General features: G+C 32.3%; 11 protein-coding genes across 13 annotated transcripts; 6 read left to right on the top strand and 5 right to left on the bottom strand.

Moving 5' to 3' along the window:
• Positions 1-1,966: 1,966 nt before the first annotated feature.
• Positions 1,967-3,431, bottom strand: LOC106719591 (aminoacyl tRNA synthase complex-interacting multifunctional protein 1). The gene is made up of 3 exons (XM_045680062.1): positions 3,233-3,431; positions 2,644-3,159; positions 1,967-2,269 (listed from the first exon to the last, which is right to left on the bottom strand). The coding sequence occupies exons 1-3, from the start codon at positions 3,341-3,343 to the stop codon at positions 1,982-1,984; spliced, it is 915 nt and encodes a 304-aa protein (XP_045536018.1). The 5' UTR covers positions 3,344-3,431; the 3' UTR covers positions 1,967-1,981.
• A 237-nt stretch (positions 3,432-3,668) lies between these two features.
• Positions 3,669-8,143, top strand: LOC106719724 (polycomb protein Scm). Its single transcript, XM_014514162.2, has 5 exons — positions 3,669-4,906; positions 5,803-6,100; positions 6,403-6,615; positions 6,881-7,105; positions 7,183-8,143. The coding sequence occupies exons 1-5, from the start codon at positions 3,855-3,857 to the stop codon at positions 7,315-7,317; spliced, it is 1,923 nt and encodes a 640-aa protein (XP_014369648.1). The 5' UTR covers positions 3,669-3,854; the 3' UTR covers positions 7,318-8,143.
• Positions 8,144-11,411: 3,268 nt separating this feature from the next.
• On the top strand, positions 11,412-17,363 carry LOC106719681 (organic cation transporter protein). The gene is made up of 4 exons (XM_014514078.2): positions 11,412-11,716; positions 14,778-15,126; positions 15,585-15,992; positions 16,544-17,363. Exons 1-4 carry the CDS (start codon positions 11,686-11,688, stop codon positions 17,238-17,240), a joined length of 1,485 nt encoding a protein of 494 aa, XP_014369564.2. The 5' UTR covers positions 11,412-11,685; the 3' UTR covers positions 17,241-17,363.
• An 811-nt stretch (positions 17,364-18,174) lies between these two features.
• Positions 18,175-20,667, top strand: LOC106719590 (organic cation transporter protein-like). Its single transcript, XM_014513953.2, has 3 exons — positions 18,175-18,863; positions 19,362-19,769; positions 19,968-20,667. Exons 1-3 carry the CDS (start codon positions 18,556-18,558, stop codon positions 20,665-20,667), a joined length of 1,416 nt encoding a protein of 471 aa, XP_014369439.2. The 5' UTR covers positions 18,175-18,555.
• A 979-nt stretch (positions 20,668-21,646) lies between these two features.
• Positions 21,647-23,436, top strand: LOC106719589 (organic cation transporter protein-like). Its single transcript, XM_014513952.2, has 3 exons — positions 21,647-21,963; positions 22,229-22,636; positions 22,719-23,436. Exons 1-3 carry the CDS (start codon positions 21,647-21,649, stop codon positions 23,434-23,436), a joined length of 1,443 nt encoding a protein of 480 aa, XP_014369438.2.
• Positions 23,437-23,648: 212 nt separating this feature from the next.
• On the top strand, positions 23,649-27,454 carry LOC106719588 (lysocardiolipin acyltransferase 1). Its single transcript, XM_014513951.2, has 7 exons — positions 23,649-23,755; positions 23,901-24,007; positions 24,184-24,454; positions 24,788-24,984; positions 25,341-25,516; positions 25,758-25,861; positions 27,152-27,454. The coding sequence occupies exons 1-7, from the start codon at positions 23,704-23,706 to the stop codon at positions 27,382-27,384; spliced, it is 1,140 nt and encodes a 379-aa protein (XP_014369437.2). The 5' UTR covers positions 23,649-23,703; the 3' UTR covers positions 27,385-27,454.
• Positions 27,455-28,207: 753 nt separating this feature from the next.
• LOC106719684 (organic cation transporter-like protein) lies at positions 28,208-30,123 on the bottom strand. The gene is made up of 3 exons (XM_014514080.2): positions 29,678-30,123; positions 28,980-29,387; positions 28,208-28,895 (listed from the first exon to the last, which is right to left on the bottom strand). Exons 1-3 carry the CDS (start codon positions 30,022-30,024, stop codon positions 28,208-28,210), a joined length of 1,443 nt encoding a protein of 480 aa, XP_014369566.2. The 5' UTR covers positions 30,025-30,123.
• A 1,032-nt stretch (positions 30,124-31,155) lies between these two features.
• On the bottom strand, positions 31,156-33,741 carry LOC106719682 (organic cation transporter protein). The gene is made up of 3 exons (XM_014514079.2): positions 33,352-33,741; positions 32,248-32,655; positions 31,156-32,027 (listed from the first exon to the last, which is right to left on the bottom strand). Exons 1-3 carry the CDS (start codon positions 33,696-33,698, stop codon positions 31,334-31,336), a joined length of 1,449 nt encoding a protein of 482 aa, XP_014369565.2. The 5' UTR covers positions 33,699-33,741; the 3' UTR covers positions 31,156-31,333.
• An 839-nt stretch (positions 33,742-34,580) lies between these two features.
• Positions 34,581-36,554, bottom strand: LOC106719685 (organic cation transporter protein). The gene is made up of 3 exons (XM_014514081.2): positions 36,010-36,554; positions 35,389-35,796; positions 34,581-35,285 (listed from the first exon to the last, which is right to left on the bottom strand). The coding sequence occupies exons 1-3, from the start codon at positions 36,354-36,356 to the stop codon at positions 34,598-34,600; spliced, it is 1,443 nt and encodes a 480-aa protein (XP_014369567.2). The 5' UTR covers positions 36,357-36,554; the 3' UTR covers positions 34,581-34,597.
• Positions 36,555-37,461: 907 nt separating this feature from the next.
• On the bottom strand, positions 37,462-47,653 carry LOC106719680 (organic cation transporter protein). Of its 3 annotated transcripts, none has more exons than XM_014514076.2 (5): positions 47,497-47,653; positions 40,859-41,252; positions 39,469-39,876; positions 38,996-39,239; positions 37,462-37,989 (listed from the first exon to the last, which is right to left on the bottom strand). In XM_014514076.2, coding segments are annotated over exons 1-5 (1,476 nt in total). In that variant the 5' UTR covers positions 47,498-47,653; the 3' UTR covers positions 37,462-37,560. The 3 variants fall into 3 exon arrangements, with proteins under 3 accessions (XP_014369562.2, XP_014369561.2, XP_045536016.1); XM_014514075.2 differs by lacking the exon at positions 47,497-47,653 and adding an exon at positions 42,297-42,571; XM_045680060.1 differs by lacking the exon at positions 47,497-47,653 and adding an exon at positions 41,423-41,454.
• A 3,863-nt stretch (positions 47,654-51,516) lies between these two features.
• LOC106719686 (ribosome production factor 2 homolog) lies at positions 51,517-54,111 on the top strand. The gene is made up of 5 exons (XM_014514082.2): positions 51,517-51,626; positions 51,701-51,916; positions 52,681-52,954; positions 53,164-53,305; positions 53,837-54,111. Exons 1-5 carry the CDS (start codon positions 51,604-51,606, stop codon positions 54,106-54,108), a joined length of 927 nt encoding a protein of 308 aa, XP_014369568.1. The 5' UTR covers positions 51,517-51,603; the 3' UTR covers positions 54,109-54,111.
• The last annotated feature ends 3,196 nt before the right edge of the window (positions 54,112-57,307 follow it).

Below are 57,307 nucleotides of genomic sequence, written 5' to 3'. Positions count from 1 at the left end.
TATTCTTTTTACAACCTACACTAATTTTTTAATCTGTTTGATTTTACCAAAGAACATTTTGTTAAAACAATTATGTTGTAAATTGTAATGTTGTATTGATTTTAAGCCAAGTTTTTTTTAAACTGTTGAAAAATTCTTACAGGCAATAAATATCTGACCATTATAGAACAATGTTAAGGTGTAAAATGACCATATTGGCCTTGGTACTTACCATATTCTATAGATTTTCATACAACATACAATGTTTCGTACCTGATTATGTACATTTGCATACTTCTGTATATTAATAAACGCAGTGTTTCAACACCAAGAGCATAATAATCAGCATATTATTACGAATAAAGCAAAGGAATTGATATTTACTATTGTAATTATAATATTAATGTTACGATAACAATTATTCTTCGATTGATCGACGTAGAAAATATATTAAAATTTTAGACGTAAAGTGGACATTTCTAGATATAAATAATAAACATATCTGGCTGAAAGGCAGTTACCTGTCAATAAAAATATTGTATTGTATAGTTAGTCATATCATCATTCTATTGAAATTTTAAATGTCACTAACGTACTACTTTTAACTAGATGCAATATTTTAAGAAAGATTTATTTTACAATTTTTACGCCGTGAAATTAAACCATGAGATTACATATTTATTATACATAAGCCAGTGATTGATGAAATTAAAGGTATAAATACATAAAAGGCTGTAAAACATTTTTACCTCTTGGTCTAATGATACTGGGATAGTTGTCACTATTTTTTAACAACACCAATTTGATATTTTAATCAAGAAACTTTAAATTTCTACCGCAGACTTTGAGATTTTTCAAGGCCGTAAATATTCCACAGGGATGTAAAAAATAAAAACTGTGGTCAAAAGCCTTAATTCCTGTAAACAAGAAAACACCATTAACAGTTTTGAATGTTATGGTTAGTGTAAAAAAAAATTGCCGCTTTGCTTATATAGGTCTTGGTTTGAAACAGCATTTCGAGTTAGTTTAAAAAGCCTATCTGTGTATTTAAATCTTTGATAAGCACATATGTATACATGCATCTTATATTATTTTTTGTGCTCCTGAATGTCCATAGAAGTTCATATTTCTAGGTTTATGAAAAAATGCTAGTAAACGTCATTTACAATAGTCGTTGATTTATGCCAACAAAATAAACCCAAAAAAAAATTTAATCAAAATTAAATTAGTGAAATATGTGGTGATAATTATAAAAAGGATTAGAAAGAAATTAGCGTGCAATAAATTAATTATTGTGATTATCTTGTTCTATATTAACTGAATAGAGCTTGCTTGCACACTTGTTAATTAATTCTAATAAATATATTTTCTTACTCACTCTCCAGTACACAGTTGATGTTACAGTAGATTTTTCTATGACACTAATATTATGAATACTTTCCGGTTATTATAATTGTAACCTATACAGGCTGGACCAGAATGATAAATATATGAACTATGAAAGAATGTATGTGGTGTTAATGTTAAAGCATTAAGGATCACATCTGTCTATTTTTCTATCTTTGAAATAGATAACAAATTATGTTACATTAAATTGTTATTGTAGAGATCACATATTTGATTACAGAAATAATATATATGTATTGTTGAAATTGCTTTAAAAATGTTGTTTTATTTCATGATCCTAATGATATCAATCAAAATTTTGCCATATTATAGTTTATCAATGAATTAAAATTCCTATATTCTCATCAGTACCGGCGTTTGAGTAGAGCGCCGTTGGACGATTTCGATCGTCTCTCGAGGTTGAGAAATCTCGATCAAAATTGACTCAAAGATAGAAAATGTGTTTGATTTGCAAACAGAACTTAAATAGACTTGTCACTTTACTTTGTTGTTTCTTTTAAAATAAAAATCATTGACAATTATTTTCGATTTATTTATTTGTAAAAACGGTTAAAATATTAAGAATCAAATATAAATTATATAATTTAGCATATCTTTACTTAACATTAACTTGTTTTAATGTAGGTGCTACAATTGCCCCCTTTCCTACAACAAGCAATGGTTTATCCTTATAGCAAGCTACTTTATCATCATTAGTCTTCAAGTCAGGAGCACATGTCTCAAATATTTTCTTCTTAGGGTTAAGTTGGGCTTCCGGTTCTCTAGGATAACCTTCACATTCCACCAGGTCACCGGGAACAGCATCAGATGGTGGATTCAGAACTTCAACCTTTTCAGGTGATGATGCACACATCACCATGGCTTCGGAAGTAACTCCTCGCATCTGGTAATATAAACATAGAATTACTAAGGTAACCTTAATTTTTTTTAGAATTGATAGGATAGAATTCAGATGTTGATTTAGGAAAACTTATTGTAAACAAGACAACTTTGGAGGATTTAAATAAAAGAAATTAAAATAGCTAAATAAATAAATTACCCATTAAACAACCTCTCTCTATATAATGGTAAGCTGTCAGAGAACTCTTTTAGAGTTAAGCTTTCCAGTACAATACTTCATGTGTATGTACAAAGTTTAAATAAATAAATAAATAAATAGCTACTATCTATAAAAATCGATCATATCCTAATATTAGGGAAAGTATTGGAAACTAATTGAAGGCTTGGTAAGGTAATTCATAATGCTAATTTATTTACCTTGACTGGTTTTAAATTGCAAAGAACCATTACTAGTTTATCTCTCATTTCATCAATAGGGACATGATTGACTAGCCCTGACACAACAGTGCGAGGTTTTCCCTCACCACAATCTATCTTTTCAACATACAGTGCATCTGCATCCGGATGTTTGTTTATTTCTACAATCTTGCCAATCCTAAAATCTAGTTTTCTTACATCTATTATATTGTCAGTACTTGGGTTAGGATTCACTTTCTCCTTAATCTTTTTAACTGAATTCTTTTCTTTTTTTGGTGCTGTAGGTTGTGCATTCTCAACTTCACTGCTCTTATCTTGTGGCTTTTCTACGCAAATTGATACTACATTGCTCTTAGTTATTTCCTTACTTGGCACAGAATACTGCTTCTTACCGTGTGATATTTCAAGTTTAATAAGTTCATTCTTAGCTTCAATAATTTTTTCCGATAAAACAGAGTTCTCTTTAATCAACTCCTGTATTTTCTCTTCGACTTTAAACTTCTTTATGTCTTCCACCTTTAAGTAAATTATCAGGTTAGTTGTACTAAATTATTTGTACAATTAAACATCCGAAAATTTTAATACAAACCTTTCTCCTTAGATCTGCTAAACGTTTTTCAGCTGTTTCTGCATTTGCCAAAATATTTGAAGAAATTTTATTCAACATCTTTTTTAGCGAGTTACGACCAAAACAAATCATTAACGATATTCCTGTGTAAATATTTGTTTTTTCGACAATTTGGTAAATCTTTATTTTGTAATTTTTAGGTTAGCAAAAGTGCTGCCAGTACTGTAAAAGTCAAAGTAGGGTAAATCTTTACAGAAAAAATTTACTACATTTATTAATTTTCACAGTGACTAATTAAACAAAACACAAAAAATTAAATGTAGTATTGTTATGTTTCCGTATGGTTTTCAAGTAAATAAGGACTAAGCATTTTTAAGTGAATGGATTGGTGTTCAATAAAACTTGAAATATTATCAGGTAACACTGCTGCCATAGAATAGAAAAAGAAAACAAAAAAGTAATATGGCCGTTGGAATGGCGTCATAAATAGTTTCTGACGTTGTTTATATTTGCCTTAGAAGAGAATTGATTTGTATTTTATACAGTAGCTTAATCGTAGATTGTGTTGAGTACAATGTAATTGCATTAAATAGTGAACAAAAGGATCTATTGGTATAATGTTTTAGAGTTCTCAAAAAGAACAATGTCAAACAACACTGTCGGCTCTTCGGGGCATGCTCCCGGCAAAATACGTGGGCCTGGAAGACCACCTAAACGTACATGTACGTGGTGTGCTGAAAGTAAAACGCCTTTAAAATATGTGTTACCTACTGAGAATGGTAAAAAAGAGTTTTGTTCTGAGACCTGTCTTTCCGAATTTAGACAGGCTTACAGCAAAGGTGCCTGTCTTCACTGCGACAATGTCATTCGAGGTAATGCTCCGTCAAGTAGTAAGAACTTTTGTTCTACATATTGTCTGAACAAATATCAGAAGAAAAATGAAAAACGGACAAGTTCTCCACAGTCTGGTAATGGGGCAAATGGATCTGAAAATCATTCCAACAACAACACGACAGGATCTTTTTACGATATATTTCAGTCTTTCGACTGGACTGAATATATGAAGGAGACAAACAGCACAGCAGCACCTCAGGAATGTTTTAAACAGGCACCAGTACCACCACTGAATGATTTCAAAGTGAACATGAAATTGGAAGCTTTAGATCCACGGAATTTGACTTCTACTTGTATTGCAACTGTGGTAGGCGTTTTAGGACCACGGCTCAGATTGAGATTGGATGGAAGTGATAATAAGAATGATTTTTGGAGACTTGTTGATGCGGGTGATATTCATCCTATTGGGCATTGCGAGAAGAATGATGGAATGCTACAACCTCCTCTTGGATTTCGTATGAATGCTAGCAGTTGGCCAATGTTTTTGCTCAAAACTTTAAACGGTGCAGAGATGGCGCCTCCTAAAGTATTTCAGGCTGAACCTCCAACACCTAAGTCAAATCTGTTTGTTGTTGGACAAAAACTGGAAGCAGTTGATAAGAAGAACCCACAGCTAATTTGCTGTGCTACTGTTGGAGCTGTGAAGAATGATCAGATTCATGTAACATTTGATGGATGGCGCGGTGCTTTTGATTACTGGTGTAGGTATGATTCAAGGGATATATTTCCTGTTGGTTGGTGTGCCCGAGCTGGTCATCCTCTGCAACCACCAGGGCAAAAAAGTGCTACTACTCCATCAAGGTATGTTTTTTCTAATATTATATAAGCAACTTTTTTTATAAAGTGTGTAGGTATTTAAAAATTTAGTTATATAATGTTAGAAGTTTATATACTTTACATTGTTTTGATTGTACTTGAGCTAGGTACAAAGTTTAGAGACATTAACTAAATTCAGCTAGAATAGCATAATAATTCAGTTTCTTGTTAATATTAAGTATAAAATAACTAAACTAGAGATTATTTTTGCTATATGCATTATTGAAATATGTTAATTTTAAATATTCAACTCTTATCCACACATTACACATAATCCCAAAATGTTACAGTTGTGGTAGAAATTGCACTATTTTTACTAAATTAACATTAAAAATGAGTTGGTGTAGTCACCTTCATGTTATGACTAGCTGACGCCGCGACTCTGTCTGAGTGAATTTAAAAAAGAACTTAATTAGTAGCCTTATCTGTTCTTCTAGACTATGCCAAATTTCATTGAGATCCATTGTGTTGTTTTGGGGATACCTTCTAACAAACATCCATCCATATCTATATATATAAAAGAAAGTCGTGTTAGTTACACTATTTATAACTCAAGAACGGCTGAATCGATTTGACTCGAAATTGGTGGGCAGGTAGCTTAGAACCAGGAAACGGACATAGGATAATTTTTACCCCGTTTTCTATTTTTTATTCCGCGCGGACGGAGTCGCGGGTAAAAGCTAGTTTATAATATTTGTAAGATATATCTATACATAAACATATAACATGAGAATATAGTATTTTTTATATTTCAAGGTGTAAAATAAATCATTCTGCAATTTATAATGTTTTGCCTTTAAATGACTAATGATGACTTATTTTCCAAAACAACATTAGATTGAATACATGAAACAATTGCATAATTTAGTTGCATATTTCAGGTTTAAACTGCGGCCTATCGGTATGGCCAATCCAGCTTTACCTGAAGGTGGTTCCACTGGTGGTACAAATTCCACCAATCCAAGTCCACCAACACCACTAGCTCCTGTGCATTTACGTATCCGCAATAGCTGTTCCGGTGGTAGTACAGTTCTACCAAACACAGTGACTGGTTTAGGACCATCCGGTGTTGCAGAATCTCTCGCTAAAGAACTGCTAGGTGTTCACCCCGACCCCCAGAGGCTAACAAGGGCATTGTTGACTGCTTCCAGTGGTTATTCCAATGTAACTACAGTTCAGGTAAATAATATTTTCTGCCTTTCATAAATTTTAATGACTTAGTTTTTGACTTTTTTTAAATATATATTAAAAACTTTTCATTATAAGTGTAGATGTAATATAGCATGATACTTAAAAAAAAATTATGATTTTTTAAATGATATTTTTTTTTAGTTTAATATTCAAATTTTTGAATTGTAATTCATTTATGGTAAGAAAGATAAATTAGTAAAATATATAGTCATAAATAAATTAAATTAAGCTGTAGTTTCGAAAAGTTGATAATTATTTGAATAATTTATCTCATTTTATTACGTTTTAAGGTTTCAACTGGAAGCAAGACTCATACAGTTAAAGTGCCGTCTGATCTTACAAGTGATGAGCTCAAGAACTGGTTGAAACTGTTTTGTGTCGGAATGAGCTGGTGTGTTGGCATGATTGAAGTGGACACAGGCGAGGCTGCAGTGCGGCCCTGCACACTGTGCGGGGAGTCCACTTCTAATGGGGTATCTTCTGCTATTAAAAGACCTGTTAATGTAAGTAACTATAATCTAAGCATAACCATCAATTTTTTATTTAATATTTTTTTGTATGAAAATAAAATCACTAGGTAAGTTTTGAAATCGAGAATTAGTTATATTATTCAGTACAAATTGGACAATTTTATAAAAAAATTGTAGTCCAGCAGGTCACATGTCATTAAGTCTTGTGGTTATTAAAAAAACTGAAGTAATTTTAATGGAGTTAGTAACTAAAATATGGATGTTTTATCTAGTTTTTTCATAAATGTTTACTATCCAGGACTTGCCAGTAGAAAGTGGTGTTAATGGATTAGGCGAGGGCTCCACTGTGAAGATGGCTCGCGTGTCCCCGGAGCGGCCGGAGCCCGCGTCGTCGACCACGGGCGCTCCGCCACCGCCCTCGCCTGCCACACCTCCTGGAGACTGGTCCGTCGAAGATGTCATTGGTTTCATAGCAGCAGCTGACCAAGCCTTAGCTGCTCACGCTGATCTCTTCCGTAAACATGTAAGTAAACACCAGAACCTATATCACTATTAAATAATATTAAGCATTTTTAAAATCAATTAAATCTTTATTTGCAGGAAATTGATGGGAAAGCACTTCTGTTGTTGAATTCTGATATGATGATGAGATATATGGGCCTTAAATTAGGACCCGCCCTAAAGATATGTAATTTGGTGTCTAAAATTAAAAATCGCCGCAATTTTAATCCCTAACTAGACCCAACACTTACTGAATCTTGGAACCGTCAGTTATTATTTATGCTATCTAAGAATAAATTTAATTTACAATCACATCGCCGTATTAAAATTAAAGTGATCAAGTAAAGTATATTCAATGTAAAGAAAGAAAGTTGGAATATCAACATAATGACGGTCATTCAGTAGGAATTATTATGTATTTTGTTTTATATTGAATAATCATTTGATAATGAAGCAAATTATGATATTAAAATAAATTTTAGCACAGCATTGGGCAATTTGTACACCAATATCGTATTTTATGTAAGATGTAAATTACTTTGTAGTCACATGTACATAGATGTTAGGAATGAGTGGAAATGCATTTAATGTAGTCAGTACTCATTTTACATAATAGACTATAAAAATAAATTGTTTATTACACCGGCTTTATTGTTAGGTATTTGGATTGTATATACATATTTTATTATTATCGGCTAGTCGTATTTTGTCAAGATGTTGCCTAAATACCATAACATAAATGGTTTAAAATATTCATTCACATATTTGTCTACAATAACATAAAATTTGCAAAAGTTCCAACATCTGTCCATTCTTTTTTTACAGCAATCAAAAATATGTTCCCTAAACATTATTTACCTAATATTGGCGCCATTAAAATGCGTTTCGAATAAGAAAGTGCAAGAATAGGCGATTCAATCGAAGAAATAGGGCCATTAAAACAGATATTTTTAATAATAACTTTTGTTTTTAATCAGAATCTAACATTTAAAAAAAATATTTAACATTTAAAATCTTTTTTTTATGTCCATACTTTTATCTTAGGCGCCCATATTCTTATTTGAAACTCACTATAAATACAAAGTTTTTATTCATTTTTAATTTAGTAAAAATATTTAATAATAATAAAAATAGTTATTTTCAATACAGTTGGTAATCCTTCATCATTGTGATATTTTAGAGATCATCATTTTTTGTGACAAACTTCATAATTAGCTTTTAATATATATATTATTTAATATTGATTTGAATAATTTTTACACATATTATTTAAATGTCACGTTTTTCGGCTAATCTGCAATAATAACTTTGTTCTAAACGTGACTTTTTTCTTTACGTAAATTACTGTTTCAATGGTTCAAAAACATAGAAGTCAAAAAAAGGAAAATCATAGAAAATAAAGTTACAAAATTTATGGAATAAATATAACATTTTCCAAAACTCGACACAATTATTACATTGCCTCAAGTGAACTTTTCTTTATAAATAATTGAGATTTAGGTTATTCGCGTTTTCAAAAATAGCGGTTTGTGAAGGTTCCTCTTCTCAATTTACATTATCTTTTTACTAATATTTTAAATTTCCGCGAAATTTGTCTGCCTTAATTATATTTTAATAGATCACGACTGTGTGAGTGAATGTTTTACTTAACCAAAAACAGATTTATTGCCTGTGTACAAATATTGTAGATTAGGGTCTTAGTGCCTTCCAATATATAGGTGTACTTAAAGAGAAATCATTTTAACAATTCAAACAATTTTTATATCATGAAAAGTAATAATACAATAATACAGTTTTATTTTTAAAATAATGAACTGTTTAATTTATGCTTTTAAGTGAAAATATTAATTTACTATTTTTTTTTAATATATTACATCATAGTAACAGTTTATTAAGAGCGTGTGTGAAATGTGATCATTATATTTGAATATTAGATTTAACTTGAAATATCGATGTTGTCTATAATCTATGGTATTTAAAAAATAAAATAGTACATTTGTATGCATGTTTAAAAGTACCAAACAATTTTAGATCACATCACAAATATCAATTGTAGTTAATCATTGGTTTATTTATAAAAACGATATTAGACATTTTGTAAGTAAAATCAATTATAATTCCTATTGTTTTGACGATTATCTGTAGCTAAAATCGATATCATCTTTATATGTAATATCGATTATTGAAAAACATTTAATGAAATGAAATAACCAAACGCTGAAATGGCTTCAAATAAACAGGGCTTGCTCAATATGCTATCCTGGTATATAACCTCAACGAGTATCGATCTATGCGAAGTAAATAGTTACATCTCATAAGACATGTAACTGTTTTCGTCGAATGTTTCGCTATTTGGTGCAATGTAAGAAATGAATGATGATGAATGTTTTTTTCCTTCACAAAATTGTAGTTGCGTAGTTTGTAAGAAATTGTATTATAGGTTTTATAATTTTTATTCTACGTAGCCGAAGGTATGTACATAATTATTTTATTTCGCGCCATTGGCGGATTGCATTTTATTTTTTACGAGCTTTTGTTTTAATTATTAATGTTCCTCGATTGATTTTTTTTTGTGTGAATATCCCTGTCAATAAAGATTTCATTTAGGTTAACTTTTTATTATTATTTTAATTTAATTGGCACTTTAAGAGTTTGTTGTAATGTTTAAACATTTCATAATGTGATATTTCAATGTTATCTGTTGTAGTTACGTTGAGTTAGATTAAAATTAGGATTTATTCTAAGTTTTCATGACATAAATACTATTAAAAGATTAAAAACACATGCAACTTTGCTTTTTTTAATTTCATTGTACCTACTTTGAGATAATTAAGATATGATATTTTATAGTTTAGTTTATATCTTAGAATAATGAATTGAATGCATAAGATATCGCTACTCCTTTTGTGTAAGAATTGCAGATTTTTAGATCAGTTTAAATAATATGCCTATTATATAGTATTCGTCTGTGTATATTACATATATTTTGTTATAGAGATGTGGAGAATTTCACATCAAAGATTTTATATTATTTTAATAACTTTATGTACATAGGAAATAATAATATTTCGAAACGGATGTGTAAAAATTAAATAAAGTAAAAAGTTTCCCAAATTTGTTTTAATTTTTGTTAATATGATTTTTTTTAACAATAATTTTTTTCTCTGTTCTATTTGTCTTTACTGATAGATAGCTACACGTGATTAGTCTAGATTTTTAATCAAAGATTATTTTAATTTGAATCGGTTTAGAATTTTGATAAAAGTAATAAGTGATGCAAGTTCACATGAGTGCAAATGTTATGTATACAACATACGTTTTTGCAAATTACTTGTACTTTGTAAACAAAAAGGAATATTGAGGTTTTCAAATATCTTGGCCGCTCGGAACATTGTACCAGTGCCTGCAGAGAACATAATTTTAGGTAATAGTATAGGGTTGAAACGGCCCATACAAACATACTATAGAAAACTGCCATTACATGTTACGCTATGCGCAGTGTTTTTCTCAAATAAATCTATAAATTGTATTTCAAATTATTAAAACTTTCCTGAGACATTATAATAAATTAATTAGGAAGGGTTTAACTCACGTTTGATCGTCCGGTGACGGCACCGACTAGTTTCGGACCCTCTTCACTCTTCATCCATCTTCAGGGCGTGTGTTTATTTTGAGTTTCTCGGGGTCCGCGACAGTCATACGTGAGTTAAGCCGTTCCTAATTAAATTGCATGTCGTATTAATCTTGCTATCAAAACAAATATGCGGATATATATGTTTTGCAGTATTGCAGCTACGTAATGAGAGTAGCTATTATATGAATAGAGCTATGCGATTCGAGGTTGTTTCTAGTGAAGAGAATATTAGCGTGAATAGAAGACATTTCCGCATTTCGACTAAGGTCTCCGGAGGTACAATGCCTTTACAACTCTAAGGCTATATTCCTCTGCATTATTCAACATGTGTTTTGTGATACACCGTGGTTAGAGGAACGTTTTAATTGAGTACCATGGGTGTGACAAGGAACTGGATCCAGGATGACGTTCAGCTTATGTCCTCCGCCCGGCTGGTTGGTCGCAAAATTTACCGTGCTAAAGGAATCGACCTGTGAACTGTGATTAAGTTGTAAATTGCTCTACACAGAGAATTGTCTTTCTTTGTTGTTTCGAATGCGCAAATACAGTGCCCTTAACATCAAGTTTATCAGTAGTCTGTATTGTTTGCTTTCCTCTGCCGATATCTACGAGTACTTTTCTGAAGTTAGTATTTAATTGCATACTGCAGCAAACATTTACAAATTAAAATCAAGTATATTTGATTTTTTTTTTCAAACGGACTTCATATGTATTCATTCTATACCTCAGATATATTCATTCTGTACTTATATGCAGTTTAATTTGTACTTACAATTTAAAACCGTTATCTAAAGGCAAAATATGACGCCTCAGGCCGTAGTGACAAGCGCAGGAGTCGACGCGCAGAATGCTGGTTGCCAGTCACCGTTTGTCGTTTGCCGTTGCCAGCCGCACATCAAACGCAGTATATTATTAATGTCGTCCATAAAGTTTGCGTGATCTCTTGGACAAGTGTGATAAAATTTGACATGGAGTTGCAGGAACGTAAAAACGACAACGGTAAGATAATTGAGACTAAGTGAAAGTGTTACAATGCAATGGCCTCCGATTTGCAATATGGTTTAACATTGACAATACAACATTGCCGATTTATTTAAGAGTTAAATCCATAAGTTAATATAAGTATTTATTAATTTCGTTCATTCATAAGCGTGAAAAATTGCATTTTTCATAGACATTAACCTATGGAATTAAGCTAATACATTCCAAAACATAATTGAGATAGATTCCAAATGAGGTAGCTTTAGTCTTCATTGTTAAACTTACATTTCTTCACGGTTCGACTTCGATGCTTCTCTATTGTACCATTTAAATTACCATGGGAAATAAGTGGAAATTTTATAGTTCACAAATAAACAAGTGAAAACAAGTTATTTGATTTGCAAAAAAATACAAATAAAGCTGTTTACCGATGGTCACAGAATACACTAGTAGTTACACCATATTAAAAAGAAATGTAAACAAAACATTATTTGTGGACATCGTATTTAACTTTTATATAAATGTGCCCTAAATAGATATGACGAATGACATTTGGCTCTTGCAACATGTATTTATCCCACAAGTTACCGTTTTAATGTAATAAAAATAAGCAGTAGTACTGGCATTTTGTGGTGTCAAGGTTTGAATCCTGGTCAGCTGACGTTTTATTTTGCTTATTTTGGTAAGAATTATTTCCAAATAATGCGACCGAATATCAAGACAGTGTTACGCAATTTTACCTCCAGGACCTTAAAGCTGGATGATAAATGGACGGATGTTTAGTTACCTGAAATATAATAATAATAAAACTTTTATTTCACAAGGTCCATAAAAAATCCATATACAAATTAAATAAAATTACACCACCTGTAGACGTGACCACATGACTAATACTGGACAGTCCAAACCCGCTCTATCAACAATGAGTTGTAGGTAGGTGTTAACGCTGACACGCATACGCCGCATCAGGGATGCTGCTCTCTTATCACAGCGGCATCTTAAAAATATGCCGTTTGTCCCCTCTATGTTTTTTAAGACTATAAAATCCTTTCATTTTAAAAGCAATTCATTAATAATCTTTTTACCTGTCTAAATAAGGAGGTAATATAAATTTCCAGTAAAATCGCGGCGTATGTACATTTTTATGTAAGTGGTTTTGTATGCAAATTCCAATGTGACCGTCTGTAGCCTTTACTACTCGATTCTGACGAGTGGTTTGTTTTCCAATTCGTAGTCCTTCCCGAGTCTTATAAGGTAATATTAGTAAGTTGGGTTTTTAGTTTTTTAATACAAATAGTGTAATTCATAAACTTCAAAATATTTAGTCACATGGAATTATCAATGAATTGGGCTTGTTAAGCAGCAAACAAATGGATGATAAGTCACAACGGAAACGTTTCATAACACAATTACCTTCGTTTTACTGCGACCACATTCAATGTAAATACTTTAATGAACTAGGTATTTTGTGTTATTATTGTTGGTCAGCTTACCTATTGTTTCAATATCTTTAATATTGTGAAGGCCTCAAGAGAAAAATACTTCCCTATCCATAAATATCCTAACATGGTTCTTACAATTTTCTTTTTGTATTTCTACGTGATTTTATTAGTAATATTTTCTAAATATACTTTGCAAGTTATTATTGAGTCTCGTTTATATTAAGATTTCATTGCTTCACTCAATTAATTATTACGTCAAAAAACCGAAGTAAACATACATGTTAACTTTAATAATGCACAACTATAGTTTTAAATAATTTTTCGTGTAATTGAATATGCGACCGTTTTCAACTAGTATTTTATTTTCGCATTGTATTGTACTGGATAACACGACAATACAAACAAACAATTTTTTTGCCATTAGTGCGTGCGTTCAGAACATGGAGAAATAAAAACATCTAAATATTACTTTATATTTTATTCTTACTATATCCACCATGATTTTAGTTAGTTTGTCTTTAATTGAAAAATTGGGACATCGAACGATATATTCAAAAAAATAATTGCTCATATTGAACAGAAAAACACAAATAACGAAAATCCTATGTTAAATTTTATTTACTAAGAGATGCGAAAAAAGTTACGACGTTGATATAATTATAATTACAATAATATCGCTATTTTTGTGGAAGGTATTGGGTATTTTCTATAATTCTAATCAAGAAAATACTACTTGGCTTGCGTGTATTATGTTGCTGTGAGTAGAAAGATATTACGTTATGTTATCTCACTAGTTAACTGCTTCCTGCAAAACAAAATGCACGCTATTTGATAAATATTTTACTGTAAATAATCATAAAACATAGTTTAAGAAACATTTATAGATTTATCATTCAATTGAACCTTTCACAAAGAGACATTTTAAAGTTGGGTTATCTGATAAAAATAATTAGAACGCAACTTATAATTTATGTAATATTTTTCGGAGATGTAAATTTTATCTTCAGCTTGTGTTTAAAAAGTTGTTATACAATAAAAATTATGAAGAAAAGTAGATTATAACACGGCAATAAAGAGATCAAGGTTAAAGCTACCGCGTCTGTTTCCGTAGAGTTAATGTAAAGAGAGTATTTGTGTTTTATCAAGAGTTAATCTTGAAATGACGTTATCAAATACTTATCTAATAATTTTAGACACTTTATTTTATTATTTCCCTCTGAGTAAATCCTATAGTATAAGATACAACGTTACGTTCACACTACGTAGTATCACGTGTAATCGTTAGATTTCACTGGCGAAAAACACGTACAAAACTTATTGGTCAACTTATATTTTTTTCAAGGAGAGATCAGAGATGATGATCATATTATGTTTTTGTACAAATGTTTCAGTAGTGAAAACAGGTCGTTAAGATACGGTATTGTAACAAAAACTTGAGATATTAGTATCGTTATACTAAATATAAAATGATCTTTTAAAAATATATAGGTTGGAAAGTGTCCAAAAATATCTGATGAAAAGGCAGTTTGTTGGAAGAACTGACTAAAATCGCTACGAACTGACTAAAAAAAAATCTATGTAATACGCGATATGTATTATAATTAAGTAATGTTAAATTTGAAATATTTTCCTTTCAGGTGACATCAAGCAAGATGTTTCAAAAGACACATTTCAAAATATAATAGGATCGTTCGGAAGATATCAATTTTGGCTTTGTTTTTTGATATTATTATGCAAATTCTTCGTTGCTTTTAATCAAATGGCAGTTATATTTTATGCGCCAAAAGTACACTACACATGTGAAGATACAAAAGCCGAAACATGTCCGTGTTCTCAACCTATTTATAATACATCGATATTTACGAACACTATTACTATGGAATGGAATTTGATATGTGAAAAAAAATGGTTGGCAAATTTGACGCAAACATTGTTTCAAGTCGGCACTTTACTCGGTAGCGTACTGTTTGGAATGGCTTCAGACAGGTAGATATTTATAAAATACATCATACACTTTTTACAACGCTTGAGACGACTTCGGTTAAAACGACAAATCTATTATGGTGATCAAAACCATAGATCAGGGATGGCGAACCAATGGCACCGGACAATATTTTGGGCACGTCACAGTTTCTACAAGATTCATTATGCACTACAAAAAAAGTGTGAAGTACTTAAGTATAATATGAATAGTGAACACAAGTGGTCTCTAAGCTACAAAACTTTCACAATAACAAAGTCAAAATTATTTTATGGCACGTCTATGGTCTCATTAAATATTTCTTTAGAAAAATTGCTACTTGATGATACGTAAAGGTTCGCCACCCCTGCCGTAGATTCTGGATAAATGAAACTTAACTGCATTATAACTAACACAATATCGGTTATAAAATTATCGATTATTACTACTGAAGCTACTATAATTTTGTTTATTTAATTTTCAGGTTTGGTAGGAAGAAACCTTTACTTGTGGCCGTCGTTCTACAACTGGTAACAAGTACGTTATCAGCTTACGCACCAAATTATTGGACATTTACCTTATTCCGTGTTCTGATTGGCGTATCTGTCGGTGGAGTTATGGTTACTTCCTTCGTTTTGCTAATGGAATTCATCGGGAATAAATATCGACACGTAATATCTGCGCTGTACCAAGTGCCATTTAACTTAGGGCACATGCTGTTGCCGTTTTGTGCATATTTTGTAAGAGACTATTCGGATTTCTTACTTGTCACCTCTCTACCCAGCGCTATTCTTCTCTGCTACTTCTGTCTTGTACCAGAATCTGCAAGATGGTTGATCGCTGTAAAGAAAACAGACGAGGCTATAGTTATTTTGGAAAGGGTAGCAAAAATGTAAGTATGTTTAAACTAAGGAATGCAATCATGTAATATTAAGTTTCGGACAATGATGTCTTAATTTACTTTTGTACATTTAAATGTATACGTTTGTGTATAAACACGAATAGGATTAAGATACTACAGACAATATGATGATTATTGTGAACCTGAAACTTCCCCTCATGGTCATGGTCATCTCATGGTTCCAGGTGTTCCCGCTGCTAAAAGAGATGCTCCTTTAGCAACGGAAACACCGAGGTGACCATTGGCGTCCATGGACATCCTCAATACCATAGGTACTGCAAATGCCTTGCCGGCCTTTGAGGAGGTGTAACGCTCGCTTTTTGAAGGACACTAAATCGTATAGGTTTAGAAATACCCCTTAAGATAGACCGTTCCACAAAGCGGCAGTGCGTGGCAGACAGATTCGCTAAAACCGCAAGGTTGAGGATTTCCAGCCATTGAGATGTGGAATTCCTTTGAGTCTGTCGTGTAGTCCAATGACGGAACTCGGAGGCAGGAATGGTTCAATATAAGTTTTTGTTTTATTTTATTTTTGATTTCAGAAACAATCGTCAAATCAACGTACGATCTGAAGTGGAAGCTTACGAGAGGACATTAACGGGAAACAATCAAAAAGGAAACATATCTGATTTATTCCGAACACCGAATATTCGAAAAAACATAATTTGTATGTCGTTTAATTGGATGACTTGCAGTTATTGTTTTTACGGTGTATCACAGTATGTTGGACATTTAAGTGGGAATGTGTTTATTAATGTAGCAGCTAGCGCCAGCGTTTCTCTTCTCGGTAGTTTTGTATCAATACCATTATTGAAGATAGCTGGAAGGAAGACTATTGTTATTGTATTTAATTTTATTTGTGCTCTCTGTTTAATTACACTAATATTTGTACCCTCGGGTGTGTTCTCTATTGTGTTAGCGTGTACGGGAGTTGTATCTAGTTTTATTGTTTTCGTTGTTGTATATTTATATTGTACAGAACTATTTCCTACTGTTGTGAGAAATGCGGCGATTGGATTTTCATCTATGATGGCAAGAGTTGGTTCCATGTTGGCACCGTTTGTTATTGACGGAGGAGATATCGCGTACTGGATACCACCTCTCGGATTCGCCATTCTACCTGTCTTGGCTTGCTGGGTGACTTTCTTTTTGCCTGAAACAAAAGACTGTGCCTTATTGACAACTATCGAGGAAGGTGAAGTTTTCGGTAAAAAGCCAAAAGATGTACAAACAAAGTAATAAATTGATACTGTTTTTTTTTACTTGAAATTAAATCATGGATATAAGAGGGAGTATCTAACAATATCATATTGTATAACTTCACTACAATCTATGTTACATTAATTTCGAGAGCAAAGAGTTGTTATGAGCTAAAAAGTATAGTAATCTATGAAATTTAAGCTAAAATAAAATCTAAAAAATAATTTAGTGACTATTTTATTTTCTTTTATTAAGGTACCAAATCGTACACTATTTTATTTAATTAAAAAAAGGGTACTTAATATATTTACAATTATTTCATTACATTGCAGTAAGTATTTGCTTATTTTTTACCAATTCTGGACGACTTTTTAAGAATTCAGATAGCAAATAATGTCATAAAACTGAATTAATTGATGATACGAGAAGATAATTCCAATGTCATGAATAAACTTAAAAAAAAAATCATTTTAAGGATTGAAATACTCTGACTTTTAAATGACAGGACGTGTGATGCGCGCCTATACTACTTTTTTAGTGCAAAACCTTCGATAAGCAATCACTTTAACCAGTAGTCAGTTTCTATATGGTCAAAGTCGAAAATTCACAAATATGACGTATCAAAAATTTAATTAAATACTTTTTATTATCGATGTAATGTCAAGTTGTTGTCAATTTACACTTTGCACTGACGTTCTTCTAAATTAACCGGTAAATAAGTTTATTCATTTCAAGTCTTACAGTTTAAATTTATAAACAAGTATCGTTTGCATAACATCTTGGTACTTTCAGCGTAAAAGTGACATGGAATAATGTTTAACATCAGCTGCCAATATTTATTGTCCCCGTAGTTCGTAAGTATTCAGTATTCACATAGCTCGTAAGTATTTAAAATCTAAATATTCATTTACCGTATATCGTAAGTTCAATGATGCAGTATGTAAATATTTATACATCATAAAATCGATGAAATTTATTATTGTTTGTCCGATTTATTATTGGTTTGATGACTAACGCCTATTAAGTATCGAATGAGTTTTGTATGAAGGTAAATATCGTCCTTAATAGACGAGTGTCATCGTGACGAACTTACGCGCATAACGAAAACTATGAACTGATCTAAGTAGTTACAACAACAAATGAATAATATACCAAAACCAGAAGAACGGCAGATGTACTGAAGGCCTTAAATAAAAGTAATTGAAGCAGGATCCAAGTTACATTGTTTTAAAAAACCTTTGGACACGAAGGTATCTACGACTACAGGTTGGAAGAGGCAGGGTAATAAAAGTTTCGCTTAAAAGTTCGTTTCTTTACAGGACATCGACGACAGAAAATTAGCGCTTTTCACATAATGTTTGAACCGTTTGGAAGATATCAATTCAGGATATTCTGTTTATGCATATTATGCAAGTTTTTTATAGCCTTTAATCAAATGGGAGTAATTTTTTATGCACCAAGAGTGTCGTACATATGTAATGATACTAAAGCAGAAACATGTCCATGTTCTAAAGCTATTTATGATACGTCAGTTTTTACAAATACTATAACAATGGAGTGGAATTTGATATGTAAAAAAAAATGGTTGGCAAATTTAACGCAAACATTGTTTCAAGTGGGCGTTCTATTTGGAAGTGTATTATTTGGAATGGCTTCAGATAGGTATTCAGGTTTATATTTTATGATTTAAAATCACTAAAGTATAGTTATAGTATATGAGAGTAGGACCACCGATGAAATCAATATTTACGACGAAGCAACTTAGGCCCTAATTTTAGTCGTTAAATGACTTACGCAATTCAATGTAATAGAGGTTCGTACACAGCGCGCGTCGCCGACATTTCAATCTGACATCGCCAAAGAAAGTTGCTCGCAACTTATTTGTCAAGATTGTCGTTAGAAAAGTTTTCAAGATGGAGGAGCAAATCTATACAGTTGACATAAAGTCGCTATGATTATATTGACCGAATAGCTGATTTGCATCAACGTTTTGTGTACTGAGCGAGCGCAATGCGATTCTCGCGACGCAATAATGTAAATTTAGTTTCGACGATTTTCGTTGCTTTATGTACGAAGGGTCTAATAAACACAATTGAAGTTCTACACGCATGCGCTATAAGCGCATGTAACAACTGTCGATATTTATTTACTATTTGGCAGGTATGGAAGAAGAAATCCTTGTATTGTTGCCGTTATAATACAACTAGCTATGAGCATGGCATCAGCTTACGCAGCAAATTACGTGATATTTTGCATAACACGGATTTTGATCGGGTGTTCAGTTGGTGGAATCATGGTGACCACTTTCGTCTTACTCATGGAATTCATCGGAAACAAAAATCGGGATGTCATATCAGCCCTGTATCATGTGCCATTTAATATAGGTCATATGATGCTGCCCCTTATTGCATATCATTATAGGGACTACAAAAAATTTCTATTAGTAGTTGCTATTCCTAGCGCTATTCTACTCTGTTACATCTGCCTTTTACCAGAATCTGCAAGATGGCTCATAGCTGTTAAAAGAACAGACGAAGCTATTGCCATCTTAGAAAAGGAAGCTAAGATGTAAGTGTAATTTTTAATTAATCTAAATTTTTGATATTACCTGTTAGGTAGGAAATGTTTGATACGAGTATGTGCATAAAAAAATCAAAATTTGAACTCATCAAAATGTTCTGGACCGACTTCCATACGTTCTGGCCATAGACGAAAATTTTTCAAATTAAGAAGAAATATTTATTGTTTATTTTGTTTGCATTCCAGTAGCAAACGACAGGTGGACATTCGTAAGGAAGTAGCGGCCTACGCGAAGACACTCACAGGGCCCAACGCACAAAAAGGTAGTTTAGCAGATTTGTTTCGAACGCCGAATCTTCGCAAAAATATATTGTGTATGTCGTTTAATTGGATGGCTTGTAGTTATTGTTTTTACGGAGTCACCCAGTACGTTGGACATTTAAGTGGAAATATATTTATCAATGTGGCGGCCAGTGGAAGCGTGGCACTTCTCGGCGCTTTCACTTCGATACCATTGATGAGGGCATGTGCCAGGAAGACTGTCGTTGTATTATTTCATTTTTTATGTGCCGTATGTTTATTCGCGCTGATGTTTGTACCGGAAGGTACTCTATCTGTTATCTTGGCATGCACAGGTGTCGTATCCAGCTTTATTGTGTTTGTTGTTGTTTATTTATATTGTTCAGAATTATTTCCTACGGTTGTACGCAATGCAGCTGTTGGATTTTCATCAATGATGGCACGTGTCGGTTCAATGGTGGCTCCTTTTGTCATAAACGGTGCAGACATCGCGCACTGGCTGCCACCCCTTGCCTTTGCAATTCTACCGCTCATAGCGTGCTGGGTGACGTTTCTTTTACCTGAAACAAAAGACTGCGAATTACTAACGACTCTAGAAGAAGGTGAAAATTTCGGCAAAAATGTCGCTAATAAACCAAAGAAATAATAGTTTTATGATTATCACTGTTTATGTTTTCGATTAAATACATTCAAACACTTGTTATAATACTTGATGAAAAAATACACTTTTTGAGGTGTAAAATTGTATTTAGTATTTAATATTTTATTTTTATAAGTATTTTGTTGAAAATATTTCATAACTGTCAGTATTTTGTTCTGTGAGCGCATAATGTGAAGTTTGGAAGCATTAAATTTATGTTTAAATAAAATTTGTTTTAATTGATTCTTTGCATTCACACCAGAATCGGTAATAAGATGGGGGCATGTGAATATTGAGTTTTAGTTTGAGTGGGAGTAAGGTTTGATTTTTTTTTAAATTAATAAGCAAGCAAATTTAGCTGCTATAAAGTTCGTCTTATTTCAGGTTTAACTAATACAATCGTGGGATACTGAGGCCAAAATCGATGTTTTGTCAAAGATACTGTCACGGATGTTTTATACAGAGATTTAGGTCTCAGAAATCAACGGCCAACCAATTATATTTGGGATAATGAATTACCTCGGTGAAATCTAATTACCAATCTTAGTAATATAAATGCGAAAGTTTAGATGGATAAATGGATGAATGGATGTTTGTTTGAGGGTATCTCTGGAACGGCTCAAGGGATTTTGATGAAATTTGATACAAATGTAGAACATAGTCTGGAAGAACACATAGTCTGTTTACTGAGTTTTTTTATTCCACGCGGACTGAGTTGCAGCCGACAGCTAGTTAATAATAATTTCTAGTTAGTTAGATTTTTATTAGTAATTTCTCGATTAATTATTCTGTGTTCAATATACTTACTACTATACCGAAAATTGATTTATTATAAAGTGAATTCCAAATATAAATTGCACTGAACTCGATCGAACTAAGACTCGAATACTAATCTGTAATTGTCGCACATTTTTGAGGCCACCTAGTTTTTAATATTCCTATACATGATGTCATAAGCAGACTTCGTAATTAAACTTCTAATAATATGGTGTTGATAAACAATTTAATTGGTAACTTTGGGAAGTATCATCTATGGCTCACTTTTATTATTCTCGTTAATAAATTTGGCGTTGGTTTGCATCAAATGGCTATTATATTCCTCGCTCCTCCGACACAGTTCACGTGTCAGGATAAAAGCGAATGCTGCGATAATCCCATTTATAATACAACTCTATTCAAAAGAACAATTATAACAGAATGGAACTTAATTTGCAAAGATTCTTGGCTTAAAGACTTCACACAGACAGTTTTCCAATTTGGTGTTCTCATTGGCAGTTTAATATTTGGTGCCGCTTCAGATAGGCAAGTACGCTTGAGTCTATTTTCAGTTTCAGCCAATTCTTACAATTTCTTCACATTGTTGAAATGTTTTTATTAAAAAGTATTTTCTGATACGATAACAATATTTAATTCAGCTGTTAAATCATTACAAGCGTCATATGACAGATTTTTCGACAATAAACTTAACGATATTCGTTATATCAAATCAGAGGAAGGGAAAGTGGGTTCAGATAACGACAGCTAAACCATAAGCATTTTTCTGTACTTATACCATATTATTTTTCAGATATGGCAGAAGAAAAACTTTAATTTTTGCAGTAGTTATGGAATCGCTGACCGGTATTATTGCTTCTTTTCTTCCCGATTTTTGGAGTTTCACAATAATCAGAATGTTTTTGGGAATATCTGTTGGAGGCATTATGGTAATCGGATTTGTCCTGCTCATGGAATACGTTGGGATTATGTACAGAGATGCGTTGTCGGCGTTGTTTCATGTCCCATTCACTATGGGACATATCGCACTGGCTCTATTTGGATATTACATAAGAGATTACACGCATCTACAGCTGGCGATATCTGTAGTAAACATGGTTCTTCTTTTCTATATTTGCTTTTTACCAGAATCGCCTCGATGGCTTTTAGCTATTAATAAATCTTCAAAGGCGATTGCTTTAATGGAACGGGTTGCAAAATTGTGAGTTGAAACGTACGTTTTATCATTGACTTATAATTTAATTAAAAATATAAACAATCAAACAAGCTATTAACTATTTCAGCAATAACCTACCTACAGATGAAATCCCAACAATGACCGAGTTGTATCAAATGGAACATAAATCTGCAAGGATGAAGCGCGGTTCAATATTGGATTTATTCAGAACTCCTAACATGCGAAGGAATATTTTGATAATGGCATTTTTATGGCTCGTCTGCAGCTACTGTTTCTACGGCGTTGCCCACTACATTAGCCATCTCACCGGCGATATTTACACGAACGTCATTGCTAGCGGCAGCGTCGCGCTCTGCTCGTGTTTCATATCTATACCACTTATTAGGTTTTTAAGAAGGAAAACTTTGGTCATCGCTTCGGAGTTAGCTAGCAGTATATGTTTGATATTGATTGCATTCGTCCCAGAGGGCACAATTTCAATCGTTCTGGGTTGTACCGGTGTATTCTTTACGTTCATGGTATTTATTGTAGTGTATCTATACTGTTCTGAAATGTTTCCTACGGTAGTGCGGAACGCTGCAATTGGTATATGTTCGATGATGGCTCGCGTAGGCTCAATGATTGCACCGTTCATCGCCGGATTGAGACCCTTTGGAATTTGGTGTGCTCCGGTCGCCTTTGGAATCTTTCCTCTCATCTCCGCTGTATTGTGTTTATTTCTCCCAGAAACAAAGAATTGCGAGTTGCCGATGACTATAGAAGAGGGCGAAGCTCTTGGTCGCAATCAAAATCAAAATGTAACCGTGGCAGAAGATTTGACATGATTTTTATTACTCTATTAATTATTTATTTGACACGTTAATATGGATTTAGAAATATAACGTTTTTATTTATTGCAAAAAGTGGTTTTCTTTACAACATTGAATAAATTTTCTAAGTATAATTTAATTGAGCGAAAACAACGAACGAATTCAAGTTTAGTATAGGAATGGGCATAAGATTATTAAAGGTTTACTGGGTCATGCAGGGCTTCTAATCCATTGCCACGTTTGTGGCTTCCCGAAGTCCTAAGTCAGTTCAAAATTGTAGTCATGGCGTTAGGTGTGGCGATATGTGGTGCTTGGTATTATACAATTCTTTCTGGTATGTAACTTAATTCTTATTCAACTAATAGCAATTTATTAGTATCTAAGAACTTTTTATAACTATCCAACAAACAAATCTTGTTACTTGTTTACTATGGAATAAGGTTCTATATACAAGTGTAAAGCTGATTTTTTTGTTTCAGGATTTTATGTCCTTTATTGTCCCGTCATGTACTTAATGTTTATTAATCATAGCTTGTACAGAAAAGTTGTCGATGTTTTGTTTTCACTATGGGAACTCTACCCCGTGGTAAGTTAACATTGGAGTCAGAAGATAGTATGTAGGATCACTAAAATTGTATTATTTCCATAAAATTTTAGTAATTGAAAATAGTAACTTAAAAATAATATAATTTTGGCTTATAAATACATTATTACTACATGTAAATTATTAATAAGTATTCGAAATCACCCTTTCCCTTTCAGGCTCTATTTCAGTGGTGTTATCATACTCGTATACGTTGCTTTGGCGATTACGTCAATCCAAATGAAAATACAATAATAATTATGAATCATCGAACTCGTGTGGATTGGAACTACACTTGGCTCGCTCTATACCATGCCACTAAACCAACTGACCAAAGAGTTAAGAATATTGAAAATAGAGACAGTAACGATATATTTGATATTATTTGTGGTGGTAAATCAAGAACTAAATTTGTTCTAAAAGATGAAATAAAAATTGTACCTGGTATGGGTAAGTTAATTGTACTTACTCAATTTTTTAAAACTTCACATGATAAAGCCTTTATTCAGTTTAGTGACATTAGTTTAATTACAATTTTTCACATTGACGGATGGATTGATTAAAGTTTAATCATTTAAATGATGATTATACTAGCTGTCTCCTGCGACTCTGTCCGCGCGGCATAAAAAACTTTATAAGTAGCCTATGTGTTCTTCCAGACTATGTTCTACAACCGTGGCAAATTTCGTCAAGATCCGTTGAGCCGTTCTGGAGATACCTTCAAACATCCATCCATCGATCCATCTAAACATCTAAAGACAGTTACTATAACTTTTTTTTAAGGTTGGATAATGCAATTAAATTATTTCCTGTATGTAAAACGCAACTGGCAAGAGGATCAAGTGAATTTATCACAATTTGTTGATTATTACAATAAGTATGAGTGTAGGAACCGCATCGTACTTTTCCCGGAGGGCACTGACCTTAGCGATGATAACAAACGTCGCAGCAGAAAATTTGCTGAAGCTAATAATTTACAGGTAAAATATTTTACTAAACATAACTGTGAGTACGTGGAGTATCCTCTGTAAGGAAGAGGTGAAGGGTAATTCACAAATTATTTTTTTTGGCAAAATTATTTGAAGAATTACTTAGGAAAAACGCCCAAGTGTATCATTCAAACATTAAAGTTAATTGTAGTCATAGGTTCAAATTATTTTTTATTTCAAAAAGCTACCTATAACGTATTAATAAATAGATAACTGATGGAATCAGAGTAAAATGGTAGTTTATATATCGTTTAGTAGATTTTTCGTTCTAAAAATACACCAGGAGATTCCCTTAGAATTTACTTAACGACTCTGGGTAAGACAGGTAAATAATATTTACCTTTCAGTGTTACGAGTACGTGCTGCATCCACGCACTAAGGGCTGGGTAGCCCTCTGTTCTCGGCTGCGCAGCTCCGGTCTCACCTCCGTGTATGACGTCACTGTAGCCTATGACAACCCGGCAAATGAACTCGATCTAATACGTGGAAAATTACCTCAGGAAGTTTTCTTTCAATTCAAACGGTAATCATTTTTTTATATTTATGATATCAAACTAAAATGTTACAAAAAGTAAACTTAAAATTGGACAAGAAAAAATTATTTATTAAGTAACTTTACGTAACTGTGCCGCGTATACCGAAATAGCTACCAAATATCTTGGCGTGAATACAGAATTTGCCTACAATTTTTTCGCCCGCAAATTGTTAAACCGCGATAAACAGGATCGCGAATAAGGAGATTTTCCTGTGAACATTAATTTCAGGTATTCCATAGAAGAAATCCCTATAAATGAAGAAGAGATCAAGACTTGGTTAAATGAACGTTGGCAGAATAAAGAGAACAGTCTCAGAAAATTTCATTCGAATGGTAATAACAAAGTCACTTTCTAAGCTAGTTACGAGGTGAGATCGTGAAAGTTTTTATCTATTATAGAGAATCATTAATCATAACATTCTTAGTATCGTTGCTAAAGCAAAACCTATATTCCCTTCATCTGACTTTATCTAAAATTAACTAAAGTTAATTTAAATTTGTAACTTAATGCATCAATATCATAGGCGTTATGTATCACATGACTTTTTATATTTGTCTTGAAGGCGGTATTCTTTAATGTAAAAAAAATTGTAATGTTTTTTATATACAGGAGGTCGGTTTATCACCTTACATAATCTAATGTAATACGATACGATAAGATATAAGGAAGAATTGAATGTACAGCTAAGACCATTCGCACACAAGGCAACGTAAATCTTCGCAACTAATATCCTTACGTCGCGAGTATCGCGTTACCCGCGCTCCGTACACGCCACTTTGAATCGTCGACGCGAGTCATATATTCGGTCAGTACAGGTATAGCGACTACATGTTAATTGCATAGATTTTCTTCGCCATCTCGAAAATCGCAGCGACTTTTTTCACGACGATCATAACAAACAGGTTGCGAACGATTGGTTTTGGAGATTTAAGAACAAAATGTCAGCGACGCGTACCTGTGTCTACAAAGCTCCACGACTTCGCATTGCGTTAGCGCGTAAATAGCAGGATTTTAAAGATTTACGTTGCCACGTGAACGAAGGCCCTAAGACGTAGTTTTTAAAACGCGTGAACCGAGTTGCTCAGATAAAATGTCACGACAAGATAAAGTTGACTGACAGTATACCTACTACAAGATAAAGCGATATAAACACGGATAGGAATCCAAATGAACCCACCATATGAAGAGTGTTAAGCTCTTTGTATATTCATATTCCCTACCACCGTATCGACATATTCATAACCAATATACATAAATAAACATTAATACTGCTTTGATATTGAATAAGTACTTATGTATTTGTAGTCAAAACTTAATTTTATTTTTTACGCAAACACGCAAATTACGTGCTAGTCGTAGAGTGGGGAAACTAAGTCCCCTTATTACTACTACTTCATTTAACTAATCATAGATAGGCAAAGCTTCTGACCAGGAAAATAGAAAACTTGTCATGGGGGCGCCTCAATCGCCATCTTTATTACGTCGCTTTCTATAATTACGCAACACAATTAGTTTACTTAATGTTTTTTCTGCAATATGCTGAGGTGTTTTATATTCCTGGTCACGTTGTGATTTATTTGTTGTGTTTTTTTTGGTCTAAGAATATTTTCTTTGTTAACTAGGTGTGTTTATTGACGCCCTAACGGGCAATACGCCTATGGAATACGCAGCAAGATCTCTGAAAAAAGCCAAATTGTGTTTCGTATTTTGGACATTAATTGATATATTTTTCTTTTACAATATTTTGAGCAGTGTTTTATTTCAGTTCTGGGTCGTTTATCATAGTTTTCTTTTCATATTTGTTACTTGGTATTTTGGCGGCTTTCAAAACATTCAGTACAAAATTTTAGAATAAAAATAATTTGTAACTATAGTAGTTGCAACTTTGATTATTTAAGTATTTTTAAGATTTTTCCACTTTAGCTGTGAATTCTCGTTAGTGCCAAATATTGTAAACATCGTAGTTTTTTTTTTAAATAAAAATATTACTTCCGATTTTATATGTTTCAATTAATTTAGTTACTCTTTATGCCTCCCAATAAATGTATTGCTCCTACCGTATATGTATTAACAAAAATATATTCCGCCAATACTGCTACAAAATAATTTAGAAAGAAAAGAAAATAAAAAAAAAAAAACATTTTCACAAGTGTCATACTTAAAAAAAAATACTTTTTGTGTGAAGTCACCTTAAATTTCAGCCAAGTAACAAATGATGCTGATTATGCCTAATGATGTGATCGCACACAAAATACGTTTATTGTGTTTGCTCTATGTCTTAACAAATTCTATTTAATACTTACTGTACGCACTACGTGTTGTAACATAAACTTTAAGTAAATATGTATTTTTATACACAAACACATGATTTAGGTTCGTATTAAAAAATCTCTTCAACAATATAGTTTTAATTAAAATAAGTAAGTGTTATAAAAATATCACAAATGAACTATGAAACTGATTTTCCATAAAACTATATAATAAATTATTAGAGGCAGCAATCTATTTGCTTTATTTTTTTATAAAAGAAGATTAATATAGCGTCTTTCCTGAAACATTTTTTTATGGAAATTTTAACCATAAAAATCGTTATGAAACATAATAATAATACAGCACCAACCATTTTAGTAACTAAACCATAAGGTGTGCAACCTTTTTGTAATGTTAAAAATGCTTATTTATTTATCATCAGTTGACTTTTCAGCTTGTTCAATTGTGTTTAATAATACTTTATCCTTTGTATCAGGAAGGAAAAAGCAAAAGAATGCTGCAATTAAGGTAACACCACTAAATATTGCAACAGATATCCACTCAATACCAATATTTACCACAAAAGGGGCGGCAAAACCACCAAATCTTGAAAACATTGATGCAAATCCTAAAGCGGAATTTCTTACAACTGTTGGAAATAATTCGGAAGTAAACAAATACATTTGACCAAATGCCATATTAGAACCAATATGACCTAGAATAGCAAAGGCTAGAGATATAGATTCTAGATCACTGGGGATGTATATAAATATAATCAAGGCAATAGCCGAAATAGTAAAACTACCAATAACACCTATTTTTCTCTTGATATATAAAGATACAAGAACATTAAAAAATAATGGAGGAATATGAAAAACTCCAAACAGAAATATATTTAGATAAAAGTTTCCCTGAAGTCTTCCGATATATTGATTAATGCCATAAAATGTGTTCCCGCAGCAAAACCAAACGCAAGCAATTATTAAGGAGTACATTTTCATTTTCGGTGTCGAAAACAAGTCTAAATAAGAACCGTACTTTGGTTCTTCTTTCTTTGTTTTATGTTCTTCAGCTGCATAAATAATTGAGGCAATGTTTTCAGTTGGCCTTTTGTTCCTGAAATTCAAATCATTTTTTTTTTTCATTATTGTAGTCACTGTATCATTATTGATTGTAATAAAATTATTATTTTATATTTACCATTTAGCAATCTTTGTCAGAACATTTATAGCTTCTTTTTTCTTGCCTACGGTTATTAACCATCGTGGTGATTCCAACATTAGCCACTTATATGAGAGCACGAATACGCAGGGTAGTGACGTCACTAATTGTAGATACCTCCACTCTCTTACGTAATAAGCTATGATCGGGTGCACTATAGAAACAGTAGCATATGCTATTTGCGTCAATCCTGGCAAATATGGTCGAAATGATTTACCACTTAATTCCACCATTAGAGTATAACTGCATATCAAAGTGCCACCGACCGATGTGCCGATCAAAAAACGAAGGACGAGGAACATCCAAAAGTCTGGCACCAACGCTGAAGCTACTACAAAGACGACATCGGTGGTAAGCGCCATTAAAATTGTAGTCTTGCGCCCATATCTAAAAAAGAGTTTAGTTTAGATATCTACACAGAAATTAGTCTTTCTTAAGTTTAATTACATAACTATGCTATTAAAAAAAGAAAAGGGCTTAATAAAGCAGAGTAACAAATTACATAATAACCAGAATACACGAAGCACATTGTTGACCATTCGATTATGTAGTTAAAAATATCAATGTCTTTTTTAATTTATTTAAAATGATTTTACAATTTACTTCTAATGAAACAGTAATTTTTTCCATGTCACAACTGATAATTGACTATGGTTTATTCAAACCATTGCACATACCGGTCTGAAAGATATCCGTACAGCAGGCTTCCCGTAAGGATTCCTATTTGCAGCACGGATTGCGCTAAGCTGGCTAGATAAGAGCTGCCGCAAATGAGGTGCCAAGTTGTTACAATCGATTCGACGATAGTACCCGTGTCATACTCAGGATTTTTGCAGGGACAGTAATTAGTCATATTAGATGCTCCTTCATCAAGACACACATAATTAACTTTTGGCAAAATGTAAACTACATTTGTCAATTGGAAATCAGCGGGGACTCTTCCGATCGCAATTAAAAACAACACCCACGTCTGATATAAACCGAAACGACCGATAATATTTTCAATTGCATCTTCGGTAGTCATTACATAAAATTTTGTGTTATATTTTAGCTTCACTAGTTCTCTACGTTATATTTGACAAAAAATACAAGTGTGAAACTAAAGCTGCACTCTTTATTTATTTTGATAGTATTTTATCTGAATTTTAAGATAAAATAAATCAAGATACTTGTACATAAACAATTGTTCATACACAAGACTATTTTCCGCGTAACAAAAAAGTTGTAGAGTCAGCACTATTTTTGGCGGTCTGTTACTGCAAGACGGTAAGTAACTAATAGTGCCCACTACCAAACAGTCATACGTAAGCATATTTATAATTTTCAAGTTCTCTTTGAAATCTTAACTATACGTTTCTTGTATCTTCCTCTATAATTTTTTTGCGTAGTAATGATAAACAGCAAATACCTTTTGCTGTTATAATTTATGCTTTTAACATTTATGAATGGACTTTACTTAAACTTATTTTTAACATAACAATATATATCTTACTTCTTACTAATATTGAAAATGCGAAAGTTTAGATAGATTGATGAATGTTTGTTTGAAGGTATCTCCGGAAGAGGTCAAAGGATCTTGATGAAATTTAGCACAGATGTAGAACACAGTCTGCAAGATAGTCTAATAATTAAGTTTTATTTTAATTCCGCGCGAACGGAGTCGCGGACAAAAGCTCGTATTAAATGTATTACAGATATGATAGAAAGAGTATTTCAGAGTTTTGACACATGCAGTCTTATGTTTTGTTCTATTATCGATCTATCAAAAGGTCGTGACGGCGGATGTTTATGTCGGTTGCGATAACTTGATATCTGATAAGTTTCTCCTTGTCTTCTATGTATTATATGTAAGTATCAATATAAAATTATTGCAATTGGCGTGAAACATATTTTTGCAAGCCCCAGGATTGTTCACTATTTTTATCTATGTATTTAGATTTAAAATAATACAGTAACTTTTTACAGATTCTCTTTAATACATTGCTTTACATTAGAATTTAGTACAAAATATAAAAATTTGCATATTAATTCAAATATGGTTTGCATAATACATGGAATACAATTCATATATTCTTATAATTAGATGTATCAGAATTATTCAACAACAAATCTATAAACTGAGATATATTTACAAATAGTCTTACTTATAAAATTAAAATAACTTTATTGTTTTCCATTGTGCGCATCGGACTGGTGTCTAAACTAGGGTGGTACTCTGTGTAAGTGATTCACGCTAGGCCTCCGCCCCACGGACCACATAAAATACAATTAACAATGTTATATTTTACAATATGAGTACGATTTTAAATGAAAGAATTAAAAAAGAAAATGTATTATGTTTTAACTTTTACATCAGACTGTTCAGTTTGTTGAATTGTATTCAAAAGTACTGTATCTTTAGTGTTTGGTAATAAGAAGCATGAAAATCCTGCAATTAAAGCCACAGTACTAAAAACTGTAATAGAAGCCCACTCTACACCGATATTGACTACAAATGGTGCAGCAAAACCTCCCACTCTTGCACTCATTGAAGCGAATCCCATAGCGGAATTTCTTACTACAGTCGGAAATACTTCCGATGTATACAAATAAATTTGAATAAACGCCATATAAGCTCCCATTTGCCCGAGTATAGCAAAAACTAGAGAAGTGGTATAAGCATTGCTTGGAATAAATATAAAGACAGTTAAAGAAACCGCTGCTATTAGAAAACTTGCTATAACGCCCACCTTTCTTTGAAGAAATAAACACGAAAGAACGCTAAGAACTACTCCAGGTAAAAGGAAAAATCCTGAAAGCATTACATTAAAATAGAAATTGCCTTGAAGTCTACCGATGTATTGGTTTATACCAAAAAATGTATGAGCGCAACAGAACCAAACAATAGCCATTACAATTGTGTAAATTCTTAATTTTGTCGTTTTAAACAAATCCAAATAAGAACCGTGCTTTTGTTTCTCACGATTCAGTGAATGTACTTCGATCTTATCTATTATTGCTCCAATATTTTCGGTAGGTCTATTATTCCTGAAATAAAAACAAAATTAATTACTTTCATTTATTTAAGTCATTTGTGATTTGATTTTGATTACGATGATTCTAAAAGTTATAAAGATTACCCAACATGAAAATATTATGTAGGATGGTTGGTATACATTCTTGTTAATACATATTTAAAATCAATAAACGATTTACGAAGTCTTATAATTACTTATAAAAATTGTAGCTTATCCAGCTACAGTTTTACCATTTAGCAATCTTCGTCAACACATTTACAGCCTCTTTCTTCTTTCCCATCGTGAGCAACCAGCGAGGTGATTCTGGTAATAGCCAATAGTACAGTACAACAAATATCCAGGGAACTGACGTCACCAATTGCAGATATCGCCACTCTCGTACATAATAAGCTATCATTGGTTGAATTATTGACGCCGTAACATATGCCATTTCTGTGAGCCCCGTTAAATACGGTCTGAACGATGTACCGCTCAATTCCACCATAAGAATGTAAGAGCAAAGCATTGTTCCACCAACTGAGGTGCCGATTAAAAAGCGACAAACGAGAAACATCCAAAGTTTTGGAACTATTCCGGATATTATTATGAATAAAACGTTGGTTATCAATGCTGTTAGGGTTGTTACTTTACGGCCGTATCTGAAATGTAGAAATATATATTTCGAATGAGCGAATAACATATGTAAGTTGCCTGCCTTGTAAGTACAAGTTGCTGCGTCTGTCGAGTGAGACGTTCCGAAGGCCTAATTTCTATCTTCTTTTCTTCTCAATCCTTTACTAATAAGGACAGGATGAGAAAGTGAATTGAATACGGCGGCAGACGCGCGTATAGGAAAGGGAAATACCCTCTTTATGTATGTACGTCCCTTTCTCTGTATAAAATGTGTAATAAATACCTACAATACCTTTATACTTAAAGAAAAAAGATAATAGCAATTCTCTTTATCTCAGTAGGTTAGTTTTGATACACTTACTTATGTATTCTAATAAAGTACCTTGGGCTCTCACAATTTCAATGCAATTGCTAGCAGAAGGCCGCCAAGTATCAATGTCGGCCACTTTCGCAAAGATAGGCTGTACACACTATAAACATTTTTATCAAAGGTTTTCTGTACAAAATACATCGTATAATTTACACCGCTATCCTAAAACTATGCCTAAATATGTTTTTGACTCTTAAACTATAATTTCATATGCTTTACGTCGACCGATGGTAACTTTTAATTTTTAAAAGATGAACAATAGTAAATCTTGCACATGAGTCTATAACTGGTACTGTTTAGTATAGTATGGTTTTGAAAAAGAAAGTTTTTTGAAGTAATTAGAACATATTACCTGTCTGATAAATATCCATAAATAAGACTTCCCGCTAGAATTCCAATCTGCAGAGTAGACTGTGCAAAGCTAGCCAGTTGTGTTTTGTTACAAATTAAGTTCCATGTGGTAGTGACAGATTCCACGATATTACTAGTATCGTATTGAGGATTTGTACACGGACAATAGTTTGTCGTATTCAAGACTTGGTCATCTGTGCATTCGTACTCTACACTCGGTAAAATAAAAACTACATTGGTCAACTGAAAATCAGTGGGAAAACGGCCGATGTATATCAAAAACATAACCCATGATTGATATTTTCCGAACCGACCGATCACTTTTTCAAAGACATCATCAGCGGACATTATCGTGATAAGTTCAAAATATAACCGGCTTATTTTGAATTTATCTTTCTTCTGAAATTGATTACACTCTGTACGCACTAAGGTTTTACTGATACTAAACGTATTCAATTCGCACACGCGACACAACAAATGCTTTGATGATAAGATTTTATCTAAACTGTAAAATTATATATAAGAGATTTAACAAATATTATTAGCTGAATGATAAATTTGTACACGTTATATCTTCGTGCTTTCTTCCGGTTCAATTATAACCATTTCACTCGAACAGTCATAAAAGACTGGGTGTAAAAACACTAAAGACACTTGAATAAATAGTGTACAGGGGTTTAAATACCATTTCGTTTATCGTAAGTAGGTATATTTGCACCAGAGGCGGATTATCCGTAAGGCAAACTAGGCACGTGCATCGGGGCGTGTAGTTACAAGGGGCGCGCGAGCTCAGAATTATATATAAATAAAGAAAACAACATTCGACAATTATGAACTAAATGCAAAATCTATAATAGACAATCTAGGGCGCTCTGGGCCTTTAATCCGCCACTGATTTGCAATGTACTCATATTACAATTTACTATATGAATTACGCACTAATTATTATTAAATTTTTAATCATTCACTTATTTTAAATTTTAAATTATGTAACATTTTGCATAGCTGAGTACAGTTGCTGACAAACTTTGACGATGTTATGAAGGGAAATTTGCGTATCATTGGCATTGAAATAATTTTGGAATATAATTCTTCATTACTTATGTACATACATATAACACTTAATTTCGTAAGTAGACTGAACTCCGATTAAATTATGATAAATTTTGAATATTTTGAAACTTAACTAATTTTACATAATAGTATACAAACACAATTTATACTTTGGTAATGGAATAATCTTTGAGTCATTGTTTGTCATTAGGTTTTTCTGTTTCTTGAATAGTGTTTAACAATACAATATTTTTAGTTTCAGGTAATAGTAGACATAAGAATCCCGCACAAAATGCCAATACACTAAATATTGTAATTGAAATCCATTCTATTCCAATGTTTACTACAAACGGTGCAATGAAACTGCCAACCCTCGCGAACATGGAAGCAAATCCCATAGCAGAATTTCTTATAATAGTTGGAAAAACTTCTGATGAATATAAATATACTTGAACAAACGATGTATAAGCACCCAATTGACCGATTATAGCAAATGTTAATGATACTGCCTGAGCACTATCGGGAATGAAAATGAATACAAGTAAAGATATCGCTGCGGTTGAAAAACTAGTAATAACTGCTAACTTCCTCCGTAAATACAACGAAGCCAAAATTACAAGAACTATTCCTGGGATGAGGCTTGCAGCTGAAAGCATTACATTCAGATATAAATTTCCTTGAAGACGTCCAATGTATTGATTGATGCCAAAGAAAGTATGCGCGCAACAGAACCATACGAAAGCGATTATAATCGAATATGTTCTTATTTTAGGTGTTTTAAACAAATCGATGTATGATCCATATTCTTGTTTACGCTCTTGTTGTGTTTCTTGTTCTATTTTATCAACGATGGACGTTATGTTGTCAGTTGGTTTATTATTTCTGTAATAAATTAGTACATTTGAGAAAATTAATGATTAAACAACAAAACAAACTACTGTAAATATAATAACAGAAAAAAAAATACATTAATTCTCAATATTACCTTTTTGCAATAGTGGTAAGGATACTAATTGCTTCTTCTTTCTTTCCCATTGTTATCAACCACCTTGGCGATTCCGGTAGCAGCCAGAAGTTCAATAAAACAAAAACCCATGGCACTGAAGTCACTAATTGCAAATATCGCCATTCTCTTACATAGTATGCTATAATTGGATGAACTAAGTAGCCTGTTAGATAAGATATCTCAAACAATCCAGTTAGATATGCCCTGAACGATTTTCCGCTAAGTTCTATCACTAGAATATATGAACAAAGCATAGTTCCTCCAACTCCAGTACCAATGAGGAAACGGCATACAAGGAACATCCATATTTCCGGGACTACGGCGGATATAATGACAAATATGACAGTCGTAGTAAATGCTAAACAGGTTGCGATTTTACGTCCGTACCTGAAAAATATTTTTGTAGATATAAAAATTAGTTCGTTGTCGATTGATATGAAAAACGAAGAACGATATAATTGCTTTGTGATTTAGTAAACTAGTCATCGAAAGTTATGTACATACATACTAACATCAAAGATATTTAATGAAAGAAAAAACATTTCAGCGGACATTTTTATGATAGTTCTCAAAGATCACTCTCGATATCTAAGTGCGTACCTGTCTGAAATATAACCGTATAACAGACTTCCAGCAAGAATTCCAACTTGCAGCATGGATTGAGCCAGGCTAGCCAGCTGGGTCCTTCCACATATAAGATCCCACGTGGTAGTCACAGAGTCGATGATCACGCTTGTATCGTATTCCGGATTTTCACACGGGCAATAGTTCGTAGCATTCGAAGCTTGTTCATCCAAACACACATAATCCACACTCGGTAGAATAAACACAACGTTTGTTAGCTGGAACTCCGTTGGATATCTAGATATAGTTACCAGAAATAAAATCCATGTCTGATATAAACCAAATCTTCCAATAGCATTTTCTATGTGATCAATGTCTGTCATTTTGTTCAATTTCTTTGTAAACTTTATTACCTATTGTTTGACTTTAGCATGTTGTATAACGCAGTTGCTAATACAATGCACATGTACAATGTAATACGGCTGAGTTACATCTAATCAATGTATGGTTAATTTTATGCTTGTAATAAACTGAACGTCACATATATTTGTAGTTTTTATAATCCGACTTAAGATTAAATATTACGATAAAGGATATGTAATATTTATATATAGACATACATAACATATTTATGTATGTTTTTTTATTATTTCAGGTTACTAATATACCGCCAGTGAACGAGATCAATGAGAAGGTATTGTAAGGTTTTCTTTCAATTAATTTAGCTGTATGAAACTCTAAATGACTTTAAAATTGCTATTAAATATTGTACAAAAGTCGACGAATCAAAATAAAACTTTAAGTTATACTTACAATGTACTGTGTTTTCTAAGGTGGAATCCGGTTGAATTTGGTTTTTCGTACTTTTTTTTAATAATAAATAAACAAGTTAATATACCGACGTTAGCATGACATATCAATAGTATATTTAATGATAAATTATTGTAAATGTCTATTGTATTTTTAATTTACAATCTAGACGTATCTTCCTAAGATAAGGCAGACGTTTTTATAGGCCTTTTTCCCTGTCAGTGATAAAAACGTGAAAAGGATAAAAGTTAAATTTAAATAAATGTACACATATTACGAATACAACTCAATGTTCTTATGTTTCTCCGTGTACCTATCAGATCTAATTTTGGTAGTTATATGTTGTATAAATAACAATAACAAAAAGTATACTATTAAATCATTGTTGAAAAAAGAAAAAGGTTAATTAGAAAAAATATTTATTATGGACAGATAAAATCAAGGGCGCCGGCTAAAATATTGAATTGATTTCGTAAATTTGTTTTCGTCCTTTATTATCAAACACACCAAAGTATATCAATACACTTTAAATAATTTGTTTCAATAAATTCATTTACACTCGACAGATTATTTTCATATTTATCTTACAATATAAAGCAATCTAGTCAATTTTTTTACAAACTTACTTTAACTTATCACAGCCTATTTTAATAGACTTTATACTAAACAATACCTATAAAATATTTAGCTTACATATTTGTCAAAGTTTGTATATAATCATTAAAAGTTATATCACACTAAAATAAATTAGCCTCCTTCATTAGTAAATAGAGATCTTTATGCTTCACCTTCATCTAAAGTATCGGGAAGTTTCTTTCCTCGAGTATCAGGTAATACTAAGCAAAGTCCTGCACCGATTAAAGGTACAACGCCAAATGCTAAAGGTGGAAGCCAAAAATAGGTTAGTCTTAAAGTAGCAACGAATGGCGCTAACATAGAACCGATTCTCGCTACAGTCGATGCTAAACCTACGCCAGAATTTCGCACAACTGTGGGGAAGAGTTCTCCAGCGTACAAGTAGACTGTGGCGAAGGAAATGCTCATGCCCCAAAGGCCGATGCATCCGAGGCTCAAGTGACTGGCACCAGTATCCGGGACCACCATGATGAGCAAGCAGCTCAGGCCGGTGACACAATTGGCACTGATTAAAGTCACTTTACGACCGAGAACTCGATTGGCGTAAATCGAAATCAGTGTGCCAGGAACCTGGAAAAAAATACGATTTAGTATTTATAAATTGAATTATGAATAGTGTGATTAATTAATTGTTACTCAAAATAAAGTGTACTGTATTTTATGACCAGAGCAAAGCACTAAAATTGATTGGTGATGTTTGAATTCTAAAATTGTAATGCTTTTCAATTCTTTTATTTTATTTAAGCAGATTTTATTAATCTTGAAAAAATCATTGGATAAAGCTAATTAGTATTCCAATGACGAAGTTTTTTTAACACAGAATATAGAATATCTGCTACAAAATAATTTGTACGCATACCAGCTTTGTGTATTTGAATTACTTAACAAAGGTGAAACGTAGAAACTATAAAACTTGAAAGTTTTACGTGTATAAATTCCTTGTAATGTATGCATTTGAAAATAAGCGATGTAAAAAAAATCTTAATGGGAAATAAATATTTGTAAAAGGTATAAAGGTATTCTCAAGTTTTGTCTTGGTGTTGTCTCTTTTGATATCTATCTATATATATAAAAGAAAGTCGTGTTAGTTACACTATTTATAACTCAAGAACGGCTGAATCGATTTGACTGAAAATTGGTGGGCAGGTAGCTTAGAACCAGGAAACGGACATAGGATAATTTTTACCCCGTTTTCTATTTTTTATTCCGCGCGGACGGAGTCGCGGGTAAAAGCTAGTAAATTATACAAACCAACCGTTTGTCATCATTATTGGCCATTTTATATAAACACTAGCTGTTGCACGCGACTCCGTCCGCGCACAGTTAAAAAAAACTTAATGGCGGTATGAAAAATAGATGTTGGCCGATTCTCAGACCTACTGAATATGCTCACAAAATTTCATGAGAATCGGTCAAGCCGTTTCGGAGGAGTTTAACCACAAACACCGCGACACGAGAATTTTATATATTAGATATCATACCCAAAGACCTTTGCAAAATGCTGATACCAGCTGCGCAATATAGCTCAGAACTTAAGAGCTTAATAGTTTATTCTACGTATATGTTGACATTATACCTGAATGGCGGCCGAAACTGCAACATTAGAGAATATATCTCCAGAAACATGTCCGATGTACTGGGACACTCCAAAGAAGCAAAGTCCACAGACGAACCAGTTAAAGCAAATAGCAATAGTGCGCGCGCGCAACTTCGGAGTGCGAAACAGAGCTAAGAATGAGGCGTGCTCTTCATCCGTGTTGCTCAGTCCTGCGGCTAATTTCTGTGTTGTTGTTGCGATTTCATCTGTGGGTAAGCCGTTTCTGGAACATAAATATTAACCATTTTAGACATGTATTTTAACTCTTTCAACTATTACAAAATTATAATCTTATAGTAGTAACTATTTAGTTATTTCAGGCGCCATACTGTTTTACTAAATTAATTAGTTTGTTTTAAAAGTATGACATGGGCCTCCATGTCATACTTGCAATTCAATGTCAAATTGCAATTTTTTTCTTGTCTACATAGATAATAGAATACAATACGGACCTTTTAGCAGCAGTTTCCATTATGACTGCAGCTTCTTTGGGTTTACCAGCTGTTATCAACCATCTTGGTGACTCAGGTAACAAAAAGTAGTAGCTTAAAAATAAGACTGAGGGCAGAGATATAGCTAGTTGAAAAGTGTTCCAGTCTCGTAAGAAATAGCCAAAAAGTGGCAAGGTTAGATGTCCCAGATTGAAGGGTATCTGATATAATATTCCGACGGTTTCTCTGTACTTTGCACCGATAATTTCCATAATGAGAACGAAACTGCTGACCATCGTTCCTCCGGTGGCGACCGCGAGCAAGAAACGAAGGATTGTGAACATGTACCAATCCACAGAGAAGGCTGTTATAACGCCTGTGACTAACTGTAGGCAGACCGCCGCAACGAATGGCATCCGTCTGCCAAACCTGAAATAGCATAAACCATTAATTAAAATTATTAACTTATAAGCGATGTAATATATTTTTGTTTGTATGGCGGATACACATTCCGCATTAATTAATAGTTATGCAAAAAAATATATTTAATATTTATTTAACATTATTAAAGCAGATGTTAATTACTAATGTAAAAAAGTTGAGTAGGAGGATGATCTTTAAAGTTACATAGCAGTTACATCTTAATCTTTTAAGTTTATCTTTCATTACTTAGGAAGAAAAGTAATATCTGAAATGCATCTTATTATCTCTTTACATCAAAGAATATTAAGCTAAAGTAATGACATCCGGAGTCAATGCAATTCGGTATTACGAAATGAATACAGGATGTGTCAATCTATTCGAAGTGATCGCGACTGCGTCTTGGCTCTCACAATTACGTGATGCATAAGGAATTGACGAAAGTAATTTGACTTTCAGAACTGTTTATTATGATAGAGCAATGGTAGACTACTTAATATATTATTCTTGATTTCTTAAGTCTGCAGTAAATTGTAAACTTCTTGTAAAACATTTTATTACGTTATAATGTTGATATTTTTATTCATTAAATGCGAATGGTATAATGCAGACAAAGCAACTGAAGACAGCTTGTGAATATGAATTAAAGTCGATAATAATAAGGTTTTAAAGAAGCATGATTCGGTTCGGTTATTCGTATACAATCGAAACTAGGTAAGCGGGAGTTGAAAATACCGCGATATTTTTCTCGCTTTTATCCTCGGAACCTATTTAAAGGAAGAATAAAGAGTGGCAAATTAAATTTATACTGCATAAAATATGTCATAGCGTTGGTAAAAGTTTTGATCTTCCTAGATGCATAAGAAGCGAGATGGATGTTTCAGGTGTTTCGCAAGTCCTTTATTTTATTTCTTTGTTATTTTTCTTTATCCCGATAAAAACACGATTAGTATTTGTATTTCATATACCTAATATTTAAAAAGAAACAAACCTGTCAGATAGGTGACCAAAAACCATATTGCCGACAAGGATGCCCAGCATGAAGATTGTCTGTGTTAAGCTCTTCAACCATTCTCTGTTGCAAACTAGATTCCATTGGGAAATTATCGTCTCGTGAAAAACACTGCGATCATATTGGAAGTCGGTACAATTCTTGTATTCAGCAAGGCAAATGCTTCCAAAATCATTATCGGAACTCGCGCATGTGTAATTCATGGGCGGTGCAAGAAATATAATACTCATTTGATGCCAAGCTACTGGAAACTTTACAAGAAATATCACGAAACATATCCATATTTGCCATTTGCCAATTGCACCGATCGCTTTTGTTATCGGATCTTCCGTTGTTTTCTGACTTTCAGCATCTTTATTGTCTCGCTCCAACACTGAAGTTAAAAATAAATTGTGTTAAATATGTGTGATAAAATTGGATCAATTACAATTGTAATTACTGTAAACCATTTTAATGAGTTAATGGCATGAATAATAAGATTATTGTTGTAGGGAAATGGTAAAACAATTGAATATTTTCTACTTATTATAATTTATCATCACCCTGGCCTTTTCCCACTCATGTTGGGTCGGCAAAATTTTATAAACCTTAAAGTTTTTATGGCCGGCGGCCTGCCTGTCGCCAACCCTACTTGGTAGGAACATCTTAAAATTAAATATAATATAAACGTAATAATTCAAAATTACTTCCAAAATACTTATTATAATTTCTAATTTACGCATTACACAAGATTAATCAATATCAATAAGATAATCGAGAAGTAGGAATGTAGCTGAGTGATTTGTTCATTTAGAATGGTAGATGTAATTAATTAAACACATTGAAGTAGCATAGATCATCCTCATACATAAATGTGTGCATGTGTAAGTTACACAAATAATTATATAAATAACAAAATTATTATAATAATAATGTTATTAATTGAATTGCTTGGATTATATCTTTTAATTTAATGTGACGAGTTTTCGTAAACTATTTTATCCGTGAGACTTAACTTACACAAAAAATATATTCAAACGCATTCTTTAAAAATAAATAAAAATAATACAATGTCTAATTGTTTTTTTTAATAAAGGAAAATTAAATTTGGAGTGCGTTTATATTGTACACTGTTTATACAGTTGTATAATTCAGTACTTTAATAAATGACTACAACGGTCTACGGCCAATCGGCCCAATTGCTTGTTTGCCATTGGGTCGATCAAATCCATAGAATCAATTCAAATTCCTATTCAAATCAATTCAAATTTAAGAAAGGAAAAAAATTTCAAAGAATTCTCACATACACATATATTTCGAAAATCATACAGTCAAATATTGTTGAATAAAGACGTATAATAAACATTTTACTCTGTTAAAAAAGTAAAATTTATAAGAGACCGAACAATTTACATTGATAATTGTTTTAGCCACTCACCCATTAAATTCATATTGTCCAATTTATTTTCGTCTTCAGAAGTCATTTTGAATGTGATTTATATTAACACATCGCCTTTGGAATTTTTCGGAGCGCGTGAATTAATTTTTATTACGGTGAATTTCGTATCGCGTCTGCTAACGTGCTGCGCGTAAACGACGAATGGATAGTCTAAAAATGTTTCTAATGTCGCCTACGCAGCAACCAGCAACATGAGGCCCTCGATTTAGCGTTATTGAATAATGTTTGACTTGTAAATTGGATAATGACTTTCACAGCGACGCGACGCTCTCGTTTTTTTGCAAGAGAACAGTTTAAATTTTAATTAATGATATTACAAAATTTTATCATTTTTAAAGCTCCTACTGATAATAACCGGGAATAAAATGTTGAAATATTCATTGTTGAAATAATAGTTATATATTAACGGAAAATACGCGCTTGTCGTGGAGTTGCGGAGAACTGAGCCCCTACTACTACTAAATGTTGAAATACCTAATGAATCAGAATGCATAGGTTAATCAGATAATTGGGAGTTTGAAAAAAAAATAATATTTATTTTTTATATATATTTTAAAACTTAATTATTAATTTTATCGATATGTAACGTGAAAAACGAAAAATATTTTTTTTCAATTAATTACAAGCGATTTAAAATTAAAATATAGTCACGTGAATGTGAACGATAGCCACAATACTTGTGACGTCATAATGTTTAGCAAATTCATAATGGGTATGTTCCGATATGAACTGCGCCCACTGTACAGTGTGACGTCAATTCAGTATACTGTGAAGCCGTCCGTCTCTTTATAGCCAGTTATACTGGTTACGATTTAAAACGGAACGCAATCCCGTATACTGTCAGCCGCATTTTTTGACGCAGCGTTCAAATGAGTGTATTCAAGTTTTCTAGTACATTAAAAAAAAACTGTTTTGGAGTACTGTCAAATTATAAATATTTTAATTAATATTAATTGTAAATTGAATTTATAATATAATAAAAGTAAGTAGTTCTCTTTCATAAAAAAGAATATGTTTTTCATTATCAACACAGTCTAATAAGGTTAATTTTTGCAATTCTTCCATTGTTTTATTGTTTTATTTATTAATCCAAACTAATTACAGAACTTTAAAATTTTCTGATTAAACTGTAGCTTTGTTTATAAGACGTTAGGTACTCGAGTGGTTTTGACTGATCACGTGATCAAGGTACTGCGAGTACCTTACCTCGAAAACGCCAGTGCTCACAGTAGAATATGGCGGCGATTTATGACGTCATATATTTCCCTAGGGTGCGGCGGCAGTATACTGGCAGTCCATATCGGAACGAATTTTTCTACAGTGATAGCACTGTGCAGTGCTCGCAGTGCATATCGGAACATACCCAATAGTGCACCGTTTACAGCTATTATACGTCAGCTGTCAAGTTGACAAAAACATTGTAAATGAAATAAAACAAAAGCTCAAAGCACTGTACTTATTATCTCTGGGTATGTTCCGATATACACTGCGAGCACTGCACAGTGCTATCACTGTAGAAAAATTCGTTCCGTTATGGACTGCCAGTAAACTGCCGCAGTACCCTAGGGAAATATATGACGTCATAAATCGCCGCCATATTCTACTGTGAGCACTGGCGTTTTCGAGGTAAGGTACTCGCAGTACTTTGATCACGTGATCAGTCAAAACCACCCGAGTGCCTCACATCTTATAAACAAAGCTACAGTTTAATCAGAACATGTTAAAGTTCTGTAATTACTTTGGATTAATAAATAAAACAATGGAAGAATTGCAAAAATTAACCTTATTAGACTGTGTTGATAATGAAAAACATATTCTTTTTTATGAAAAAGTACTTATTTTTATTACATTATAAATTCAATTTATAATTAATATTAATTAAAATATTTTTAATTTGACAGTACTCCAAAACAGTTTTTTTAATGTACTAGAAAACTTGAATACACTCATTTGAATGTCGCGTCAAAAAATGCGGCTCACAGTATACGAGATTGCGTTCCGTTTTAAATCGTAACCAGTATAACTGGCTATAAAGGAACGGCTTCACAGTATACTGAATTGACGTCACACTCTACAGTGGTCGCAGTGCATATCGGAACACACCCTCTGTATACTAATACGAGTAAAAACTAACAGTATGACGTCACACGCGCTCGGATTTGTTCGGGAGTTCTCGGCGCGTCTTCGGTACTGGATTCAAAAATTAATTTTGATTTTGATATAACTTATTAATTATTAAGAAAAATAAAAAAATGAAAATTGTTTTGCTATAAAATTTATAGATGATCTTTCCATTTTTCAAAGAAAAAAAAATTTTCAAACACTCAATTGTTTGTAACTCATTGTATTGAACTTTGTACTAACAATGTCAATTAATGTTTACAGTTCGTGATGTCTGTCGAATAACAGATAATTCAGTTCTATTGATGGACTGTTTTTTAATCAAGCGTATAATAATTTAACCATATTATAAACTGACCTTTCACCTTGTGATAGGGCACTGACGGGTCCGTAGACAGATTGTATATTTTTTTATCAATTCGAAACGAGCCCAGCCTCTCCTAACAAATTGATCTAACATAAATATTGTGAATCTTTGCAAAACACAAGCTCACGATTATCGACGTAATAAACTAGACAAATGACGATTTACTTTTGTTATAAATGAATACATTTCGGATTGCTTAAGATTCACTTAAAGGTGATCCCAAGAATAACCAAGAATATGTTTCCAAAAGGCTAAGATTAATCAAATATATAGGCATTGTGATCACTAAATCATTATGAATAATAAAAATGTGATATTCGTGTGGTTTTATAAATTCTTAACATAAATTAAAGTAAAAATTATAATTATTTTTATGTTAATTATTTTATGTAAATAAAACAATAAATCTCAAATCTAAAGCATGTATTGCAAAAAATTAATTACTCGTCATCGGGATTTATATTATATATTCCTTTGAAAAATAGGAAGAAATGGGAATGGGAAGAGAATAAAGTTGTATTATCCTATCCTATCATAACAGTATTAGCATAACATGAGTGTGGTCGTTTTCACATTTGGTTTCACCTTAATAAGCTGACCGGTTTCTTTTATTGTTGTTGTTATGGAGAAATCATTTTGTGAAATCTCTTGCAATTTCTATTTCTTGTGCAATAATTATAGACGCGATTGGCGTTAAAAGGATTACTACGGATAGTTAATATCACAAAATTAATATAAGCTGTTGATCAAAGTCTTTTTAATATTCAGTTTCAATTTTTTTTTAATTACGAAAAAAAACGTACGAATGTAAAAAATCAAATTTTTCTAAGAGGTGATATTACTTAATGTTTTTGTACCATCAGAAAAACTAACTGCGTAGTAATAAATTAGCTACAACATCTGTATCTCTGGAAAAGAAGTTAGAAGCAACATAAGCACAGATATTAAAATATTTCACTTTTGAAGTTAAAAGATGGAAAGAAAAAAAATACCAAATGAAACACACAAATACCCGCCCCAACTGGCTTGCCACCTTCGTATCTCTGTGGGGCTGTGGGAGGTGGTTGCCCTACATGCCTATTTATTTACATACATATATTTTAATCAAATGTTTCTATCGTTAATAAAATTCATCTACAATTTACTCGAAATTAATGCAGTTTTTCCTATAAAAAAGAGTAAATAATATTTGTTAGTAGCAGATGACTTGTATTGAAATGTATAGGTATATTTCTAAATATGATACACATATGTACATATAACATTTCAATTAGAAGGCTGAATAATTTATTTTAAACCTAACAAGTAAATATGTTCATTAAAATAAGTCAAGGTTGTCCGCATTGTGTTTTTACGATCACAAAAAAAAACTCATGTGTTGTATAAAAATAAAGAAAAGATAAATACTATCCAATAAAATTTAGATAAAATATTTGATCTTAAAACAGTCCAAGTGACGAAATGTTGTGATTACTTGCAACACCTATATTTTGTTTAATGAATGACTTAATTGATTGCACTATTACGATGTTGATTATTGAAGACATTAATGTGCAATTGCAGATTTAAGTTTCATATTCTAACTTTAATAGTTAGAAAACTAATAATTTTTTCATCTTTTTGAAGTGACCACTGATAAGTTACATATTTATTAGAAGCGACAACAAGAGAGCACTTTGCCATTTTTTTATTGTTAGACAAAGAAAAAAATAGATGGGAAAAATAAACAAAAAACTTACATTTTACAAACAGCTTTATTACTGTTTCCACCAATTTTTTGGAATAGAAGAATGTTGTTTGCTATAGCCAATCTACGTCACTCGGGGAGCCTTTTACACTGGATTTACTATGAGAAACGTACACTAAGGATCTGATTAAACAATCATAAGCCAACTCTAAGTATTGCGGTAAGATTTGTATAGTTTTTATACTATGTACAATATTAGTATTTTACACATTTTCTATGTTGTACTAAAAAGGTATAATGTATGAAAGTGGTTGGCATTCGCAAATTGCGTATATGGAAGTGCGGAAATCACCTCGATACGATGTTGTACGTTTCCTGACCTAAATGGTACAACCCTGACTCATGGAATCATCTCATATCTATGTTTCTATTCGACATTTAATTATGTACAGAATACGTGTTACTAGCTGTTTGTTTACTATATATATCTTGATTGTTCTATAGCATTAAAACTACATTATTTAAATATTATTGAATTGTAATTATTTCCCTGTACGATTAATATAACGTAGTATTTTTCAGTACAGTAGACTGAATTCACTGATCGAAATTAATAATTACCTCTTAAAAAATGTATATAAGAAAAACATGAATATTTGATGTATATGATTTGAAAACACATATGTATTTTTTTTTAATTTTTTTATTGTTTCAAGCAATAACAATGAAAATTGTTGGTGGTCTCATCATTATACCAAAAACTTTGGTATTACTTAGGACTCTAAATCTTAAAGCGGAAAATAATTGTTACCACAGTGGACCCCAGTGAGTTCCTTAGTTCAAAAAATGATCTTTACGCATTGTTGAGTTATACTGATAAAAAAGCTATTAAAAGTGGGTAATTTAATTTAAACAAAAAAGAAAATAACATTATTACTTGTTACAATTAAAATTATACAAATTAATTGCAAAAACTTGGTATTACACTAGATTCATTTACTTACTTTTGGGTTATCCGTTATGAATTTGCCAAATGAATTCACACAATAATAACTAAAAACGGGAGACACATGCGCCGCAGCTTGTTTCGCTGCGCTCAAGCACGTTGTAACCGCAAACACAACCGAACACACTTTATATTGGAGTTACACTTCGACGTACATTCTCACTGCAAGTCTCAACAAATGTATGAAAAATTAAACAAATCGACTCTAATTCAGTTGATGCATAAGCCATGATTAATGCTGGCTGTACCTTTTATGCGTTGACACGCAATATAAGAAAAAGACAAAAAAACAACGTTATGTAATATTAGCTTCTTTTAAAATAGAAATGAAATATATAAAAAAAAATTGTGTCAACCAATATTTTCATAGCAGTATGATAAAAGATTTATTAATTGTGGTAGATAATCATCTACAAAATTATTGATTTATTATTTACGTAGCGTCAAAAATAAAAATAGACATGCTTTGTTTTTGTTATTTTATACAGTCCAACTAGTTTTTATAATACGTGACATATATTAAATTATTTTTTTGTGGTGTCACTGACATGTAATTATGCGATTATTCGTTTTGGATGTACAATGCTGTGTTCGAAACCATTTTTCCTTGGGTTTTTATATTTTTTGTTTTACCAAGGTAAAAACTTAGTTACAACAGATTATTAAAATTCCTCATATCATATTAAATGTATTTTATATAGTTCAAAATTAGCCTGGAAACCATACAATTTTTAGTAGCTATACATCTTTTTATTATGTACTTATATTCAAAGATTCCTGGACCATCCCTATTAGCTGTTATGGTTTTCTTAAACGTTTTTACCTATTTAGCTTGTACAATTTGTACAGTTTAATTTAGCTCTGTTTGTTGTCTTGTTTTTTTTATTACGAGTCATACTAACTCAGATATTTAACTTTCTTAGACGTAAAATATATAAGCAAATAAAAGTATAGTGACAACTTACGACGTATGTATATGACGTAAGTTATATTTGGGTGGGATTTATTTGGATAGATACCTATTTAATTCATAGTGAACTTAATATGATCTGAATACGGACGTAGTAGGATGAATCTGGCAATGTTACTGTGCTTAAATATTGCTACATTGACAGGTAATTCCCCAAGCGTGATGTAAAACAAGTTACCGACTTTACCTAGATACCAGTTACCAGTTTAATCACAGCGAATGTGTTTTTGGAATTAATCAATGTTTTAATATAAAGTTTTAATGATTCTCTTTGCGATTTTACGATCTTATTTGAATTTAAAGACAATTAAATCGGTTTTAAATTTATAAAGGTTGTTTTGCTTCGTAAAATATCCGTAATATATCCATAATATCCGTAAAACATTGTTTTGCTTGATTGCGTAAGATAATGTTTCACTGATATTTATACATTTTGGCCACTACAAAGGTGTGCCTTAGTTCTGTAAACAGACAAACATCAAATTCCATGCAAAGATGCCATTACACTACGGACCTATTTCATATTTTCATTGCATTTATTTTCTAAAGGTTCTTTTTGAAAGTTGAGATTTCAAACCTTTAAGTATTTTAGAAAATGAGATCCTATGAATCCGGTTGTTTAGTATTGTACAACACTTGACAGTTCATGTTTCATCATCAATTACTTAAATATAATACACATTTTAATTTATTATTTCTTTTAAACAGACTCAAAGCTATGTTGCCTTAATTAACATATAAGTAGATATATAATTATCTTAAATATAATATAAAAGCTAAAATATATAATTAAAAGGAGTCCCTTTAGGCAAGGTTCCGAAGATACTGGCAGCGCTCCCTCTTTGAATAGCTAAACTAAATCTTTGTCCGAGGTAGCTGCCAGCTCTTCGGTCTCCTGTGATGTTGACTAACCTTTTTGCTATTTCCTTACACTTATATTAAATACACATTATTAATAGTCTGTCTTTAAATCTGAAATCTGAACATATCGTATCATGTAAATTGCTCTTAACATAATACAAGTGTTATGTTGTACATCGAAGATATAAGACACGAACATCACATTTCACACATCGTGCAAAATTTCAAAACAATTTTTGTCTTCAATTTTATTGATCCGATCTACGCAGTATCTTTTTCGTGTTTCGTAGTAAAACTATGTCAAATAACGTTATGTTAGGAAACAGACGTAAAAAACATTAAATTATGTAATTTACAAAAATTGTTGTAATTTCGACAACTCAAAGCCACTCTTATCAACATTCAAAGCAAAGGATTCCAGGACTGCTAATGGTGGTTGGAAGATGGTATCGGCTAACAATTGTGTTATCTAAAAGGTATCCTTACGTCACTCCAATATCAAATTTCCGTTTGTGAATTTACATCGACTTATGTCTGTTGTTAGTTTACGCTCCGCCGCATCTTCTCACGTGGTAGTAATTGTGAGCAAGTATATTGTAAAATATAATGATATATATAAGTGGATAATTTTGGCTAAAGATTATGAATTGAAACCCATTCATTTCTTAAACTTTTTAAATATTACAATTAAAAAAGCGGGCAAACGCAAGTTTTGTTGGTAATTGATACGCCTCCTACGAAAATACGGAGCTGTTTAGAATCTTGCAACAAAAATCCCGACATTAACGACCATTTGAGGTCAGAATTTTCATAACATCACATGCAATTTTATGTTTTGCGTCAATTCAAAACCGGACTAAAGCAGCATAATTAAGCTTGACCCTCAAATGATTATTGTGAATGTCAAATTAAAGAAGCATCTTCACAACTTGTTTCACAAGACCCAGAGTAACAAATATCATCAAGTTTTAAATTCCTTAAACAAAAATGAAACTGGTTCTTCTAATCTACCTACGTTGTTACTAACTTGTAAATTACAGACGTTTTCCTTAAAGTGATTTATTTGAAAGACTAACATTACCTAGCGATAAGTAAATTATAGTTGTGATCACACTTAAGTTAGATAAAAAAAATATCTAATTCAATCTAAAGTTAATTAAAAGTAGAGAAAGCATCAAATCGATAAACCTTTTTAGAACCATAATTGATGAGCATGAACGTATGAATTTAGAAGGGTCGTCAAGTTCGTGGAAATCCCTTCTTGGCATAGACTTGGGAAATAGCGTTTCTTTCATCCTACAATAGTAATTTCAGTATCAATAGAGATATCATTTGATAATAATAATAGGAAGTTATAGAAATAGAATTTTGTTTATAATTACCTAAAACAAATAGTTTATCTTATACATAACTATATTTGGGTCAGACAGTAGAGATTAAAGGTCAACGGAGATTAAAAAATCTCACTAAATAGCTATATTTTATGCCAATATATAACAATATTTTTTCACCAACATAAGTTAATTAAACAATAAAAGCGAGGGTTTTATTAATTATTCATTTGTATCTTAATGTTTAAACATCAAAAAGTTAGTACATATTTGCAGATATATCTTACTAATGTTTTAAATGATAAAGTAGATGGATGGATGTTTGTTACATGGTATCTCCGGAGCGGCTCAACGGATCTTGATGAAATTTGGCACAGATGTAGATCATAGTCCAAACTACGCTCTAAATCTGTGGAAGAACACATAGGCTACTTATCAAGTTTTTTTTTTAATTCCGCGCGGACGTTGTCGCGGGCGACAGCTAGTTATGAATATATACTAAACAAGTAATACAGCGATTGAATGTAAACATTATAATAGCAGAATACATATACACAGCTATTGAAGGTAACATTTAAGAAAATGTAGGTATTGTACACAGATATTAAGTATTTTATTACTTGGCTACTGCTAAACAAATTAAAAATTAATTGAAGAACTTACGAGAAATCTTATAATTTTTTTATATAAACAAATACAGATGATGTTCTAATGAAGATTGTTTTTTGAAGTTTATTACTAATTTTCTGAAATTGAATAATTAGATAATTAAAAACTTTTTATTCTTTAAAATTTTCTGCTTGGCAACACTAACGCGTGTTTCTAATGTCAAGTCGGAAATGACAGAAAGAGATGACATTAGCAGTGAATGTGTTTTATTCAAACACGTGTTGAATTTAAGTATATTAAATAATAACTCCTTTTGTGGCTAAACTTTACTCAAATGGCTGTTATTCAACGTATAAAGTAATATTTTCAGTATTCATTAGATGTGAAACAGTTGCGAAATTCATTGATTTAATTATCAATATAATTTTTAGGAAACCTACAACGCGCAAAGGCAAAAAAGTTTTACTTTCCAAGGAACCAAAGCCTGTTGAAGGACCGAAGCAATGTATTTTTCTACAAGGTCGTAATCCATCAGACAAAACCAGAAAATTATTAAAAGATGTATATGAACTGAAAAAGCCCGACGCCGCATTTTTAAGCCGAAAAAATGATTTCGTACCCTTCGAAGATGCCAGCCTTATTGAGAAGTAAGTCATGTTATCTTACTTATATTATACATGTAAATGTTTGGATGGATGGATGGATGTTTGTTAGAAGGTATCACCAGAATGGCTGCATGGATCTCACTAAACAGTCTGGAAAAACACATACCACATTGTGCACCACATTAATTTCAGTTTATACAGTAAATGTGATAGATGCTGTTAATAAGTCTACTTTGCTCATTATTTAGTAAACCAAATCATAAAAATGTATGACTTTATAATAATGGAAGCTTTTATATTTGATGTTAGTAACAAATTGCATAATATTCATATTTTAAGTACCTCGGTTCATTCGTCCAATACGACAGTGGTGTTGACCGGGATGTGAAAAGCCAAATAAATGCAGGTTTGATGAAATGGCGATCATCGTTGTGACTTGTGATCCAAGAAAGACATTGAAAGTAGCGCCAGTTTAGAGAAATTGAGGAGCAGAAGGTTATCGTGGATTGGACATGTTATGTGGAGGGGTGATGATCAAACAAAAAAGTAATGAGATTGAATGTGGGTATTGAATAAAGGTAGAGGAAGACCAAAAATATACGTAAGAAGGGGTTAAATTCAGTTATGACGGCTAATAGAGATGTATGGAAGAGTAGTACATACTGTGACGACCCTCCATAGGAATGAGGACAGGTTGATGATGATGGAGTAATAAATTGCATGATAGTTTTCCATATATACTTACATACTCATCGTGTCTATTTTGATACTATTAATTTCAAAAATATTGTGTAACTTAATTACAGGATGTGTTACAAAAAAGAAGCGGCTTTGTTTGGTGTTGGATCACATAGCAAAAAGCGTCCACATAACATAATACTTGGAAGAACATTTAACTATGGAATCTTAGATATGATAGAATTGGGTGCTGACAAATTCAAAGCCATGTCAGAGTTTCACAATATGAAGGTGTTGGCTGGACTCAAGCCCTGTTTGATCTTCAATGGTCCAGCATGGGACTTGAATCAAGATTTAAAGAGATTAAAATCTTTGTTTATTGATTTCTTTCACAGAGAAAAGGTTTGTTCTAGTATCTTTTTTCATCCAATAAAAAATATATCAATTGGAAATTAATGAAACATTTCAAGCAATTATTTATCTGTTTCAATAATAATTTGGGGCCTTAAGATAAGTGCTGAAAATTTTAGAACAAAAATATGGATATATGAGGGTTTTTTTAATGGACACTTTTTCTACAAATATACATTTTTCTAACTTGTATTTTTCAGGTAGAAAGCATAAGACTTCAAGGGTTGGAACATGCTTTAAGTTTTACTGCAACAGAAAATGGTTCAATTTATTTTAGATCTTATAGAATTCTGCTAAAGAAAAGTGGGCAGCGAACACCCAGAGTTGAACTGGAGGAAATAGGTAATAACAAGGTTTTATGTAAGATAATTTTTTTGCAGTCAAAGAAATAAAAGCTTTGTATTTACAATTTTCCACAATATACAGTTAAATTATAATCTATCTGGGACTTTGAAATCATCTTAAGTCAATATGACTGGCCCATTGGGCAAGTCAAATTAATTAATTTTATATATACAAAAGAAAGTCGTGTTAGTTACACTATTTATAACTCAAGAACGGCTGAATCGATTTGACTGAAATTTGGTAGGCAGGTAGCTTAGAACCAGGAAACGGACATAGGATAATTTTTACCCCGTTTTCTATTTTTTTTTTATTCCGCGAGGACGGAGTCGCGGGTAAAAGCTAGTATATAATAAATTGACAAGTAGGCAGATCAGCACAATGGGAAAAAAGGGGGTGGGCATTGAGCACTCTTCTGCCTAGGTTCAATAAGCCATGCCAAGTAACGGAAATGCCATTATTATTGTTGGTATATTTGTGGTTAATCTATAGCAAAAAAATAATTCTGAAATTTAAATTAATATATTTCAGGTCCCTCAATAGATTTCAAATTGAGGAGAACTAAGTTGGCGTCAGATGATCTGTACAAGGAATCTTGTAAGATACCTCGTGAAGTGAAACCACTTACAAAGAAGAATATATCAAAGGATGCTTTCGGTACAAAACTGGGTCGCATTCACATTGGCAAGCAAGATATACCAAGATTACAGACTCGCAAGATGAAAGGTCTTAAGAAAACGCCAGAAGAAAAGAAGCTAATGTTACGTAAGAAAAAGTTAGCAAGAAAACAGGCTACAGCATAATAAATACGATATTTAATGAATATGCTTTTTTTTAATTTCATAGAAAATTCAACCCATAGATATTTAACACTTTTGACAGTATGGTGGTAACCTACCAGCGATCTATGAAAGCTCTACCACTCACAGTTATACATTGATAAACACAATAAATAAAAGAAGTAAAAAGATTATAGAGCAGAGTTTCCCAAAAGAGAGAAGATTATAGAGCGTCTGTGGCTTAAGGGTTAAGCACTTGACTTGCAATCTACAGGTCCTGGGTTCGAATCCCGCCATGTACCAATGTGTTTCGGTTTTCGATTTATATATGTACATTTATCCGACGTTCATACGGTGAAGGAAAACATCGTGATGCAACCTGCACATATCTGAGAAGGAATTCAATGATATGTGTGAAGTCAACCCGCACTTGGCCAGCGTGGTTGACTATGGGCTAGTCACCCCTGACTTGGGGTAGGCTCCGAGCCCCTCGGTGGGAACTTATAGTGAGCTGATGATGATGATTATGATGATGTTTCCCGAAGTGGGCGATAACGCCCCCTTGGGTGCGTTTGAAACCTAGGAGGTGGCGATAAGGGGACCAAAAAATGGGGGGCATTGAAATTAATTAAAGTAATGAAATTGTGGTTTTTAAGTTTTAGGGCTGAATAAAAATTAGGGGGCTCTGAAATATAATTGATTTTCAAAGGGGGCGGTGAAAGAAATAAGTTTGACAATCACTGTTATAGAGTTTATTTATATAATGCATAATATCTTAAGAAAATCTAGAATCAATCAACAACGATCGAAAGAACGTGGACAAAGTCTATGGTTTTTTTCCATCTATTATGTTATGTTAATTCACTATTACGGTAATAGGTATATACGTTTCGTAAACTTACAAAACCCAGGGATATTTTAAAAGTATTAAGGAAAAACCATATGCATGTAACCAAGATGTGTTTGGAATAATTAATGAAGTACGGATACATAACATGCTAATTTTAACGATAAGCTGCTGTACCTTTCTATTTACCTTGTGAGATTTTATTATTATTTAAGTAACTAAATGATAAACTTGAACTAACGAAATTGTTTATGTTTAATTATTTAAAAAAATAATTACTCAATCATAGAAATAACTTACTAAATATCTTTTAATCATTCCATTGAGGTTAAAGCTTGTACAAGGATATTATTCACGACTCGTCGAATGGTAGGATACAAACCCACGACCAAGTGTTCGGATGACCGTACCCTAAACTATTAGGCTATTGGTGCTTTGAAATCTGATGATTATGTTTTAACTAATACCATTAAACATTTATGTATATCCATATGGAATTTAACTGTCATGAACATTTTTATACTTTATCTGTAAATAAACATACACACACGGATTGCGACAGTTGGCATCGATAGCTGTTATTGATGTCTGCTTGCTTCTGGAAGGCTTCAGGGGCTGTTGGTTGTATTTATACAACCATCAGCCTTCTTCGACTGCAGGCTCTTACCGTCCAATTTTTAGAATGGGAAATTACTATAATTAAAAAATAAACTTATTATAGCAATGCCATGATTGATCAGTTTTGTGATATTTTATCATAGTTCTGTTCATTCAATGTATCAATTTGGTTTTGTTACAGTATTTCATTGCAATCTAATATTAGTAAGTACACTGTGTAAGTTAGGAAAGGTTATATTTTCAATTTTACATTTTAATTTGTACTTTGCCCTGATAAGTGAAATAAAAAAGCGATTAGGTATTCTGCATATTAAAACAATTCCAAGTAATTCTTGTGTCGATTGACGAATTAAAGGGCCTTAGATTTGTACTTTCTAATCCTTGGGTACGTGAGGAAATCCGGCAGCGGAAACTTTGAATTTGATATTTATGAACAAAGTGACTAGAGTCTACGCCCTTCTTGTACGGAAAGCGGTTCTAAATTATGACGCAACATAAATACAAAACAAATAAGCATTAACGCCCGTAATCTAGAAGGGTAGAAAAGATGATCAATATGATGTTTAGTTTCATATTTAATACATAAAATTAGTAAAAGATTTGAAATAAACTTATTCTTTAGAGATAAGAGAGTGAATGATAGTTGTATTTAATTTTGTTTATTTTTTAGTGTAAAGAGCAGGAAAAGTGACTATTTCGTTTAATCCGATCACTTTCCTCATATGTTGGTCTACAGTTCCTTTAATAAAGAAAGAATCAAGTTTCTCGTGGGATACATAAAACATAAATACCCTATTGTAGTGTAATCTTTATATCCATTTTTATCCTTCCTTGTGCATCGTACTGGAAAAACCTTGCAAGCTTGCTCTGCTTGCTACCAGATGTTTCATTGTGCGGGAAAGTTATCTATAAATTATGGAATGATTACGATACCGCATTTTAATATGCAGAGTAAATTTTATTTTCCTGTCATTCTTTAAGATTCTGAGATTGAGTTGAGTTTAACACAAACATTCAAGATTCTGCAATTAATTTATAGCAAATTATCGTATTGCTAAGATTCATTATCATTAAATTAGTATTCTTCCCTTGAGTGTCATTGAGGTAAAGACTAGGCTTCTCGAATTTTCGAATGTTATATATGTTTTAATTTTTATTTGCTAAAGCTAATGAGCTAAGTTACTATACAAAGTGCATAAGATTACACAATTTCATATTATTAACTTGTTTTTTACAATTTTATAAGCGCCAACGTTGAGCTTGTAAATGATTTTTTATACGGTGAATATTTTTTGTTTCGATTATAAGTCTAAAAATAGAGACACGTCAAATTCCATATATGGCGGCCATTAAAATATTTGAATATTTTAGTTATTTTGTTATTTTTTTATATCATAAGATAACAAATGAGCAATCGGCCACCTGAATTCGCCGAAAAAGCGTAGCGACCGCTGCTGACACACATCCGCAATTGCAGAGGTGTTGTCTACTTTTAATCAACGGGGAGGGAACGGACAGTAAAAGAATATTTCCCCTTCCTATGCGTCTCCGTCAAATCTACATCCCCTTGTCTAAAAAGAAGAGGACGAAAATTAGGCCTCTGGCACGCATACTTGTCAGACGAAACACGGAAATGCTTCCACTTCATTTAGATACTGCACCGGGTGCGCCGGCTTCTTGGTGCAATATATGTTGTTGCTGGCGTCTACCACTCTTAAATTGTGAGATAAAGTGATATAATATCTATCTATAAAATGA

Source organism: Papilio machaon, chromosome 11 (genome assembly GCF_912999745.1).
Source record: "Papilio machaon chromosome 11, ilPapMach1.1, whole genome shotgun sequence".
NCBI lineage: Eukaryota > Metazoa > Arthropoda > Insecta > Lepidoptera > Papilionidae > Papilio > Papilio machaon.
The sequence above is the reverse complement of the archived record's forward strand: the minus strand, read 5'-3'. Positions and strand labels throughout refer to the sequence as shown.

What these genes read in the sequence shown, in the direction of transcription:
- LOC106719591 (XM_045680062.1), bottom strand. Translation starts at nt 3,343, where the DNA reads ATGATTTGTTTTGGTCGTAACTCGCTAAAAAAGATGTTGAATAAAATT. An exon ending in TAGCAGATCTAAGGAGAAAG is followed by an intron (nt 3,160 to 3,232) that starts GTTTGTATTAAA and finishes ATTTACTTAAAG; the next exon opens with GTGGAAGACATAAAGAAGTT. An exon ending in GCAATTTAAAACCAGTCAAG is followed by an intron (nt 2,270 to 2,643) that starts GTAAATAAATTA and finishes TTATATTACCAG; the next exon opens with ATGCGAGGAGTTACTTCCGA.
- LOC106719724 (XM_014514162.2), top strand. Translation starts at nt 3,855, where the DNA reads ATGTCAAACAACACTGTCGGCTCTTCGGGGCATGCTCCCGGCAAAATA. An exon ending in CCAATGTAACTACAGTTCAG is followed by an intron (nt 6,101 to 6,402) that starts GTAAATAATATT and finishes TTACGTTTTAAG; the next exon opens with GTTTCAACTGGAAGCAAGAC. An exon ending in CTATTAAAAGACCTGTTAAT is followed by an intron (nt 6,616 to 6,880) that starts GTAAGTAACTAT and finishes TTTACTATCCAG; the next exon opens with GACTTGCCAGTAGAAAGTGG.
- LOC106719681 (XM_014514078.2), top strand. Translation starts at nt 11,686, where the DNA reads ATGGAGTTGCAGGAACGTAAAAACGACAACG. An exon ending in GGAACGTAAAAACGACAACG is followed by an intron (nt 11,717 to 14,777) that starts GTAAGATAATTG and finishes TTTTCCTTTCAG; the next exon opens with GTGACATCAAGCAAGATGTT. An exon ending in TTGGAAAGGGTAGCAAAAAT is followed by an intron (nt 15,993 to 16,543) that starts GTAAGTATGTTT and finishes TTTTGATTTCAG; the next exon opens with AAACAATCGTCAAATCAACG.
- LOC106719590 (XM_014513953.2), top strand. Translation starts at nt 18,556, where the DNA reads ATGTTTGAACCGTTTGGAAGATATCAATTCAGGATATTCTGTTTATGC. An exon ending in TTTGGAATGGCTTCAGATAG is followed by an intron (nt 18,864 to 19,361) that starts GTATTCAGGTTT and finishes ACTATTTGGCAG; the next exon opens with GTATGGAAGAAGAAATCCTT. An exon ending in TTAGAAAAGGAAGCTAAGAT is followed by an intron (nt 19,770 to 19,967) that starts GTAAGTGTAATT and finishes TTTGCATTCCAG; the next exon opens with TAGCAAACGACAGGTGGACA.
- LOC106719589 (XM_014513952.2), top strand. Translation starts at nt 21,647, where the DNA reads ATGGTGTTGATAAACAATTTAATTGGTAACTTTGGGAAGTATCATCTA. An exon ending in TTTGGTGCCGCTTCAGATAG is followed by an intron (nt 21,964 to 22,228) that starts GCAAGTACGCTT and finishes ATTATTTTTCAG; the next exon opens with ATATGGCAGAAGAAAAACTT. An exon ending in ATGGAACGGGTTGCAAAATT is followed by an intron (nt 22,637 to 22,718) that starts GTGAGTTGAAAC and finishes TAACTATTTCAG; the next exon opens with CAATAACCTACCTACAGATG.
- LOC106719588 (XM_014513951.2), top strand. Translation starts at nt 23,704, where the DNA reads ATGGCGTTAGGTGTGGCGATATGTGGTGCTTGGTATTATACAATTCTT. An exon ending in TATGGGAACTCTACCCCGTG is followed by an intron (nt 24,008 to 24,183) that starts GTAAGTTAACAT and finishes TTTCCCTTTCAG; the next exon opens with GCTCTATTTCAGTGGTGTTA. An exon ending in GTTTTCTTTCAATTCAAACG is followed by an intron (nt 25,517 to 25,757) that starts GTAATCATTTTT and finishes CATTAATTTCAG; the next exon opens with GTATTCCATAGAAGAAATCC.
- LOC106719684 (XM_014514080.2), bottom strand. Translation starts at nt 30,024, where the DNA reads ATGACTACCGAAGATGCAATTGAAAATATTATCGGTCGTTTCGGTTTA. An exon ending in TACGGATATCTTTCAGACCG is followed by an intron (nt 29,388 to 29,677) that starts GTATGTGCAATG and finishes ACTCTTTTTTAG; the next exon opens with ATATGGGCGCAAGACTACAA. An exon ending in CTGACAAAGATTGCTAAATG is followed by an intron (nt 28,896 to 28,979) that starts GTAAATATAAAA and finishes TTTGAATTTCAG; the next exon opens with GAACAAAAGGCCAACTGAAA.
- LOC106719682 (XM_014514079.2), bottom strand. Translation starts at nt 33,698, where the DNA reads ATGTCCGCTGATGATGTCTTTGAAAAAGTGATCGGTCGGTTCGGAAAA. An exon ending in TATGGATATTTATCAGACAG is followed by an intron (nt 32,656 to 33,351) that starts GTAATATGTTCT and finishes TCTACATTTCAG; the next exon opens with ATACGGCCGTAAAGTAACAA. An exon ending in TTGACGAAGATTGCTAAATG is followed by an intron (nt 32,028 to 32,247) that starts GTAAAACTGTAG and finishes TTTTTATTTCAG; the next exon opens with GAATAATAGACCTACCGAAA.
- LOC106719685 (XM_014514081.2), bottom strand. Translation starts at nt 36,356, where the DNA reads ATGACAGACATTGATCACATAGAAAATGCTATTGGAAGATTTGGTTTA. An exon ending in TACGGTTATATTTCAGACAG is followed by an intron (nt 35,797 to 36,009) that starts GTACGCACTTAG and finishes AATATTTTTCAG; the next exon opens with GTACGGACGTAAAATCGCAA. An exon ending in CTTACCACTATTGCAAAAAG is followed by an intron (nt 35,286 to 35,388) that starts GTAATATTGAGA and finishes AATTTATTACAG; the next exon opens with AAATAATAAACCAACTGACA.
- LOC106719680 (XM_014514075.2), bottom strand. Translation starts at nt 42,342, where the DNA reads ATGACTTCTGAAGACGAAAATAAATTGGACAATATGAATTTAATGG. An exon ending in GGACAATATGAATTTAATGG is followed by an intron (nt 41,253 to 42,296) that starts GTGAGTGGCTAA and finishes TTTTAACTTCAG; the next exon opens with TGTTGGAGCGAGACAATAAA. An exon ending in ATGGAAACTGCTGCTAAAAG is followed by an intron (nt 39,240 to 39,468) that starts GTCCGTATTGTA and finishes TTTATGTTCCAG; the next exon opens with AAACGGCTTACCCACAGATG.
- LOC106719686 (XM_014514082.2), top strand. Translation starts at nt 51,604, where the DNA reads ATGGCTGTTATTCAACGTATAAA. An exon ending in ATTTCTTTCACAGAGAAAAG is followed by an intron (nt 52,955 to 53,163) that starts GTTTGTTCTAGT and finishes TGTATTTTTCAG; the next exon opens with GTAGAAAGCATAAGACTTCA. An exon ending in AGTTGAACTGGAGGAAATAG is followed by an intron (nt 53,306 to 53,836) that starts GTAATAACAAGG and finishes AATATATTTCAG; the next exon opens with GTCCCTCAATAGATTTCAAA.